This window comes from Camelina sativa, chromosome 19 (genome assembly GCF_030686135.1).
Source record: "Camelina sativa cultivar CO46 ecotype springtype chromosome 19, ASM3068613v1".
In the NCBI taxonomy this organism is placed as follows: domain Eukaryota; kingdom Viridiplantae; phylum Streptophyta; class Magnoliopsida; order Brassicales; family Brassicaceae; genus Camelina; species Camelina sativa.
The window spans coordinates 16,926,358-16,995,924 of NC_141898.1; the positions used below are offsets into that span (position 1 = coordinate 16,926,358).

The window sequence follows — 69,567 nt, forward strand, 5'->3', positions numbered from 1 at the left end:
CGGGGTGAGCTAAGGAACTCAAAAAGAAAGAATGGAGCCTTAAAAATCATATATGTTTTTTTGAATGTTTATTTGTAATTCTGAATGTTCGGAATGTTTGTAATATTTCTGAATGTTATATATAATCAACAATATAATAACGTTTCCAATAACATTGTATATATATATGTGCACAACATTAATGACTTGTGTACGTACACAGTTACAAAGAACCGTACATCAAAACACAGTACTAACAAAACACATTCTACATTGGTCCGTTGATGCATCATACTATGTGACTAATTTTATTTATTTTATATTTTACTTTTTTTTACTGTAGCAAACGGGTTTTATTCCATGTAGTCATAAAAGGAAAACAATTCTAACTGATTTAACTAGAAACTTCATTTGGTTTGTTTGCTTCAAAGGTTCAGTTATCCAAAATTATGGAGGTGGCTAACATATGAAAAACACTTTTCACTTTGAGCTAAAGTGAATAAAAAACTCACCTCAGCTAAAGTGAATAAAAAACTCACCTCGTGATACTGCATATAATTTACCTTTGTTTCTAGTGGTAGTAATTGTTTATGTTTATGCATAAGTGATACTGCATATAATTTACCTTTGTTTCTAGTGGTAGTAATTGTTTATGTTTATGCATAAAGAAGAGAAATTATGAGATTTTAAACTTTTTAATATTCTAACCTTTTTTTGACAAATAACTTGCAATTAAAAAATTACAAGCAACACTACCCAAATATTTGGTGTTGTCTGTTTCTTTGTGAATATATATGTCCAGAGAACGCGGAACATAATGTCGTTTGATGTCTCGAGTTTTCGAGAAAAGTCAAACCCTAAAAAAATCTGCTCTTTATTTACTTTTTTTTTGTTTTCCAATAATAAGAGTATTAATAAATGATATATTCCAAAATTTACTTGGGCGTTACTCCAAATTTTCTTAATACCGCGCTGTCTTTTCTTTTTCTTTTTATTTTTTTTTGTGTGCACCGGCGGCCTCTCACATACCCTAAAGTAGCTTGATAGTTTCCATATTGCATATTCACATTCGCAGCCTCTCTTACAAAACTCTAATAAAGCTCTCTCAGCTTTGTTTTGGATCTGAGCGAGAGAGAGGTTGAAAAAAAACTATTTGCCCGAATCATCTATCATGAGTTTCCATAGCTTTTACAAGAGAGCTTTTAGCTTGTTCAAGGCTCACCCTTCTACTTCTAAGCTTCTTGTTCTCAGCACCTTCTTCAGGTCTCTCCTTATTTTTGCTTTAGATCTGGTTCACCATTCTACACATCTTCTTTTTATATTATATGCTTTGACTCATGTTTTCTTGATTTTCTCATCGTCTCTTATATTATTATTAGTCTACCGATATTTTTTACCTCTCTCTTATATGCATGAATCCGATTTTTTCGTATATTTTTATTGTGATGCATGACAATGAATAACAGCTTCATACTTTTTTTTTACTTTTCAATTCAAATCCATGTGTTTTGGTAACGTACTTCATTAGATCCGGTTTCAAATAAGTCTTAGAACCTCTAATTAATCATTATTTAAGTTTATGTCTTTATCCTCTTTCTGATCTTTATGTATTTTTTTGTGCAGCGGTGGTGATGTACTGGTGTATACAGACTCGAGTCCATTGAGACGTTTATTACACGCAGACGCAACTCTTGATGAAAATGGCCAACCAATAAGGAAGAAGAAGGTGGTCGTTCTCGGGAGTGGATGGAGCGGCTACAGCTTCTTGAATTACTTGAACAACCCTAACTATGATGTTCAAATTGTCTCTCCTCGTAACTTTTTCCTCTTCACTCCTCTCTTGCCAAGTGTTACCAATGGCACTGTTGAAGCTCGTAGCATTGTTGAACCCATTCGTGGTCTTATGCGCAAGGTCACCATCTAACCCTTGCAGCCTCTCATCTTATTATTATTATTATTATTATTATTATTGTTATTCAAGTTTTTGAGCTTTTTATAATATTCTGTTCCTAAACATCTCAGAAAGGATTTGAGTACACAGAAGCAGAGTGTGTCAAGATTGATGCATCGAACAAGAAAATCCACTGCCGGTCCAAGGATGGGTCAAGTCTTAAGGGCACGGCTGAGTTTGACATGGACTATGACATTTTAGTCATAGCTGTTGGAGCTAAGCCTAACACATTCAACACCCCTGGAGTTGAGGAACATGCCTATTTCCTCAAAGAAGCGGAGGATGCTCTTAACATCCGTCATTCAGTCATCGACTGTTTCGAGAGAGCCTCTCTTCCGAATCTAACTGAAGAAGAGAGGAAAAAGATTCTGCATTTTGTTGTGGTTGGTGGTGGACCAACTGGTGTCGAGTTCTCAGCTGAGCTTCATGATTTCTTAGTCGATGATGTGGCTAAGATATACCCAAAGGTCCAAGAGTTCACAAGAATCACTCTTCTTGAAGCAGGCGACCACATTCTCAACATGTAAGTTTCCACTCAAGCTTCTATAAACTGCTGCTTTTTCTTTTTAAGAATGTTTTGGCTCTATTCTCCCTCTACAGGTTTGACAAGAGGATCACTGCTTTTGCCGAGGAAAAGTTCCAAAGAGACGGTATTGATTTGAAGACAGGGTCAATGGTTGTGGGAGTGACTGCGGATGAGATATCCACAAAGGAAAGAGAAACTGGCAAAATTGTCTCTGAACCTTATGGTATGGTTGTGTGATCAACAGGAATTGGTTCACGTCCTGTCATCAGAGACTTTATGCAGCAGATTGGTCAAGGGCAGAGACGTGTGTTGGCAACCGATGAATGGCTTAGAGTGGAGGGTTGCGACAATGTGTATGCTTTAGGTGATACTGCAACGATCAACCAACGCAGAGTCATGGTACCATCTCAACACACCCATATTATTATATAGACGTTACCCTTGTGACAAACATAAATCTTTCCCTTGTGAGATGAAGACTGACTGTGTGTTGTCCTGAACAAACAGGAAGATATATCTGCGATTTTCAGCAAAGCAGACAAGGGAAATACAGGAACATTGAACAAGAAAGATTTCAATGGTGTGGTGAAAGACATTTGCCAGAGGTACCCTCAGGTGGAGCTTTACTTGAAGAAGAATAAACTGAAGAACATTGCACACTTGCTCAAGAGTGCAAATGGTGAGGACATACAAGTAAATATCGAAAAGTTTAAGCAAGCACTCTCTGAAGTGGATTCGCAGATGAAGAACCTTCCAGCAACTGCACAGGTACGCAAATAATTCCACAAGATGGAATGAATTCAATCCAAGAGAGAGAGAGAGAGATGTTGATTAATGAGATATATAACTGCATGCAGGTAGCATCACAACAAGGGAAGTACCTCGCAAAGTGCTTCAACCGAATGGAGAAGTGTGAGAAGAAGCCAGAGGGACCGTTGAGGTTCAGAGGAGAGGGTCGACACAGGTTCCAACCATTCAGGTACAAACATTTTGGATCGTTTGCTCCGCTGGGAGGGGAGCAGACAGCAGCTGAACTGCCAGGGGATTGGGTCTCCATAGGACACAGCAGCCAGTGGCTCTGGTACTCTGTCTACGCCAGCAAACTGGTGAGCTGGCGCACGAGGATGCTCGTTATCTCTGACTGGACTCGACGCTTTGTCTTTGGCCGCGACTCCAGCAGCATCTAATCTTGAGCAAATTCTCTTTCCCCTCCCCCATTTTTTGTTCTTTTTAGTTCTACGGTCATTCATGTCTTTTTTTATCAACTCAAAAACCGAAACCAGAGGGAATTTTGGATCTATCTATACCCTCTCAAGTCTTTATGTATGTTTTTTTAAAACATTTAGTTCCTTAATAACCGACGAGATCACATCGGTCACACTACACAACCACTTCCTTGTTCCTCTTCCCTTTCTCTGTTTGTGTGGCGGCTCTATGCTCTATTCCAATGTACAAGATGCTGATTGGATGAATTTGAAAATAAAGGATTTGACCGTTGGCCAATAGATTTGGGACTATTGGACCTTTCATTATAGATGGCCATTAGGCGTTTAATAAGGCCCAAACATTCGACTCATCACTATACTTACTCCATCGCTAGGGAAAAATCAGGGCGTCGTTATCAACCTTTGTTTAAGCCAAGAAAGTGAATCTAACGAGCATGAGAAGAACATTCTCTGGCCCATTGCTATGCACACTAAATTCCTTTACTCCATCCTCGTTTTGCCTTTGGTTGACCCAAGGGAGATGAAGGATTACCTCAACTTATGTAGGAGATCTGACTGTGGACTAAAAGATGTTGGTGAAGATTTGAGTTGGTCGTCTCTCTTGCATAACATTTCCTCCATCACTGGGTACTTATATCTTCATCTACTTCTACTCTCAAGCTTTTCTGCCTAGTACATTATATAGAGGTTTTACCCTAATAAAAAATAAACTGAACTGATCCAGTTGCTAATCAAAGGGCTTTTTTGTTATTTTCATAAAATAGAGGGTTTTATTTGTAATAAATTCGCTATCTTTTGGTTATTTTAGTTTTCTGCATTTTGTAAAACTTCATCTTTCTTCGTCGACCTGCAGATTTCTTTTGTTTGAATAAAATGATGATTTCGTTCTGCTGATCAGTTGATCTACCGGGGGTAAGGTAGGATTGCTCGGAAAGATTTGATAAAAAAAAAATGGAGGTGAAACACGGATCAGCAGAGGTAGAGATCGGCGAGAAAGATGAAGCGAAGAAACAATCAAAGGATCTCGAGTTTTTGAGCTGTATGATGCAGCCGACAGCATCGGAATCAGATCCACAGTACGTCGGAATCCGCCGGATTCTTCTCCATCGGAAAGCTGAATCTGGTGCTATCTCTCGCCGTTATGTGAGAGAGCTCTCTCTTTTCATCACATTTGCTTGCTTGTGTTTATATTATATACAATTGACTGATTCATTCTAATTTTCTAAAAAGATGCTTTGGTTGGTTGGTTGGTTGATTTTGAAAGGATTGGAGATGCAATGGAAAAGGATATGTTGCTTATCGTAATTTCATTAGTAGACCTAGGAAATGGGAGAATCAACGAACGCCTAGTCTCTTAAGTAGTCCAGGGAACAGGTTCTATCTTTTAGCCCTTGAGTTTTGTCTACTTGTTTCAGATAATTCTGTGTGTTTCTGCGGATTTATGTGTCCCAATATAATTCTGACATCAGGGTAATTTACTGGTTGATGCTTCAGTGGTCGATGGTTACCTTCTACGGGTCCTCTCTCCCATCAGTTTGAAGCTGAAAGCTTTACTTCTAGTAGGGTAAGTAGAGTTCATTGGAGTTACCACTTACTGCATTCCTAGTTTGGACTTTAAGATCATTGGAATTACCAAAATAGATCATTGGAGTTCGTGTTTGTTCCTAGGATTTACGGAGTGTCAATCAGGTTTCAAGCCGCAGGGCGAGTTTTAGTTCGAGTTTGAGTGATGGTGATAGTTCATATCGTCGTGGTGGTGTTGAACATGCTTATTCTTTTGTCGGAATGCATTCCATTTTCGATCAATGCAAATCTTCTGGTATATATTCTTTTTGTATTGTTGTTTTGCGTTTCATGACTTACTTTTGTGATTTTTTGTTCTAAGAGTGAGTCTGTTTAACTCTTATGCAGTTACTGTTCTCAAGTTTGGCCATATGAGTTCTGATCTACTTGCGTATGGGGCATCAGATGGAAGCTTAACAGTTTGCAGTCTCTCCGAAGAGCCTTCTGTCCTCAAGCAGTTGACAGGACACTCGAAAGATGTCACAGGTTAGATTGACTGGTATTGTTTCTTTTTTTTCTTTCTGTATATTGGGAAGATCTGTCTGCTATCATGAACTTGCTCTTCGAAACTCTTAGGATATGGTGCATAGTACTTACTTAACATGCTTTGTTAGGGGTAGATTTGAGTGGCAAGTGTAAAAGAAATCGATAGAGCATAAGGGTGTGTGGATTAAATTTATTTTAAATTCGATGTCAAATATTAATTCAAGCATCTTACTTTATAGTTTCTTCAAATACCTTCAGATTTTGACTTCTCGTCAAACAATCAATACATCGCGTCATCATCACTTGATAAGACAATACGAGTATGGGAGTTGTCAAGGGGCGTTTGTATTAGAGTTATATATGGAATCTCTCCTCAGTTTTGTATCCGTTTCCACCCTGTACGTTGCTATTTTTTAATCATCTGTTTATTTTTCCTTTGTTGCAACTTGTCGTTTTTGATAGTAGAATATCTTCTCATATACTGAGTGAGGAAAGTTTTGGTTTTCTCTTGCTTCTTTCAACAGGTCAATAATAATTTCCTCTCCGCTGGCAATGCAAACAAGGAACTCACGGTACTACTCCTCGTAGCTAAGTATATTGGTGTATTGCTTTTGTGTTTTTCAATTGTTTACTTATCTAATGCCTTACATCTCTCTGCTTGACAAGGTAGGTGTTTAATTTCAGCACTGGGAGAATTATTAAAAAATTGATGTTCGACGATGAGGTGACATCTATGGACCATGATCACACTGGCCAAATCATTTTCTGTGGGGATGGGCAGGTAACTATTCTCTGTACTGATGTCAAACGATATAAACTAGGGAGATGGTCTGTTATGGTTGGCTATTGCCAGTTTACATGTTGTGGTCAACACTGACATCAATTTTTTGCATTGATTGGTATGCTATTTTTACCTTAGTTTAACTAGGTAGTTAATATAATTGCAGGGAACGGTATATTCAGTGAGCATGGATTCACATACAGGTTCATTGTCCCGATCTCATCGCCATCGTACGAATCACAAATCCCCTGTCACAACTGTGAAGTACCGAAGCTTCTCCCTCCTGGCATCAGGTCCTGTTCTGCTCACATGTACTCAGGACGGAAACTTGTGTTTCTTTAGGTTCAGCAACAGAACTTCCACTTTTGTTTCTGAATTTGTTCTCTTTATTTTTCCTTATAAATCCTTATGATTGATTGTTCGGCTTTGTGTTGGTGATGCAGTGTTGCCCTTCAGATAAAAGGTTATCTAACTTTGCGTTGCTCCCTCAAACTAGCCCCGCGAATACACAGAATCCAAGCATCGTTTTGCCCGCTATTATCCCTGGAGAAAGGAGAATACATAGGTTTGAATTTCAATCCTTCATTCACCTATTATATTGGTAATAGTAGATGCTTAGGGCTTATTAGAACTCCTATTCATGTGCTCTGCGTTCGTGTTTGAAACTACAGTTGCTGGGAGCGAAGACTCAAATGTCTACTTCTATGATCTAACCAAACCGAAGCACACATGTGTAAACAAGCTACAGGTTAGATAAAATCTTCTTTTCTTTTCTTTTGTCTGAAACATTTGTGTTTGGATTATAAATTATAAGAGACCGGACTCACGAGTTGTGAGAATTGGATACTGCAGGGTCACAGGTTTCCAGTAATGTGTGTTGCCTGGAACCATGGAGAGGACTTGTTGGCCTCGTCTGATTTCTACGGTGTTGTTATTGTATGGAAAAGAGCAAAGAAAAGCTCATAAGGTTTGTCTATAATATTATAAATGAATCTTAAAATCCGCCATTTTTTTTGCCACAAAGGCCTTGGGCTTTTCCTTCATCTCTCTGTATCGCTAATCACAAACTGTGTCAATTTAGTTTTAAGTTTGTTTTCCTTTCCATCTCTTATAAATTATAAGGTTCTGTGACAATCCTATGCACAGATTCAATAGCTTAAATGGTTGGGACAGGCACGTCCATAAAAAGGGAACAACTCTTTCGATCTCTAAGTAAAGAAGAAGACAGAAATTGACTCGCAATGTTTTTTGTTTTGTCACATCACATTAGCAGTGACCAGATTAGTTGACAGATTGATAAAACATTAATGAAAAATTACATTAACAACATTCCGTTGTAGTCTAGTTGGTCAGGATACTCGGGGGTTCAATTTCTGGCAACGGAGAATATTTTCCTTTTGCTACGTGTAGAAGAGTAGGCAAAAGTGAAGAAGAGCTCCACGAAATCTTGGCTTAATTTTTAAACCAAACTAATTTGAGATGAGGCAAAAAGGTCTATAAGTAGAACTGCACTTTTTGAGATTTCTTCGACAAAAAGGTTTAGCCTAACGAAGATTCATAATTCGTCTTAAGTGTAATCCGGTTGAATTACCAATGAATTTGATGTGGGATTACTAACCTTACTTCAAATTCATTTAATTACTTCTCATCCGACGACAATTCTTGTCTTTTGTGTTTTGTCTGTCTATTAATTTCCTAACTAAAAGACTAAAAACAATACAATCTCAAATTCAACGTAAGTACTAACTACTAAAGTAGGGGGAATTAACCAAATCTCTCGGCTTCATGTCTTATTCGATTGTTGTCTCTGTAGATCTTCCATTATTATTTTTGTTTATTACTTCTTTTTTTTAAGTAATAATTTGGGTTGGTTGGTCGTATATATTAAGTCACTCTTCCCTATCCACTGACTCGACTCTGTCCATTGTCAAAGTCTCTCTGTCCCTCTCTGCTTCTGCCATCTTTGTCCCAATTCAGACATTTTTCCCTTCTTTCCTTTGCCACCCATCAATTCACGTTCTTCTCTTACTCACCCCAAATGATTTATTCACTTGTATTATTTTGTTTTCTTCTTTTAATTTTGACGTCTTTATTCTCGATTTTTTAATCTCGAAATTTGCAATATATTTTTCAGTAAAAAGACTACTAGTTTTTTACCCAAAAAAAAAAAAAAAACTCAACTGTGTGTAGAGAGCCGTGTGAAGCTTAATGAATACCACAAGCGATGAAAAATAAAATGGTTGGATTTAACCAAAACAAAAATGTCTACAAAATGAACGCCATTATTATTATAATAAAAATAAATAAAGAAACAAACAAACAAATTAAAACAAATAGTTCTTAACCAAGCTTTCTATTAGTAATAAGATTACCTTACGATGAATACTTGCGATTCTAAAAAATATTGGGGTGAAAAACATCTAACAAAAACAAAGTAAATAGAAATAGAAATTAGTCCATTAATTAATTTTAATTTGACATTTTGACAAAAACAATTTGATGAAAAAAACGTTGACATAAAAGTTAATAACCACTGTATTATTTTACATTATAATCAAAAGATCAAGATTAACGACGAAAAGAAAGCTGGCAAAAATCTATTGTAATTCTTACTGTTTAACTAGTTTGTCTGATTCATTTTAATTAATTAATTAACATGGCATAAGCTCATGTTTAAAACCAGATTGTAGATGAACCCATATTTTAATTCTAAATTCTCTATAATTTGAGTTTTCAACGTTGTAACATATAAAGTATAAGCCCATCTTCGTATATAATTTGTAAAAGTATATAATTTTATTAGGAATAAACTTAATAGGAGTAATAAATATTATAAATATATGCTTTTAATTTTTTCCCAAAATTGGATGCCACAAGCGAATGTTTCTTTTTCTATAACGTCTGTGCACGGCTAAGTGTGTATTCCGTAAAAATTCTTATTGTTTTTCTTTTCTATTATGGTCTCTCCATTCAAAATATATACACTTATGTTAATTCGAGTTTTGCATCAATACCGCTGTGGTTTAATTTGTACCACGTCCTACATCCTCTATATAAAGTTACAAACCTTTCACTGTGGTACCACCATTTTTCTAATCACACTAACATTGCTCACCACAAATGTTTTTTTTAACTAGAGTTACATATATCTCTTACCATAATTTCTTATCATTTTCAGACCACCTTATACCACAAATCAGACTTACAAAATTTCTTGGAGTTGGCATTTACTCATTTTGTTTCCGCTTCTTAAAACTGTAAAATGGACCTAGTCTCATAGAGAAGAAAGTAAAAGTTTCATTCATCCATGACAAGATATGGTGGACCTACACTCAGTGAGAAAGAAAGTAAAAGTTTGAAACAGAAGAGAAACATTGTGGAAAGAAAAGGTATTAGTCCGTAAATACCTAAAAAATCTGTGGGCACAATAAGACAAAGCTGAGTGGGCAATTAATTCATAAGAATATGTGTTTTATTGTTTTCATTTTACATTTTTTCATACAAAAACAGTTGTATATGCAAATGCAACTATACAGTATGGCATGTGGACCATGAAAAAAAGTTTTCAAACGTTGAAAAATGAACTTTAAAGACAAAGAAGAAGAAACTGTAAAAAGCTTACCCGAAAAAGTGAAATTATTTTTATTTGAATAAAAAGGTGTTGAAAAAAATACATCCGTGTGTAAACTTTGACACGTTGTCTTAAGGCTACACAAATTATTCCCACTAAAGTCTACAAAAAAATATATCTTTGGTCTACAAATCGGACAATGAAATATTTTAAAATTGCATAGCACCAAAACTAGATATGAAAATGTATTTTGTCTTATTCTCCAAAACTATGCTTGATGAACACAAATCATCTTAGAAGAATTAGGAATATCTTTACTTTTAGTAACCAATTAGGAATATATATCATATTTTCAACCAAAACAAAAATTATTAATAAAAGAAAAACACAGAAAATAATTGTATGGTGGTAATAGGCTTTATAGCTCCAATCAAATTTTATTGCAGAAAACAAAAACAAAAGGCCAGAGAGACGAAAGAGACAGAGAGAGAGAAAGAGACATTAGGGTTTAGTATTAGGTTTTAGAGATGGGGTTTATAGATCTACCAACTGGTTGTTAAGAACAGAAGCTCCTTAACTTAATTTTATTCTTTGAACGTTTTCTTGTTTTTGTTATCTTTAACCAAAAGACTTTACTCCAAGAAACAAGAAGAAGAACAAGAAGCAAGTTCAAGAACCAACCAGCTTTAAAGAGATCATCCATTATCTTCTACTCTACCTCAAAAGGGGAAACTCAAAAGCTTGCTTTAGACATATGGGTCTTTTGTTCTCTTGAATCTTTTTGTGGGGGTAAAAGCATTTTATATTCTCAAAAATTTTGATTTTGGGGAGATAAGGATTTGTTTGTCAATTTTGTGTTCTTGGGATCCTCAAGACTTCAAACAAAACAATTTTATTCGTTTTCCTTTTTCAATTTGAGATTTCATAGTGTCTGTCTCCTTTAACACCCACAAGCCAGCTGATGGTTTCCTGGTAATTTTTTAATCTATCCTTTCTTTCTCATTTTTAAATTCTTAAGTTCATGCAGAGAGATATATAGTTTTACATGTTTCTTGTATACTCCTTGTTCATTGGTTCAATTTCTAAAAAAAACTTCTTTTTTTCCTTGTTTAATTAAAGATTTTATAAGATAATGTGAAGTAAAAAGAGCTTAGTGTTGACTGTTGAATGTGTTTTATTTTGAAACAGAACAATCCTTGTTTGATGGTGATGATCTGATGTCATAAGAAGGACACTATGGCAACTTATTACAGAAGTGGCTCAAGTGAGATTTATTCCAGACCAGAATATGTCCCTGGAAACGCAATGATCTACACGAATTCTTTCTCAGAGACGTTTCCTAGAGAATCAACTAACAATGATGTCTCACCTTCAAAAGAGATTCAAGTACTGTCAAGTTTTGGTGGAGCTTCACAAATGGTGGGGATTCAAGATTCTGGTTCTTGGAGAGATCAAGAAGACAATGACAGGAGTTGTTTCCCAGTGATGATGCGTCTTGGCATCAGCTCGCAGACTACCAGAAGCAATAATAATAACAATGAGTATGCAACACAGGCTGTTTCAGGCTTTACTCGAACCATTCACAACTCCAAGTATCTCAAGGCTGCTCAACAGCTTCTTGATGAAGCTGTTAATGTTAAGAAAGCTCTGAAGCAGTTTCAGCCAGAGGGAGACAAGGTTAGTGAAGAGAAAGAGAAGATTCTTCAGACGAATGTTGCTGAAATCCCTCAAGCAGAGAGACAAGAACTGCAGAGCAAGTTGTCGAAACTTCTATCGATATTAGATGAGGTAATCCGCCTTATAGCATATCCTCTATGGTCTTAAGTCTTAACTTATCTCTCTTGGTAACATAAATTGCTGTTTTGATTCTTTGTTGTTTAAAGGTGGATAGAAAATACAAGCAGTATTACCATCAGATGCAGATAGTTGTGTCGTCTTTCGATGTAATAGCTGGATGTGGAGCAGCCAAACCGTACACGGCCCTCGCACTTCAAACCATCTCAAGGCATTTCCGTTGCTTAAGGGATGCGATATCCGGACAAATCTTGGTGATAAGGAAAAGTTTAGGAGGGGAACATGATGGGACAGATGGGAGAGGAGTGGGGATAAGCAGATTAAGGAACGTTGATCAACAGGTAAGGCAACAAAGAGCATTGCAGCGGTTAGGTGTGATGCAACCTCACACTTGGCGGCCTCAACGCGGTTTACCTGATTCCTCTGTTTTGGTTCTCCGTGCTTGGCTATTCGAGCATTTCCTCCACCCGTAAGTCTCTCTACTACTACATTTGTGAATTTCTTGATTGATCACAAGAGATTCTGACCCCAGTTGTGTTTTAAAACCCTGAACTTAGTTATCCAAAGGATTCAGACAAGATCATGCTCGCTAGACAAACGGGGTTGAGCCGAGGCCAGGTATTGTTGTACTGTTAGTTTGAGTGTCATTGGATGCTTTTCTTTTTGTTGTATTCATTTTTCATTGTTTCGTTTGATGACTGTTGAAAGGTGTCGAACTGGTTCATAAATGCGCGTGTGCGTCTGTGGAAACCAATGGTGGAGGAGATGTACAAGGAGGAATTCACAGAAGCATTGGAGGAGAATGATCCCAACCTGTCTTCTGAAAACACACCAGAGATCACCGAGATTCAAGAGCAGCAAACTGAGTCTAGTTCCAACAACGGCCATGCATCTGGTGTGGCAAGCAGCAACATGGGACAGAGCACGGTGGCTCGTAGTGGTGACCGGTTCATGATGGTGACTGACATGACAAGGAATGGTAGTGGTGGGATGTCTTTAACGTTGGGGATTCAAAATTCTGACGCTCGTGGTGATGTTCCTATGTCTGGTAGGATAGATAATCACGAGAATACCATCTCCGGAACCGATTTCCAATACTTACACTCTCACAACCACCAGCACCGGCTTGGCTCTTCAAAATTGTTGCATGACTAGATGAGGAGAATAGAAAGGTGTAGAAATGTATTCTTTTGTGAAAGTTAACCAAGAAAATGAATTAGTAGATTAATGAAAAAACATGATGAGATGATGAACACAATCCGAGACTGAATACAATTTGCTCTTCCTGGTTAATATAATAGATTAATTATATGGTCAGAGTCTCATAGGGGCATATGAGATAAAAGGTTTGACATTGAAACGAAGCCTGAAGCTGCACTTAAACTGCTAACAAACTTTCAAAAAATTCACAAGAGTCCATCCGAAGTTATCTTATTGACAGGTTTCTAAAACCTAAGCATGTCCAAAACCGGAAGAAGTTTCTGTCTGAGTTTACCTGAAACGGAAGCATAAAGAAAGTTCAGTAACAGAGAAATGTGAGTTAAAGGGTTATGTGTGGATCTGAGCTAAACTGATTTTACCTTTTGTAGAGAACTCTTATGTCTTCTCTTAAGGCAGGACTTTCAAGGAACTTATCACCAGCTTCATCCACATCGATAGTCTCTACCTCAAAGTTTCGGTAGCCGCAGTACTCGTTCCACTCGAACCACATCTTTGAGATAACTTCCTTTTTGAAGCAAGTGTTGTGATCCTCTTCCTCAGGTGATGACCCAGCAATCAATCTGTATGCATGCACCATCTTCTTTTGTCCAGGTCGAAACGCTCGCCCAATAGCTTGGCGGGTCACAGAAGGGTTCAGCGGAACATCCAATATTAGTATGCGAGATGCTCCAACAAGCGAAATACCTTCTCCACATGCTTTTATCGAACCAAAGAAGATTTTGGCGTCTGGCGAATTGTTAAAATTTTCCATTGAACGCTCACGATCCTCAGAATTGGTCTCGCCTGTAAGAACAAAAACTTCTGTCCCTTCTTTCCATCCCTTAGCTACAGCAGCTAGTCTTTCAAGAAACTTCAGTGGAATGAGATACTGGCTGAACACCAAGAGCTTTTCACCAGCTGAGTCGCACAGGTTTATCAAGTTAAGGAAGAACTTTGCTTTGACGCCTTCATTCACATCTAGCTTCTCTAGCATTTGGTCCATAGTTTCATCACGGACATTAGACTTGTCAGAGAAAACTTTCAGCTTCGGGTGAAGGTAAATTGCACTTCCCACAGCAGCAACCTTAAATTTTCTCTTCTCATGCCTTAACTTCTTCACTTCGTTCAACTGCCTTGGAGACAGATTAAGAACCACAGTGAAATCAGCAAGTCCAGGAAGCTCATCTAAGAAATCTCCTTTATAGTAATGAAGCACCTTCTTGGTCATCTCCCGCAAATCTTGGATTACGGCAATTTTCACCTTGAAATCCTCGCACTTCTGCAGGGTGTGTTCCACAGTTTCATTGAACACCGAAGCCATGTCTGAATTGCTGTTTCCAGTAAGTCTCCCCTTGACACCAGATGGAGCACGACTCAATATCCTCTTCACAACAGATTTGGAGGTATCCAATTTGAGAAACTTCGGTCGAACAAGGTTCAGAATGTTGAAAACCTCCTTTACATGGTTCTGATAAAGCGTTCCTGAGAGGACAACTTTTCTTGGTGTTTGGACTTGGGCAAGGGACTGCAGTATATTAGTGTCTTCATTCCTTGGAGTGTGTCCTTCATCCAAAATGAGGATCGAAGGTGCTTTGAGCAATATCTCCTGGCAAGAACGTGACTCGCTACTTGCATCATCACACACAATAGTTGAGAACTGCTTGTACCCGAGAAATAAGATACTCTTCTTCTCCATCCACAGTTTTAAAATAGCCAGCTGCTGTGCACGGTTATCTGCTTTAGCACTATAGAAATCAAGCAACGGTATGTCCTCAACTTGCCATCTCACGAACTCTTTTTTCCAAGTAGATAGAATTCCCTTTGGAAGTACAACCAGTGGCTTAGCCTGAGGATACTTTGCAAGAAAGCTCTGCATAAAACTGATAATCATGAAGGTTTTTCCAGAACCTGGAGCATGAGCCATGATACAACCACCAGGATCGTCTGCCACTAAATTGCTGCAAAGGAACTGGAATCCCTCAACTTGATGAGGCTTCATTTTGTTAGCATGCACTTGATGAGCAGAAAGTCCACCTATCATCAGCCCTTCTTCAGATAACTTAAGTTCAACATCAGATTCGCCAGACCTTTTATTCCGGGTTTCAGAAGCATATGTTCTCGTGTTTCTTTTTGCCTACAATATAGGAAAAAATAAATTAAGAAGCTCTACCAGTATTTACTAGGGAATTTTTTTTTGCGCTAAGCAGCCACATCGAGTTTGACAATGTACCAATAGATCATTATGGACAATAAAGTTTCCATGACAGTTGGATGAGCAAAATTGAGAAGCACAGTCATTATGGAGGTAATAGAAATAGACAACATGTATGAAGAAGTCCTACCCCCCCCCCCCCCCCCCCCCCCCCCCTACTGTATTCTGACAACAATATTTCGAGCACTACGATACATACTTTTCCATCAAAGCACAAATTAGCTTCGTATCAGAAAAGGAAAGGATACTTACTTTAGTGAATTGCACATCGATTATATCTAATATGCTTTTCTCAATAACTCCACAGACACGGCAAACAGAACCCATATCGTCCTTTAGAATAAACGAGTGCTCACAGTCTTCCACTACATCTGCCTTTGGTTCCTTTTGTGAAGTCTCCCCGGCTACATCCTACACGTTTATTGTAATCTCAATGAACAAAGCAAGAGAAGTGGGAAATAAAACATTAAAGTTAAGGAGCTAAGCTCTGAACATAAGCTTTCTACTAAATATCTCAGATGCAAGAAATCTAAAATTAAGAGAGAACAGTTACTAAAAGGAACAACTGCACAGTTGCAGTAGGGAAACAATTTATGCAAACGTAGAGTCCATACTGATCGGTTTGTCAATATTTAAATCCTTGTGATGAATTTCTATTTTTGTTAATATATTGGACAACAAGATGAATTTCAATCCTTGTCTCGGAGAAAAAGCAAAGGATTGAAATTTCAGTTCCATCTTAACAAAATCTTCAGACATATATACCTTGGAGCACACTATTGACATGGCCATTTCATTCCAGATATCACCAAGATCCTCATCTCCTGATTTAGACTCATTATCACTGTCATCCTCCTCAACGCCCACGTAGACACCTTTATCGTTAACCATACCATTTTCTATGGGAAGTACTTTATCTCTACTTGTTTGTCCCTCCTGTGAAAATTACAAGTAAACAAAAGATCAACCTCTTTTATGGCTAGTTTATAAATACAGGTTACATTTAATTTGTAACCTTTAATCAAGTCTAAACGCAGAACCAGATAGCTTGACAGAAAAAGGAACTTACCACCATGTCCTTGATGGCAGAAGGCATCTCCATGTCCTTGAAGGCAGAAGGCATCTCAATGCGCTTGATGGCAGAAGGCATCTCCATGCCCCTCCCTAAATTGACCTCCTCGAAATTGAGTTGCGGTGTTACTGGTGTCAAATCCCCTTGACTCATCTGATGCAGCACAAGACTTGACTGAAACTGATACTTAGGCCTCGTACTCTCGTTGCCCTCATCATCAGAATCAAGATTCACAATCTCGGATGAAGGAACCACACAGAGAGCTTTACTTGAAACAGCATCATCATCCAAATTGATGACATCGGCTTCCACAACCTGTTGATTTTCCAACTCAATCGTCTGATTCTTACCTCCTCCAAATTCAGTATCCGCTAGAGATGGGTATAACCAAATACATTTCTTAACTAAATCCATCCTCAGATCAGCTATCTCTTGCAACTCTTTCGTAACACTCCCAAATCTACCACCTTCCAAAGCCTGAAGCATGTTGCTAACAGCAAATGGCTGAGAAAAATCAACAACTTTGGATGAGCTCTTAACCCGCTTTGCTCCAGGTGTAACAGACCCAACATGGACTCCATCATCAACTTGATTCAGCTTCCTTTTACGCATACTCTTATAGTACCCTGTCATCAAAAATCCAAACAAAGCCACACATACATTACTCTCCAAATGAACAACGCAGCTAAAAAGTCAACGAATTGGTAATTCCACACAAACCCTAAATTACATTCAATTCACAAAAGACCCAAAGATGAAAAAATGAAACAGACGTCAGCAAGAGTCTAAACACCAAACAACCAACATTGCAAAGATCTTCATAATTTCCCCGAAATAAACACAAAATCAGGTCTGGGAACGACATGCATACAATGGAGTGACACTAAAATCATACAAAAGAACCTAACTTTTTTTTAGCTGAGAACATTCGTAAACAGTGAGAGTGGAGGAGGGAGAGGGAGAGATACCGTTAGAGTAAGCTTGATCGGGCTGGAGGATCTCCATTAAAACCAGTAAAGATATGAAATTTCGAGGTGAATTTAAAGGAAGATGAACAAGAATCGAAGATGAGAGAACGAACGAAGCAAAAAGCTGGGTTTGTTTTGGTTTGTTTGGGTTTGCCTCGCTCGCTCGCTCGCTCGTGCTTCGAAGCTGACTTGGGAAGTTGTGGCGATTTTGATTGTCTCTGACCAAGTTAGAGATAAACCGGTTCACTCTAAACTTTTATGGGAAAATAATAGTTTGCATAAAAAGCCTTTGAGTTTACTGCTAATTCGAATTAACACCATTCAACTTTTTTGGATGTGCATAACAAACCTCCAAGGCATCCGTTGGTGCCACCGCTCTCCCATCTAAGATCAAAGCTCGATATTGAGGGATTCAAAACAAATTAACCATAGTCCAAATATATATACCCATCGTTTGATATTTTATTGTCTTTCACCGAGTTTTACCATGGTTGTCTGTTGTTATTGTCCTTATAAAAACCACAAAATATGCATAATCTCTTTAATAACAAATGATTATTTCTCTATTTAACATTAATTACACAATATGTTAACAAGGCTTTCATAATTGATATTTTTGAAGATTAAAAAAAAAAGTTAACATTTTATTTCTGTCAAAAGATTAAACTATGCAATTTTGTGGTGTTGGACATTAAAATAATACATACTTTTTAAAGATATAAATAATTAAAAATCTCACAAGTATAAAATGAAATATATATATATATATATATAATATCAAATAAAATTCTTATAATTTCAACGAACAATAGTATTTATGTTTTAAAAATATTGGTGGTATATTAAGCGATTACAGTAATAATAGAAGATCATACTAACTTAATCTCTACCTCATATAGTACAAATTTAGAACAACAAAAATAAGATTAATTAAAAAAATATTGTTCACAGATGTACCATGTATTAAATTCTTGTTCCGAATAAAAAATAAAATAGTTACCATTTTCCTAATGAAAAAATCAATAGAGATCACAAATTAAGAAAACACGATTCAACTTATCAATTCAAAAATATGAACAAATGAAGAGAGTAAAAATGAATACACCATCTACAAAATACACTTGCCAAAAATGGTTAAAATAAATTATTAAAAGTATTGATATCGAAAGACTAGACAAATTTTCAAACAATTCTAGCAAATGCACTAGCAGCCAAATGGTTGTTGTAAGATTTTGGCTATGAAAAAGTAAACTCTTCATCCAAGCCTCTTGGTTGCTCAAGCCTCTTGGTTGTTGTTCGGACAACCAAGTGTTCGGACAACCAACGTAAGAACTTTCAAGACTTTGATACTTGATGAAGGTTTCCCATATTCTTTGATGAAGGGTGATGTGATCATATTTTTTAAGTGTTTTAAGCTCTTTTTCTTGGTAGTTTTTGGGTTTTTTAACTCACTACTATAATTGTAAATATGCATTTATCATGTAGTTTAAGGTAATTTGCATTTAGACTCCTAGGATTGCATATTTACATTTATGTAGCATTTGGTATGATTTATGTACAAAATGAGCAACTAGAGCTAAAGAGACAAAGGGAAGTATTGAATTACAAAAGATTTTGGTTGAAACGGTTTGATTATGAAGATTAGCTAGAAGATTCATAAGAAGTGCCAAGAAAAGCTTAACCATTCAAAAAACCACTTAAACTATATTGAAGGGCATCAAAAAATAAAGAATTTGGGTCTAAACGAAAGTGGATTTAGAATTACGGTTAAGAAGTTATGGAGATTTGAAAATGAAAATTATAGTAAACCCACAAGACTCGACCCAATCCGAACCGGAGCAACCCAACTTGGAAAAATCTCTGTTTAATCCTTTTTGTCATTTTTGTTTACCAAGTTTTGTTGTTCTAGTTCTAAATGGATTTATCTATACACTTATTGTTAAAAATTTTGGTGAATTGGATGATTAAACTTCATTTTTCTTTTGGAATTTCATATTTGCTTATACTTTTTTTTTTCTTTTTTTCTTTTTTACATTCATTTTAGGCTAAAGGTAGATTAATTAGGAAGATTTGATGGTTAGGATTTGGTACTTAGGGTTACTTATTAAAGTATCTATTATTATGAAAATGGATTTGTGGCAAGATTTTGATTGGAAAAATAAAATCCTTAGCTTAGACATTTCATACACAGCAGTTTCTCACGTTTTTAACTTTTCTCATTTATTTTCCCAAAAATAGATGATCGGTGATACTAGAGTCATATTCCGACTGATGAATCTCAGTGAGTTTGTATTTCTTAATTTATATTTTATCTATCAGCCCACAGATCAATCAAGTGAAGCAATGGATTAAGGCATCTTAGAAGTTTTTACCAAAAACATATATAAAATCACATCAAACAACCTTCATATAAACGTTTACAAGTACGTAATTCCATAAGCAAAAGAATCACAAAAAGGAGTTAATTAAACATTGCATGTATATTTGCAAATTCATTTTGCAAAACCATGTGTTATTAATGTGTACATATAATAATAGTACTAGTTTTTATATATATATATATATATATATATATATATATATATATCACACAAGGACATATATCTGAAAACCAAAAACGAAGACACTATAATGTGATGACATGGATATATGCAACGCACATGATATAGTTGTAGCATAGCTCGAGCTAGCTACTTACCTTTATTTAGTTTTCACGTACTCTATTTCATATTACATCTCCAAACTTCGATAGAACTATACAGTCACTGAAACTAATTTTGTCTACATTTAGTACTAAGGATAGATTAGGCCCAAGCTGAGGTCATCAGTTGGGAATAAGCTTGAAAGGAGGCCTCTCAAGTCTAGGCGACGGACTGTTGTGCCCATAATCCTTTGTGTTCATTCTTAAAAGCCTCTCATGCTCATGCATGCTTCTTTCCACCATCTGTCTCTCACATCATTATAAATCACTTAGTTTGTTTCTAAAAAAATTCTTGGATGTAATCATACAAATTAAGAAGAGTTATAATATTTATTCAACTTTGGAAATGATATATGCATGTATGAACAAAATCTATATGAAAAAACATGTTCCACCTTATATATGTTTGTTAGACTAACCTCATCATGAAGATTTATATGTGTATGGACTAGAATCGACGATCGGCCTGCATAGGTAAAGAAAGTATATTTATTTTAGTCCCTCGAAAGATTTCTGCATAAATTTAAAAGATAAATTGTTGATGTATCTTTATAAAAAATTCTCTAAGGTCTAAAAAAAAAGTTTTCGTTATGTATTTTTTATAAGTGCGTTTATTAGTTCAAGATTATGCGTCTGCTTTTATGATAACTATATATTATAGATTTTTGAGTAATATTGTATTATAAATTCTCATGCATTTAATTTAGTTGTTAAAAAAAATCCTATCCACTAATATGAATTAATCGTATATATATATATATATATATATATATATGAATTAATCGTTAGTGAATAGATAAGTTAGCAAGACCACATATTCAATAAAATCTCTAAATATTATAAAATATTTCTAGTAATTATACAACAAGACATCTTAATCTTCTATTAAGTATAGAGTAAAGCTGCAACAAATCAGAAGATCGGATGAGAGAAATGAAACCTGCAAAAGAGACAGAAAGAGCAGAAGCTGAAACAATCATGAAGATGAAACCAAGTTTCTTCACTGTTAATGGTGACACACCCATAACTTTTTTTTTTGTTTTTTTTTTGGGAAGTTTTTTTTTTCTCTGGAAAATTTGAGTTCTCAATTGGTCTTGAGTTGTTGGGGTATAATAAATGAGAAGAAACAGGAGGCCAAACTAAAGAGTTCGTTATTTACATTATAATATCTGCTTGGTGTAGCTTTGTAACTATGATTAGACGTCAGATAATGCAAGTTTTATGTCGTATTATGCTTTTTTGAGATTATTAATTTAATAATCAATAGTGTTCATGAAAATGGGGGAGGAAGAAAAGGTTAAAAGGAGACCACTTTCCTGTTGTTGGGCAGCATAAGTCTAAAGAAGTTAGTGACTTCGATTTTTATATATCGAGGCTATGAATATGAATAGCGACTTAAATAAGCGGGACGTATTTCTAAAAATAAGAAATTCGCAATTACTATGGTCCTGTTCTTTTACCAAACGCTATAACAGCGACAAGATAGAAGAAAAATACTTTCGAGAGAGAGAAAAATACAGTAGTGAGAAAAAAATTATCGCAGAAAATGAATGGAGATGATGACTGAAGTGTTGATGTTAATTTCAGCGACTCGTATGATGCCGTCGCGACTCATTTTATGCCTTCTGCGACTCATCTGAAACTGTTATTTTTTAGCTTCGGTGTTGTTTAATTTATTTCTATTTTTTATGACGCTTCGTTTAACTCCATCGCTGCCGCTGTCGCAGCGTTTAGTAAAAGAATAGTAGTTTGGGTTTCTAAAATACAAAAAAGAAATCCTTTTTTGTTTAAGAAAATCCGCTTTTATCTTTTGTTATGTCTGATAAAATGAAAACGCACTATCTTATAAATAACTCCACATATGGTGCGGAATCTTAAAATCCGCTTTTCATGACTAATAACTGCTTAGTAATAAGTTCATAATTATACAATAAACAATTATAAATAAAAATAACAAAATAAATAATAATAAGTTCATATAAGTCATAAAAAGAAAAAAATATTAATTAATAAATGGTGTTTTTAGTTATGCATATAAATAATATGTACATAAAAACTTGAACTTATAGTTTAATTAAATATTATTTATGAAATACTTTTTTCATTAACACAAAATCTTATTATATAAACCTTGGTTATCAAAGTTAGTAACTCACTAGATCGTGACACATGTTAGTTTTAACGATTAGAGATCAAAATTAAAAATTCACCAGATCGTGACACATGTCAATTTTAACGATGAAATATCCAAGTTAGTAACTCATCAGATCGTGACACATGTCAATTTTAACGATAAGAAATCACAGTTTTAAAGCTTGGTAAAAGAAAGCGTAAGATAATTGTAATCTTATTATATTTTAAAAAAAACAACTAAGATAAATATACTATGTGCCATCCATATCAAAGTTTCACTATTACAAAAGATTCTCAATCACTACATGGTAAAATAAATATACTATGTGTCATCTATATTTGGTCGTATAATTATTCTATATAACCTAACATATTAAATTTTATGTCTTTGTTTGCACAAAAAAATAAATAAATAAATTTTATGTCTCTATGGTTAGCCAATTTTAGACACTGAGTACTGCAACAAGATTTGTGAAGGCACATGCGAAGAAAACGAAAATCATGAAGAACCGATTGGCAATCTTGGGAAAAAAGCTTGAATTGAAATCTGAACTAATTTTTTTTATTATATTAAAACTTTAATTTACTATATAAAGTAGGGTTTTCAAATTAGCTATTAACATGATCATGACACGTGTCAAGTACACTGATGAGATGTTGACATATGTCAAAAAATATTATTTTTCAAAACAGATAATTAAGAAGATAACATCAAATCTAAATAAAATTTACATATTTATATCTAAAAAAAATTCTAAATCAAAAAAAAGAAAATTAACAAAACTAATATATTTTCCATTGTACGTTACTTATATTATACATGTTTGCTCAATAAGATTTTGACATGTATAAACAAAAAAGTAATTAACTAACCATGTATATTATTAGCTTATTAATAAATAAATAGTGAATAACATATTTAAAAAGAATAACATAAGTTATGTCAAAAGAATTATTATTTTTGAAACATAATAGGACAGCTAATTAAGAAAATAACATTATATCTACATAACATTACATGTTTTTATCGAAAGCTTTGATCTTTAATTTTTTTTTTCTTATATAATTTTGTCGATCTATTGCGTGGGTTTTTGATTCGTGCGGGTTTTTCAATGGAAGCTATCAGATGCAATAAAATTGAAGTATATAAGCTCGCTAATTTAATCGAGAATTGATACACTGATGGAGGTTTCAAAAGTGATTCTACAGTTAGTAGCATTATAAGTTTGGAAGATAAGTCGGTGGTTGATGTTTTTGGTCAAAATTTAGAGTTGTCTTTTCTGAATAATGTTGATGATTTCGGTATTGACAAGAGCTGCTTGATCGAGTAATTGAGAAGCGATTTCAAATTTGGGAAATTGGAATGGTATACCATTTTAAAATTGGTTTCAAACCGGATTTATGTGGGTTTCTATCGAATTAGGTTCGCAAAACCGTTTAAGCCAGGTATATAGAGAAATATATAAGAGTTTTTGATTCGGGTAAAAATAAGTTGAGAATTTATGATTCAAGAATATTTGAGACGAGGTCATAGCTTTAAGTTGTTTTGGTACAATTGGATATTTCTGAAGAGTAAATAGGTCGTTGATCCTTAACGTGATTATGACATATGTCATATTTTGGATTGTATATAAAGTTTTGATTTTGTATATCTGAATCATCTAAGACTTATATATGCCATCCTGATTATAATTTTCAAATTTTTATTTTTATTATATTATATTAACTTTTTTTTTTTAATTTATTAACTTTATTGGGTTAGTCATAAAATCATTGTAATCGAGTAGATAATTTTCACCAGTTGTTCATCCAAAATATCTTTGGACTAAAAAAAACTTCATGGTTAAAGAAATTATGTCACAAAACAATTTTAGTAATTATAAGAACTATAATTATGCCAAAATGAAAGTAAAGCAACATACAATTTGTTTAATTTGTTTAGAAGACATTTTATAGGTGGTGATAAAGAGCATACTTTAACAATAAAATTATTTTGGGTGTAAGAACATATTTTTAATGGTAAAACATAGAGTAAAATTATACGTGGTTACTTATTAAATGTTGCTTTGATGAATTTGTTGCATGTAAAATATTTTGTAAATAAGTTGTGAAACGTTTTTGAAATTTGACAATAATAATATTTGTAACGATGAGTATTTGGCAAAAGTTTTAGTGGGATATAATTTAGCTTTAGATTATTGTAATAATTGTTATAATATATTAAAAATATATAAATATAAATAAATGTATGAAGAAACTTAAATTATTTATAAATTTACTTTAAGAAATAAAATTTCTTTATATATTTTCAAAAAATTGTTTAAAGTTAAGAATTTATTTTCATCAACATTTTTTAAACCCGCACATCGTGCGAGCCCTTATCTAGTAAACAATAAAATACAATTATATTGATTATTTATATATTTACTAGTTTATTCATGCAATTATTATTATAATATAGAAATATATGTCTGATTTTATTGTGAACCGCAATTACTCTTTTCACCAATCAAATATTATTTCGTACCGCTTAATTTCTATTAACCACACTTGTCTCGCAAATATAAAATTTATCTTCGTATGTAATGTAACAATATTCATGAATGCATGGATATATATATATATATATATATATGAGTTTTTATACTAAATATATAAATCATTATAGATATATTTTATTATATTTTACCCGCAAATATACTAAAATGGCTAGAACTACAAAAGAGTGAAAACAGTTTACAAACATTATTGAATGATAAAAAAGATGTCATCTCATATAAAATTAAACTAACATTAGGTATTTCTTTCCTTTTAACTTTGTTGACGTCCTTCACCATCTACATCTCTTCTTTTTCCATTTTTTTAAAATATATTTTTCATAAGAGAAATTAAACTTAACATACCAAGATATAACTCTGTTTAATTTTAAATTCTAAACTCTAAGGAGAGGTATTGGTTTAGGATTTAGAAAGAATTTTAATGACTTTAAAAGTTAGGTAAAATATATTGTTATTCAATCAAGACTTTTAAAAACTCTTTAAAAATTTGGTGTTATTGGTTGTGGATTTGTAAAAAGTTATCTAAAATCTTGATAAATCTAGTGTTATTGGATTAAGAGTTTTATAAAGTCATTAAAAGTTTTATGTTATTCGAGTAAAACAAAAGAATCTTGGATTGTTAATGAATTCAAATTTTATGTTATTGGTTTAGAATTTTATATCATTTCCTTCATAACAAAAGTCATGAAAACTCTTTCATCAAATAGAAAGATTTTACAAGATTAGAAAAAACAAATCATCAAGATTTTAAAAAACTTCCTAAACAATCTCTTAGAATCCTTCATTTTTAACTTTCAATTTTCTATGATTCTAACAATCAGCAAAAACATAAAGTCATTAAAATTCTTTCTATTATTCTCAGAACCCAATTCGACATGTAATCTCTTTTAATTATAAAATCTAAACCTAATTTTCATTTGTCAATCCAAACCGACATATAATCTTTTTTAATATAAAATCTGAACTCTAATTCTTATTTATCAACCCAAACCGACATATAATTTTGTTTAATTATCAAATCTAAACTTTATTTATAAACCCAAACCGACATATAACCTTGTAAATCAAAACTAAATATTATATTATTAGTTTTTTAAATAAAAAAATCTTTTTATTAGGTGACATAATCCGATTTGTCAACCCAAATTTAAGTATTTTCCAACATTATTACATTTTGAAGGTTTAGAAAATATTATTACTTCTGAATTGCATCGAGATAGTTTATGAATATGCATTGTGGTAACGTCATGTTGGTTAATTTACCTAGGATTAATTAAATGGTTGGTTTGCTGATTTTTTTTTTAAAATCTAGGAGAAATTGGTGAGTGAATTGTGGTATAAGATGCTTGGGTGCTCTACTTCAGGATCTCGGTGAGTTCCACGGACAACTCTTGAATTCGATAAAGAAAAGTCTGGTTTAACTATTCTCCTTAAAATACTTGAATTGATGATAAAATTTGCAAGGGAGTATTTTAAACCGGCCATTTGTTCGTGTATAAGATTTGAACAAGTCCTCTTCTTTTGGCTCGGTAATGGATGAAATGATCCAAGTGAACTCTTGTCCAGAAAACTTCTATCCGTGTCCGCTAGTAATGCGCCTATCAAATCTCTACCTTATATACTAGAGATATTTTAGTTCACACCAACTTGCAATGTGGGACAAAACCTACTTCGTCCAATTTTGTGCGTTAATTCCATGCTACTCACGTTGAGCATCTACTTTTCCTTCAAAAGTACTTCATTCTTGTCATCTGTGTGCGTTATAAGAACATTGCCAAAAACTGCATGGAAAATTATATGTGGAACAGTGGAACGTATTAAAAATAAGTCACAACGTTAAGAGTTGTAATTCGACATACGAATTTACAAAAAGAATCATATTAGAATTAGATCCAAGGATTTGTTTAAGAGAAGTGTAGTTTCGATCATTCATAAGGACAAAAAAACTTTACCAAACACAAAACTTTGAGAGGTGAGTGGTGGAGGATAAAAAGAGAATTTTTATGTAAATTGAATATTTTAGTTATAGGTTAAACTTTTATACTAAAAAGTATGAAATATTAATTGAGATATAACTCAATTATTCTATGTGCTCCGTTTGACTTAATCTTCTTACTTTTCTTAAAGTAGACCTGCTCTAATAATTGGTCAATCCTTATGAAAACCACGTTTCACTTAGTCACTTATGTAATTTTTTTTATAGATGATACTATTAGTATAATAACCAACTGTTATTTAGGATAATTAGATTTGAGTCTATCACAAAGATACTGGATCCCTACTAGTATATATATGTTATGCATATGATCAATAATAATTAAGCTTTCACAATTTTCTATATGGTATCAAAGCATATCTGATCTTAACCTAAATTTCTTTTTTCTTCCGCCTCCTCCTCTAAAGGCTGATACTTTCTTCTTCCTTTGTTTTCTCTTTTCTTTTTTTCTTTCCTTTTCTCAATGGCAAAAGAAGGCTCCTCTGAATCGGCTGAATCAGTTCCGATCTTCCCTAAATCCACTTTGATATCTTTTAACATGTCCAACATCACCAAACTTACTCCGACGAATTTTCTCATCTGGAGATTGCAGGTTCGTGCTCTCCTAAAGGCGCATGAACTTCATTGGTTCATTATTGATGAACCTTGTATCCCTGAGGAGACAGTAAAATCTTCTAACGGCACCGCCGTGACCAATCCAGAGTTTGCCACCTAGCAACGCCAAGACAAGATGCTGTACAACTCTCTCCTTGGCTCACTCTCCCTTGCGATTCAACCAATAGTCGCCAGAGCTACCATGTCTCGAGAAGTATGGCAGATTCTCCGCTACACCTATGACAAACCATCCTGTGGCCATATCAAGCAACTAAAATAAGAAACCAAACAAATCACCAAGGATAATAAGTCAATCAATGAGTACATGAGACTAATTGTTGACAAAACTGATCAACTTGCTTTTCTGGGTGCTGCTATGAAACATGAAGACCTGCTTGATGTTGTCACATGTGGTCTTGGTGATGACTACAGAGCAATTGTGGAGATGGTTAATGGTCGTGATGTCCCAATTTCAATTGATGAGATCCACGAGAAGCTTAACAATCGAGAGAATACCTTGCGTAGTGAGGAACTCATCCCCAACTCTACTCCTATCATGGCTAACGCCACCCAGTTTTGATCACAACCAAGACGTGGTGCCTTTTCTGGTACTCGTGGAGGCTACTCACCTTCCCGTGGCGGCTACTCACCTTCCCGTGGAGGTTTCCATCCTCCTCGTCCATATCTTAGGAAGTGTAAAATTTATGGAGTGTCGGGCCATGGAGCAAAAAGATGTCCGCAATACCAGCATCAGGGTGTCTCCACCCCACTTCAACAATAATATTCACCTCACCAAGCATCTTTGTATCGTCGTGTCCTTCCATTGCCTGCCTCTGCTCCACATCTGCCTCTTCCGTCTCCACAGTGGCCCAACCAGGCGCATCATACGACTGCAACCTCTCCAGATATGTATCCATGGCTTCTTGACAGTGGTGTTTCGCACCATATTGCTAGTGACCTGGCCAATTTGTTGCTTCACTCTCCTTACACTGGGGACGAGAGCGTGACTGTTGGAAATGGAGCTAATCTCCCTATTACATATACTGGTTCAACCATTCTTCCTTTACCTTCTCGTTCACTTCATCTTACCAATGTTTTATGTGTGCCATCGATAAGCAAAAACCTTATCTCAGTGAACAAACTGTGCAAAGCAAATAATGTTATAGTATAATTGTGTCCTTTTGATTTTCAGGGGAAGGATCTCAGCACGGGGACAACTCTACTCAGCACGGGGACAACTCTACTCAGCGGAAAAGCCAATGAGGGAGTGTACGAATGGCCTTTGAAAGACACTCCACCCATCTCTGCCTTTTTATTTTCCAAGTCTTCATTCGCTGATTGGCACTCTTTCTTAGGACATCCACATTCTCATACACTTCGCCATATGATTTATAGTTTTTCTTTACCTATTTCAAATTCAATGTCGTCTTCTCTTATTTGCAATTCTTGCTCCAGTAATAAAAGTCACAAATTGCCTTTCTTTTCATCGACTCCTGTCTCAAAAGCTCCTCTTGATATTATATTCTCTGATGTCTGGACATTACCTATTCTTTCGGTTGATGGTTATAAATACTATGTCATCTTTGTTGATCACTTCACCCGGTACTCACAGTTGGACCCACTGAAAACAAAGTCTCAAGTCGTTCAAGTTTTCCCTCTTTTCAAGTCTTTGGTTGAAAACCGCTTAAAGACCATTATCACCACCTTATACTCTGATAATGGTGGAGAGTACATTGCTCTCACATTTTCTTGGTACACCCGACATCTCGCAATTAACAACACATTTGCACACTCCATAACACAATGGAATTGCTGAGCGTCGCTGATAACTCTCTAATTTCCATGTTTTAAGCATCCTTTTTTGTCCATATTTTGCATTATATATACCCTAACCTTAGCATTTTTCGGTCATTAACCGTAGGAATCCGCATTTAGGCTATTTAGGGTGTTGCATTCTTGCTTTTGCACATTTTGGATGAAAACAGGTGCTTTAGAGTCTAAAATGGGGAGAAACAAGGTCAAATCCGAGCATGTACCCGAAGGAGCTTATGAGCAGGAAGAACAGTCCGAACCTCAACCCGATCAAGGAAGATCCGAGAGAAGGAAGAACAACCCAAAGACCTATTCGAGAAGTAACCCGACCTCATCCTCGAGCACCGCCTCGAGCAGAGCTTCGGGCAGGACTGGGCAGCTAGGTTTAAAGGGTTTCCGTATATAAACCCCCCTCTTCTTCCTCTCGCAGAAGCACGCCGCAGACCCTCAGAACAGAGAGCGAGAGCTTCTGAATGAGAGACTGAGCGATTCAAACTCTTTTTTTCCACTTTGTTAGGATTTATTTTTCATTTCTTTTGCTATTCTTTTAGATTTCGATTCTGTACTCTTCTACTCTATTTCTATTTTCAATACAATGCAATTTTCGTTTATTTGTATTTTTATGTTTCTGCAATAAGATCTGAGTAGTGAAACAAAGTTTTTAGGGATAGGATAGACAAATATGTGTTCTTGATCGGTTAGGATGTCTTAGCTTGATTGTTTATGTTATATAAATTCCTTTCTAGATTGGTGTTCTTAATGCTATTTTCAGACCGAGAGGTTGAGAGTAGATCTAGGGTGTTTTGCCATCGATAGATGTTGTTGAAATGCTTGAATCAATCAATGCTAGAGATTACTCACTTAGCCTAAGAGATTAGATGTGTAAGGAGTTTATTGACAATAATGAATCGGTTTGTATTGCCTGCTTGGTCATGTTTCTCCAACGAGAGTTGGGTAGGGGAGTGATCAAGGTTGATTGTTTCTATCATGAGAGTGTTTTAACAAGATTTTAGAGATTCATTGTCTAGGGAATATTTGCTTGTGGCATGTAGGACATCCATACTGGTCAGGAAAGAAGTCGATTACCCCATCCTTAGGAGCTTTCGCATCTTGATTGTTTACGTTTTTATTCATAACTCGACCCTATACCTGAACTGGTACCCGATCACCAGCTTCATGTACACCTTCGAGCTGTTTATACTCTTCTTCTTTACCCGATCACTCCACCCGATCCTGTACTCGAATGGTTGCATCGAGTTCTTAGGTCGTATGGTTCTTGTTTATTTAATTTCTTTTAATTATTTTAGGATTGTTAGATCAAACCCCATTATTGCTTGGCTTGACTTGCATAGTTCTGATCATATCTCATCTGCTAGCATAACAACCATTTGGATTGATAACCCTTTGTACTACAACTGCATAGGGAATTGATACCCTCAGTGAAAATCCTATTATCAATTTGGCACCGTTGCCATTTGGTTGTTTCTTGTTACAGTTAGGATTTTAGCACTTGCTAGATCAAGTTCTTTTTATTATTATTTGTTCTCGGTACTGACTGTTCGCTTGTGTGTTTTGGATGTTAGGTGAACCTACGCGACCCCCTACCTGATCCACCACCCGAACCTCTACCCGAACCTGTCTACCCGAGCACCTGGTTGTGTGACTTTTCAGATTCTTGATCGAGTACTTGTATACTCCAACCGTTTGCCAAGAGAACCAAGACATCAATGGACAGTATCCGAGTAGAACAAGAAGAAGTGGGAATGGAAAACCCAAAGGATCAAACTGAACTTCAAAGGAGAAGGAAGATTGGTGATAGCGATGCTCGCACTACTCATAATCAAAGTTATGGTATAGTGCCTCCTGCTGTCCACAACACAACCTTCACAATCAAGAGTAGTCTGTTCTCAATGGTTCGGAGCAACATATTTCATGGACTGCCTACTGAAGACCCCCTTGCACATCTTGATGAGTTTGACAGGCTATGTAGCCTCACCAATATAAATGGAGTTAGTGAGGATGCCTTGAAGCTGAGATTGTTTCCTTTTTCTCTAGGAGATAAAGCCCATCAGTGGGAGAAGACTCTACCTCCTGGAAAAATCCCCTCTTGGATTGATTGTTAGAAGGTCTTCCTCGCAAAGTTCTTCTCTAGTTCAAGAACTGCATGTTTGAGGAACGAAATTTTAGGATTTCTCCAACATAATGGCGAGTCTTTCAGTGAAGCATGGGAGCGATTCAAAGGCTACCAGAGACAATGCCCACATCATGGATTCAACAATGCATCTTTGTTGAGTATCTTGTATAGAGTTGTTATTCCCAGTATCAGAATACTTCTAGACACAGCCTCCAATGGAAGTTTCATGAATAGAGATGTCGCTGAAGGTTGGGAATTAGTAGAGAATCTTGCTCAGTGCAATGGAAATTACAGTGAGGAATATGATCCCAGCTTAAGGGGAGGTGTTGATTCTGAGGAAGGGCATAGAAAGGAACTAAAAGCCTTATATGAGAAGCTTGAGAAGCTAGATAAACTCCTTCTAACCCAGAAGAAGCAAGTACATGTTGTTTGTGAAGATGAGCAGTTTATGGTCCCAAACTATCCTCCACAACAACCCAAGCATGCTCCTGCTCAAGATCAGGAGATGAAGAGTATGCTTCAGCAAATCATACAAGGTCAAGCTAATGGAGCTATAGAAACAAGTAAAAAGCTCACAGAGATGAATAACAAGATAGACTGCACATATGGTGCCCTTAATATCAAGATTGAAGCTTTAACCTGCCGAATGCTTCACTTAGAGAGCAAGAGTGCATCTCCTTCTTCTAGTCTATTCAATGGGACTGCAATTAACAATCTCAAAGAGTTTGCCACTGCCCAAACTATATCTCTCAAAGAACTACCTACAAAGCTCACCGTGGACAGTGACAACCAAGATGGGGAGGATTTTCTCCAACCAGAAGTGCAGAATGAGAAGTGAACTGAGCTTGCGACACCACTCGACCATACACATGTTCGAGTGCTTGATCGAGTCATTGCTCAAGATTCTGAATATCCAGTTCGGTTCATTCCTCCTCCATATCAGCTACCTTTGCCATTTCCAAGACGGTTCAAAGAGCAAATGGTGAAAAAGAACAAGGCTTATATTGATAAGCAAACAATGATGGTCTTGAGTCATGAACCTTTGTTAGAACATGCTGAAATGAAGGATACGCCACAAGTTAAAGAGCTTGAGCAGAAGAAGCCAACTATTTATGGGCAGACTTTCTGGATTAAACACAAAGGTCATGAAACTGAATCTGAAATCTTTAAGGGTGTAAATGGGCCAAAAGCAGAAATTTTCGCAGCATGTGAGGAAGTTCCAAGGAGAGCACGACCCCATAACTCGACCCCATGGTTGGGTTCATGTTCGGGTCCGTGGTCGGGTCATACTCCAGCTCTTCCAGAATGCCCAGATTCAATCTCCAAGCTTCCCCAACAGCTAGAGTCAAGTAATCTCGCATCTGATGGGTTGTCAGCACTTCAAACTACTAACATTCTCAAGGATTCTGTGAGGGAGTTGATAGATTCACTCAAGAAGGTGAGTGGAGAAATCAAGAAACTCCAAAGGAAAGTTAGTGGTTCTTCCTCAAAGAAAGCAAAGCAAGGGCTGTGTATAACCAGGAGGAATAACACTTTTAGCATTGATCCGGGAGAGGAAAAATGAAATCTTAGGGAATAGGGAGGACTCCATCTCCTCTCTATGAATCTTCTAAAGCATGAGAAGGGTGAAAAGTCAAGCTTAGTGACTTTAAACAAGCTCACTTGGGAGGAAGTCCCAAAGTGTTTTTGAATTCTAGGAACAAAAGACATATAACAGAAGTGTTAAGGGGATATTTGAATGAGCTAGAGCCTATCTGATGCCTAACCCGATGGGGTACTCGATCCCCTACCCGATGCATGACTCGGATCCTGGTCCGAGCAACAGGTCTGCGCACATCAATGAGATGAGCCAAAATCAGCAACCACTGGAGCTGAGAACAAGCCTGGGTATGCATTGGGAAGCGTGGAAGCTGCTGTGACTTCTTCCTTCACCAACCCATGAGGTACCAAATTCATCCAACCTTTGTAAGTAACATTGCATTAAAGTTTGTTCCATTTTGTGATTCTCAGATTTCTTTTTCAGACTTTTATTTACACAAGAGACTGTGTAATTTAAGTTTGGGGGAGGGTCTGAGAATGTGTTTACCATTGTGTTTTATTTTCTTATTTTCTTATTTCAAATTTTTGCATAATAGTTTTAGTCATTTGAGTCTGCATCTATTTGCATAAAAAACCCAAAAAATTTGAAATTTTTTATAAATTAAAAAAAAAAGAGAGAGTATTCATGTAGTTGCATTTACATATTAGAATTGAGTCTAGATTGCTTCATATACGATTTTCGCATATGCATTTTAGGGGACAATGATTAAAACTACCTTGTTTAAAGTCCAACCTTAGGATTGAAGTTATAACCCTTAATCACAGTTCATTGTTGCTAGATCAATCTTTGGAAAAAAATGAAAAATCTTTGTTTTAAAACCTTGCGTCTTTTGAAAGTTTCCTCCACTTTTGTGAAACTTGCTTGAACATTGTATCATCTCTATATTATTGGACTTAACCTGAACTTAAATTATCTTGCTTATGGAATTTGAATGCTTGCTCATGGTAACTCTAAACTCGGGTTAACACTCTAATTTAGCCAATCTTTTCGCTTAACCTGAAATTGTTTTTCGTACCCTTAAACCCAAACCTTTTCTTTCAAGCCTTGTTGTGAATTGTTGAGTGAGGCCTTTTCATTGTGTTATAGGTTGTGAAACCTTGAGAGTATTGAGAACGGCAAAGAACTGGCTCTTGATTTAGCTAAGTTAGATTCATTTGGACTAGCTAATAGAATCAGTTTTGAAAGATAGGTGGTTAGCATGATTATTTGGGGTTGGGCTGAGGAATAAAAGAGAAATCAGAGAAGAAAGTCCCTAAGGTTCAGTTTAATTAGCTCTAAGTCTCTAAGTAAAAAAAAAAAAGAGAAAGATCTTGCTATAGTCTCCTAGAAAAAATAATAATAATATAGAAATATTATTAGGAGTTTAGCAAAGAAAAAAAAAAAAGAGAGCTACATGTTTAAAGTTTAGATCTTAGGGATTGTAAAAAAAAAAGAGTTCAAATCAAAGTTATGGGTAGTTTTACTCTAGGGTATTGGATAAAAAGAAAGTGAATGAGAAAAGGGGTAGATCATCAAGAACTAAGCTTTGTATGCCTTAATTGTTCTCAATCTTAGATAGTTTTCACAACTGTCTAGCATTCTTTCTTTTGAGAGTGAGCCACCCAAAGTCATTGTTTGAAACCACCCTACCAAAAAGCCGTACCCTTGAAACCGATTGAGCTTGATTCACTTTCCATTTGCAAGAATTCGCCAAACACTTTAATGAATATGAAAGAGATGTTCTTTGGAATTGCAAGTCTTTAATTTTAGTTGGAGGTTGAACTAGATCGATGCATGGTAATAAGCATAGAAAAATATTTGTAAGTATGTTGATTGATCTTAGCACCATTAAACTATCTTTAAGGACAATAGCTTGAATCTTTCGCTTAGCATAAAAAGGTTATGAGTCCCCATTTTTGATCCGCATCCTCCTACTTCCTTGCTAGAGGACTAGCAAGATTTAAGTTTGGGGGTGTGATAACTCTCTAATTTACATGTTTTAAGCATCCTTTTTTGTCCATATTTTGCATTATATATACCCTAACCTTAGCATTTTTCGGTCATTAACCGTAGGAATCCGCATTTAGGCCATTTAGGGTGTTGCATTCTTGCTTTTGCACATTTTGGATGAAAACATGTGCTTTAGAGTCTAAAATGGGGAGAAACAAGGTCAAATCCGAGCATGTACCTGAAGGAGCTTATGAGCAGGAAGAACAGTCCGAACCTCAACCTGATCGAGGAAGATCCGAGAGAAGGAAGAACAACCCAAAGACCTATCCGAGAAGTAACCCGACCTCATCCTCGAGCATCATCTCGAGCAGACCCTCGGGCAGGACTAGGCAGCTAGGTTTAAAGGGTTTCCGTATATAAACCCCCCTCTTCTTCCTCTCGCAGAAGCACGCCGCGGACCCTCAGAACAGAGAGCGAGAGCTTCTGAACGAGAGACTGAGCGATTCAAACTCTTTTTTTCCACTTTGTTAGGATTTATTTTTCATTTCTTTTGCTATTCTTTTAGATTTCGATTCTGTACTCTTCTACTCTATTTCTATTTTCAATACAATGCAATTTTCGTTTATTTGTATTTTTATGTTTCTGCAATGAGATCTGAGTAGTGAAACAAAGTTTCTAAGGATGGGATAGACAAATATGTGTTCTTGATCGGTTAGGATGCCTTAGCTTGATTGTTTATGTTATATAAATTCCTTTCTAGATTGGTGTTCTTAGTGCTATTTTCAGACCGAGAGGTTGAGAGTAGATCTAGGGTGTTTTGCCATCGAGAGATGTTGTTGAAATGCTTGAATCAATCAATGCTAGAGATTTACTCACTTAGCCTAAGAGATTAGATGTGTAAGGAGTTTATTGACAATAATGAATCGGTTTGTATTGCCTGCTTGGTCATGTTTCTCCAACGAGAGTTGGGTAGGGGAGTGATCAAGGTTGATTGAGTCTATCACAAGAGTGTTTTTACAAGATTTTAGAGATTCATTGTCTAGGGAATATTTGCTTGAGGCATGTAGGACATCCATACTGGTCAGGAACACTTAGGAGTCGATGACCCCATCCTTAGGAGCTTTCACATCTTGATTGTTTACGTTTTTATTCATAACTCGACCCTATACCCGAACTGGTACCCGATCACCAGCTTCGTGTACACCTTCAAGCTGTTCATACTCTTCTTCTTTACCCGATCACTCCACCGATCCTATACTCGAATGCTTGCATCGAGTGCTTAGGTCGTGTGGTTCTTATTTATTTAATTTCTTTTAATTATTTTAGGATTGTTAGATCAAATCCCATTATTGCTTGGCTTGACTTGCATAGTTCTGATCATATCTCATCTGCTAGCATAACAACCATTTGGATTGATAACCCTTTGTACTACAACTGCATAAGGAATTGGTTCCCCTTGGTGAAAATCCTATTATCAGACGCTATCGCCATATTGTCGAAACTAGGCTTGCTCTTCTCTTTCATGCGGGCATTCTACCAACATACTGGACGTACTCGTTTGCTGCAGCAGTGTACTTAATTAACCGCTTCACCAGACCTAATCTGGTGAACACATCACCGCACCAGCTTCTATTTCAGTGAACACCAAATTATGCCAAACTACGCATCTTTGGTTGCCTCTGCTACCCCTTGCTTTGTCCCTATGGCCTGAATAAATTTGCTGCCAAGTCCAAACCGTGTGTATTCTTGGGTTACTCTCTGAGTCAGAGTACATATTGTTTTCTTGATGTTGAAAGTTCTCGTGTTTATGTCTCATCATGTCGAGTTTCATGAGTCCTTTTTCCCTTTCCAAAAACTTTCCAAACACTCCTACTCATCGACTATTTCTTTTATATCTTCAGACACGACATCATCATCTCTTGTTCCTGTGTTTCATCGGCCACTCGACCAGTTCGCGTGCCCAGCTCCTTCACCCGCAACAACAACATTGACACAACCGACCACCATTCCACCAGATTCTTTAGTGTTAATTGCATCACCACCAGCAGCTGCTGCTTCTCTGGCTCCGTCGTAGCTGGTTAACACTCATTCTATGCTCACACGGTCCAAAAATAACATTGTAAAACCAAATCCTAAGTATGGTCTCACTGCCTTTCTAAAAGAAGTCGAGCCTGAAAATCACATACAAGCTCTCAAGGATGAGCGATGGCATAGAGAAATGAGTGATGAATATGATGTGTGTGCTCACAATGATACTTGTGAATTGGTTGATCGGTCAATGGCTAAGAATATTGTTGGTTCCAAGTGGGTTTACCGTGTCAAACGCTTGCCAAATGGAGATGTTGATCGGTTTAAAGCTCGCCTGGTCGCTAAGGGCTTTCATCAACGTCCGGGTATTGATTTTCATGAGACCTTCAGTCCTGTCATCAAGCTGCCACGATCTGCATGATTCTTGACACGGATTTAGCACATAACATGCCCTTTAAGAAACTGGATATCAACAACGCGTTCTTTAAGGTCCGCTTGAAGAGGAAGTGTTCATGGTTCAACCAATAGGTCTTGTTGACAAAGAACATCCCAATCACGTTCTTCGGCTCAAGAAAGCTGTTTATGGTATCAAACAAGACCCCTGGGCATGGTATAATACATTGAAAGACTGTCTCCTTAGTATTGGCTTCAAGAACTCGGTTGCAGATGCTTCTCTCTTTATTCTTCGCACCAGCTCTGCCTATGTATATTTTCTTGTTTACTTTGATGATATCATCATCACGGGTTCATCCATGGCTGAGATCATCCACAATATGTTAAGGATGTGGCTGGAGGTTTTTAGCAAATTATGCAGCGATCTCAAAGAAGAATATGGTTTGTGCGACACATCTAACATGTCTTCCAAAGAGAGTGTGGCTATGTTTCTACACATGTGTGGACATAAAATAACACAAAGGAATGCAATGCGTACATTCGGGAATTCAGCTGAGACAGTCTCCAAAAAATTTCATGAAGCTCTTGATGCATTCGTGTTGATGGCCACTAATATGTTTGCACCAAATCTTACAGCTCTTACGCAAGTTCATCCAAAATTGCAAGCTGACCGACGTTATTGGACACATTTTAAAGGATTTATCAGTGCAATTGATGGAACACATGTACCCGTCATGGTTTATGGACAACATAAACAAAGATACTGGAATAGGCAAGGCGATACAACTATGAACATCCTCGCAATATGTAACATAGACATGATGTTTACATATATTTATGGTGGTATTCCCGGATCTGCACATGATGCCAAAGTTCTCTCGCTTGCCATGGAAGGTGATTCTGATTTTCCACACCCATCTGATGGTAAATATTATCTCGGAGATTCGGGATATGCATTACGTCATGGATTTCTTTGTCCATATAGAGGAGAACGATATCACCTATCTGGTTTTAGAAACCAACAAGAGAGAAGTTATAAAGAAATGTTCAATCACCGTCATTCATTACTTCGATCTGTTATTGAGAGAACATTTAGGTGTTGTTCGTTTCTTCATTCGGATGAATCTTCTCAAGAGTTGGGCTCTTTCTCTCTCTCAGCTTTAACGAAGCTTTGTTCTCTCAGAATCTCTCATCGCTTCATCGTTGCATTGTCTCTCCCATTCATCGCTTCATCTCTCATCGCTTCATCGTTTTGGTAAGTTCTCTCTAACAGCTCCGATATCTCTAATAGCTCTGATCATCTCAGATTGATTTGGTTGGTGTTTGATCGAACTCTGTGTAAGATTTTGTTGTTTGCTATACTTAGTTTTTGATTCTGCATTTGCTTCCTTTGATTTCAGCTGGTGGCTTTGTCCAAATTTCACTAGTTTTGAAATGTGTTCATGTTTGATTTAGGTGATACTGCTTCAGAGTTTGATTTAGGTGATACTGCTTCAAAGTTTGACAATGTGTTCATGTTTGAATGATTAGAAGTGTTTACTAGGTTTAGGAATTAACAGTTGATTGGTTTTGATGAGTCTAGAGCTTGTAGTTGTTGATGCAAACCACATGTTTGATGAAATGCATCACAGAATCAGGTTGGTTTTGATGAGTCTAAAGCTTGTTTTAGTGCTATTTTTGTATGAACTGGTTTGGTTTTGCTCTCTTCTGTTTTTGTTTATAATGCTTTGACAGCAAATATATACAAACATTTTGAATTTGGCTTGATCTTGTGAATGTTTTTAGACATGGGTTTGTGTTTATTTATATCCCTCTGTTTGACAATTTTGTTCTTTGCTATACTTTATTTTGGATTCTGCATCGCTTCCTTTGATCTTAGTTGGTGGGTTGGAATAATTAGAAGTGTTTTTTAGTGTAGGACTTAGAACTTCTTCAAAAAAACAATGACAACTATCCCTGACACTGATGTGAGTATCTTCCCCTCTAAACTCATATTTTAGTTAATGCAGTTTTGTAGTGTAGATTGATTTTATACAAAAGTGTATGTTTATATCACTTAAGAATCTTGCATGGAGTGATGAGCAAACCCGTTTCTATCTCCAACTAAGAATTGATGAGAAGCTTAAAGGAAATATAAGAAAACAGAATGTGAATGATGCTGCAAGATAATCGATTTCGTCTTTGGATCTTCGTTTTATGATGAATGATTTATCTGAATCATCTTCTAGATAGCATGCATCTTTTATGATAAACAATGTTCAGCGATATCAGATCTATGAATCCAGTGATCATTGTTTGGTATACTCTGCGGATATCTAAATAGCATGCATCACTTTTTTTGTTCTCATTGTTTTGTTCAGGAAAGGCCAAGAGCTAAGAAATAAATTAAACCAGTTGCATATGTGGATTTGATGGAAAAAGTCTTTGGTACAGTTCATATCAGTGGAGCTGAGGGTTGGTCTTCACAACAAGGAGAAGAGTAGTTATACGCAATGCATCAGAATCAAGATGATGATCCTGATAATGATACTGAATGGTAATTCCTTTCTACTCAAGATGTTGATCCTGATGATGATGGTGGATCAATGCAAATCCTTCCTACTTAGAGCAATATTGGTAATGGTTTCTCAGTTTCCACTGTTAACATTGGTCCCTCATCTTCAAGTAAGTCAAGGGCTAATAGAAAAAGATCAAGGTCTGCAAAAGCATGAGAACGTGTAGCAGAAGTTATTAAGAACAGTGTTCAATCACAGGACAATATTCTTTCCCACAAGAACCGACTAATATAGAGCCACCCTGAGTTTAGTTGTTACCAGCTTCGAGCTTTGAAGGTTCTACACTCTCTGTATGCTATAAGATTGTGGTCTCTCTTATACAGAGCATCAATTCAGCATCTGAAGCAAGATATTTCTAATCGCCAGACATTTTTATTCTATGAAGATGATGAGAATAAGGTTCTCTACTTGGAGTTTGCAACTGGTGAAAGCAGGGATGCATGACAAAACTTGAAGTTCTCAACATTTTTATTGTTTTTGTAAACCTAATATCTACTCTTATGTTTTTTATAAACTCTAGAGTGAGTATGTTTACAACTATTGTTTTATGTTTTCTGTAAACTCTAGTGTTTAACTTTCAATTCCTATGAGATTTTATTATGTTTATTTGAGATTTCATCATGCTTATTTTAGATTTCATTATGATTACTTGAGATTTCATTATGTGTATTTGAGATTTTATGATGTTTATTTGAGATTATCTTTCAATGTCCTACTAATTTTGGTCACATGTCTATCACTTGGAATTAAGGAGCAGTCCTTGAAGGTCTTTTAATATAGCTTCATTCAAGTTCTTTCTAAGATTATTCATTATGCAGGTACGAATGATTCAATTAAGTTTCATGCTTTAGAATGTAATATGTGTTCATGTTTTTGTTTAAATTGTAGGAAACGTTTAGGTGTTTGATTGAGGATAATGATATGGATTTGGTATTAGAGGAGGAAAACTACATGTATGCTCTTATAGAAAAAATGTATGGATTGAAGGAAGTTAATATTGACAGACAATTAGTGAGGACAAACAGAGGTGAAGGTTGGCATCATGTGCAGCGGTTTATATTCGAGTCTAAGGTACAATGCTTTGATATTCTACGCATGAACCAATCAACATTTAGGAGTTTATGTAGGAATCTATCAGAACAACCTAAGTTAGAGGGATCTTGCCATATTTTTCTTGAAGAGAGTGTTGCGATGTTCTTAGAGATGGTTGCACAAGATCTAATTGTACGCGTCATAGCTGAGCGATATCAACATTCACTTGATACATTGAAGAGGAATTTGGATGATGTTTTAAGTGCTCTATTAAAACTTGTAGCATATATAGTGAAACCTACAAGGGATGATTTGACAAGTGTTAGTCGTTTTCTAGTAGATGATAGCCGGTATATATATGCCTTATTTTAGAGACTGCATTGGTGCCCTTGATGGTAATCATATGCTAGTTCGTCCTCCATCAAGGAATGTGGAGCCATTTAGAAGTCGAAAAGCAGAAGCAACAATGAATTTGCTTGCAATATGCAATTTCAGTATGAGGTTTACTTATGCTTATTTGGAGTTCCCGGGAGAGCACATGACAGAAAAGTACTAACATATTGTGCTACACAAGAAGCTTCTTTCCCTCATCCTCCGCCTGGAAAATACTATTTAGTCGACTCAGGTTATCCAAATAGAAGTAGTTACCTAGGCCCTCACTGTAGAGTTAGATATCACCTAGACCAGTTCAGCAGAGGAGGACCACCAACCAACAATAGGGAACTGTTTAACCGTAAACATTCTGGTTTGAGATCGGTAATTGAGCAGACTTTTGGTGTTTGGAAGGCCAAATGGAGAATTTTTGACAGGAAGCACCCTAGGTATGAGCTGAATAAATGGATTAAGATTGTGACAGCAACAATGGCTCTCCATAATTTTATCAGAAATTCACAGGAGGATGATATTGATTTTTTACATTGGGAAGTGGTGGAATCATATGAACATCATGGTGATGAAAACGATGGACATGTTCCATACATACCTGCTGGTGATAGAATGATGGAAGATATGCGTGATTCTATCACTATGGAGATGGCAGAACGAACTAGACTTCCATATTAGAAGGTTTGTGATCATTTTGGCTCTTATCTGTTTTATACAACTCCATTACGTTCCATACATATCCAATAGTCCTACTATGGTTTGTTTCCATTTCCCCTTTCTTTAGTTTTGTAATATCTCATAAACTAGGCTTTAAGTTATGTTCTTTACATGTTATACTTGCGTTAAGATGATGTAGTGATGATGAGTTTAAATTGAGAATTAGATTGTGTGAAGTAGTGAGCCAAACCGAGAGAGGATTTGGGATTGTCACTTAGCTTTAAGTTATGTTCCACTTGTTTAAAGGTTGTGGGTTAAGTGGAATGATTTCAGAACAAGAGAGTGTTATTGTTTGTTATAGTTACCTCTTGCTCGGCTTTAGTGAGATTCATGATGATGCATTCTTTTTCCTTTTCAAATTTCTCTTGCAACAGTCCTATTATGGTTTTTGCAGTCTCATTTTTGATTTTGGTTCTGATTTTTGCAGTCTCTTAGTAACTCTGAATTTATTCATTAGTTTTGCAGGAAACATTTGGGAGTTGGATTATTACACAGATTCTTTTCCATTCCAAGCCAAAATTGATTCCTCTGCTTCAATCCTAAGTCTCTCGCTCGTGTTCATGAGCAGTTCAGTTTCTTTCCTAATTTCATCGTGTTTCTCTTTCCATTGCTGAGACTCCAACCTCAAAGCCTCGAGCTCTGTTTCTGCAATTACAAGCTTCTCCTTCGCTTGGCTACAATCAGTAGCCACCTCTTGTAACGCACGTGAACCGAGTTTGGTTTATGGAGGTTGGTGTCGACCGACACCAAGGGGGTGTCGACCGACACCAAGGGGGTGTCGATCGACACCATATTGTTTAAGGTTATCGGTTTGGTTTGTTCTCCAGTTTTGTGCGGTTTAGTGGTTTTGGAGAAACCCTAAAGTTCCTATAAAAAGGAGAACGCCCACTTGGTGATGGGGGGGGGGGGGGAGGTTCCTCTCCCTGCCGTTTTCTGTCCTTGGAGGAGAAGGGAGAGTTGTGGTTATCTCTCTTGGAAGGAGGGACAATGGAGATGGTTTGGGGTTGGTCAGTAGAAGGAAAGAGGCTGAGATGTGTTGTTGAGACATGGAGGAGGGAAGGGAAGCACCATTGTTTTTTTAGTGTTTGTTGTTCCTTGCTCAAATTCGGTCCTAATCCAAGGTAACTAGATGTTATGGTTTTCGTCTAGAGGATTGATATAGTTAATATGAATTTGTGATAGGTAAGATGGATTGAGAGAATACATGTGTTGTTTTCTATTGCTATTGTCTCTACGAATGTGTAGTTTATGTGATTAATCGATTAGGGAATCAATAGTTGTGAAGATTTATAGTTTTGGGGCCAAGAGGGGCTGAAGAAGACAGTTAGGTCGTGGTTGCAGGCATGGTGTCGTTCGACACCATTGTGGTGTCGCCGGTCGACACAATCAGCTGCAGACGACTGCTCGAACTAGTTCAGGATGGCCACTTTAGAGCAACGTTTGAAGAATGAAACAGAGTCCGATTTGGGTGAAATTTGGTGGAGAGCTTCGTGGTTTTATAGGGTTAATATCCAATGGTGGATTTGTGGAATGTACAGTTAGTTTGTGTTTTAATTCAAAGTTAGTAATGACGTTTTCCATGGTTGTTTTGTGGCAATGTTGGGGTGTCGATCGACACCAGCATTTTGTCATGTGTTTGGCTCGTAGGAAAGTTAGTTTTGGATGAGAAAAGTTTGACGGAGGTGATGTCAAGGGCGTCGGTGTCGACCGACACTGGTAGGGTGTCGACTGACACCATGTGTGTTGGTTCGTAAGTGGTGCGATGGGTGACGTTCGACACCAGGTGGAGGTGATGTTCGATACTAGAGGAGTTGATAGTGAATTAGAGTATTCATAGAGAAGTGTTGTCCGTGGCTGGATGGAATCAAATATTCCAGCCCACATCTCTTGTTACTCGGTCGCTAGGGGTGGTTGGTTCTGCGACTCAGTAACTAGATGAGGTAGGGTTTGGTGTATTTGCGAGAGTCTTTGTAAGGAGCAATTTCTACGCCGGTTTTCTCGTCGGAATTATGGGGTTCCAGTGGAATCATTTTCATCAATCCTGTGCGGGGATTGGGAATCTGGGTGCGGTCATTTCACCTCTTTCCGCAATCACAAGTCTTTCTATTGTAAAAACTTACAAAAAATTGTTATAAATAATTTACATTGGCATAACATGTTTTATATCTTATAAAAAAATTGATATAAATAATTTATATTGGGATTTCTAGAGTTTTTGTTTGGTTTTGAATGAAAATTTATGTATATATATTTTAGATCAATATTTAAAAGTAATATGGTTAAGATTAAGATTAAAAAATTGTTATATAAAAACATGGGTATTTTAGTCATTATTCTAATCAAATCTATTTAGATGAGAATGTAAATAAACCAAACAAACACATTTTCATTCGGATGCATCATCCAAATGAACAATTTTTTTTTTTGTTTGTTGAGTTATTTGACATTCAAATAAATCATTTGGATGAAGCTTTTGAATGTATCATTTGAATGAAAATGCAAAATGATGAAACGAACAGGGCCTTGGAGTATTGAAACGAAAATGGCAAGTCATGAGAGATGACGGAGATATAAGCTCGAGAAAAATGGTCGTGGCGACTATGTCCCTCCATAATTTTGTTCGCAATTCACATATTGAAGATCCTGATTTTTGGTCAGAATGCGTGCATGCCCTAAATAAGGAAGAACTTCCAAATGTGATGGAACTAGACGTTAGTTCGAGACAATACATGGAAGGTTTCCATGATGAGATTGCTAATGCTATGTGGGCTAGTCGTCGTTAATTTTTATATTTTTGCATTATTTTAAATTTAAAGTTTCTACAATCAAAGCATTTACAGTCAAATTCTCTGCAGCTAAAATTTTAAAGTCAAAGTCTCTACAGCTAAAAGTAACAATCATTACCTTTTTTTTTTTGTCAAACAACTTGCTTTTCATTCAATCCAGAGAGAAACAATTACAACGCAGAGGACTAAGAGTCCCAAAGTTTAAAAGATTACAATAGAAGACATCCCCCAATGCCATAAAATGAAAGATAAGAGTTATTGATTTCAATTCCAAACGAGCTATGAACCAATGGCTTGAGAGGCCAGTAGCACATGTGAGATCATGGTGAATCGAGAGGTCATCCTCGAGGATATCGAAGGACGAAAGCTTGGTCATGGTCATATGACAAAGTGACATTGATGAAAGAATCAATGCTTTCATTCTCACCGGAGCGAGAGGCACTACCCATAGTAGCAAGATAACAAGGATCTAGGTGACTATGGTGTTTTAGTCACTGAAGGGTTGCTTTGAGTCCCAAAGCACAAGGAGTGGATCTCTTCGATATAACACAATATAATATATTTGGTATGGGATCCGGTTGAAGGGAGTGATTATAAACCGATGCTTGACATCATCAAATGACCAGCTTGAGTGATAACCGTCATTTAACATATCTAGTTCAAGACCTTGATTATCCCTTTGGCTAGAACAATTCAAAATAATTAGACCACAAATGTGCAGGCTTAAAAACTCATACCACAAGTCTTTAATATCGACAAAAACCATGGTTCTGACATGATATATGAATAACCATAGCAACATTGGTGATACCTTTCTCCCATTAAGTATTCTGCCATTGAGAAGAGGAGATCGACACAGTGTTTCACTTTGGCAGGGCATAGACGGTTGATAGCTGGACTTGGATTTTGTTGTTTCATAACTTTTGTTAAGGCTTATGGACTTGGGCCTTGTGATGGTAAGTGGGCCGACATGTGAAACTAGGTTCACTAGGGAAAACCCTAGTTTCTCAAGCGGATGCCAAAGAGAGGATTGGGTGTGACGACTGACCGGAATTTGCAGAGAGATTTGCCATGTAAGGAACATCTCCGGTGAGTGAAGGATCAGCGGTAAGGGATGGTGGTCGTGGTTTGATTCGAGATTGGATACTAGATCCACTGGGAAAAACCCTAATTCACAACTGTTTACCAAGTTGAGTAATGATTTTGATGACTGCCCGAGATTGACGAAGAGATTTGCGTTGCAGAGAGCATCTTCAGTGCGTGAAAGGTTAGCGGGAATAAACGGTGGCTCTGAATTAAATCAAATCTAGAAATTAGGTCCACTAGGAAAAAACCCTAATTTCTCAAACAATTGCCAAGATGAAGGGAGAGTGAGACGGCCTCCCGAGTTTTGCATAGAGATTTGCTGAGCAAAGAGCATCTCCGGTGAGTGAGAGATCGACGGGAGCTGGCAACGGTCGTGGTTTGGTTTGGAGGCACAAGTTAAGAAGGATTGAAAAGGGTTATAAAAAGGGGGAAAAAGGAGAAAAAAATTAGAAAAAAATTAGAAAAAAACAACTAATAGAAGTGAATCTAGGATGAACAAGTATTGAAACGATGAGATCCTGACGCCGGCGAGCAACAACACCCTCGGCGCCAGAAAATTTAGTTGGAAAGGGCTTCTTCATAATCGTGTCTACGAGCTTTCTATATTTAATCGTGATGTTTACCTAAATAAGGGAACAACCACACAGTTCTACACCATGAAATATAAAATATTCATAAGTTTTAAAACAAAAGCAAACACTCGGAAAAAAATTCGCGCACACACTACTCCTTAGAATGCATATCTCTACGTGTTTTTGAAAGACAATCCTCCTTTGTTTTCTCTATTTAGGCTCTTACTCGTGCGTAAACCACAACCGAAATCTGTCTATTGTGCACTCACCTAGCTAGCTCTTGAACTCAAAATTTAGTTATAAAGAACCTCTTCTTAATTTGTCTCACGAAAAAAATCTCATCCGAGCTCTCAGTCACTCACAAGTCACAAAGTTTCTATATATATCTTTCAGTACTAGAAAGGAAAAATGATTTCATGAACAATTCTGTTGGATATAAACTATTTCGTCAAGGACATTAAGCAATAGATAATCACCAACTCATCATCCTTACATTATCCATTACTCTGCACGAGATTATAATTCACGTATAAAATTAACATAAAAGAAAAAAAATGCAAAAGAACACCCAATATAAGCACTCCAAATTGCAAGGGAACACCCAAAACAAACCTCTTGTGGAAAAATCCACTACTTGTTAAGTAAAAAAAAAAGTTATATACAAAACAGGACCGATGGGAGAGTTTATTTTCACTAAAATAATGCATTTATATATCTCATTTGTGTGAGAAACACTCTTGCTTCTCATCTGAAAAGTGGTGGGAGATCATAACCATTGTTCGCTGATTTAGAACATGCAAAACTGGAAAAATAATAATAAGAAAATGATTAGGGACATAGACAAAGAATGTTGGAAACTAATTAAGCATAAAGTATTAACAAAAGTTTTCTAAATGATTCGTCTCACTAGTTTCTTCTTCTTCTTCTTTTTCTTCTCAATATATGAAAGAATCCCCTTCTGGTTAGCGATCGTTTCATCCAAAGCCTAACCCGGAAAACATAACGTAATCGTTACTACATATTTGAGTAATTAGGTTGAGGTTATATGTAGATCTTACCTTTTTGGTTTCAGATAACTCATGCTCAAGCACTTGAACTCGGTTAACTGCGGCCTGAAGTTTATCCTCTTTCTCTAATAAATCATCTGCTGATTTTGAGTCAAGGGTCTTGTACTTTTCTTCAAGCTCGGCCATTCGTTTCACCATAATTAGGTACTCGGAGTTTGAGACTGGTGGTGCTGGAGTTTGATCTTCGTTCGGTTTAGACATTTGTGATTGCTCGTGGTAGACAGAGTTGCCAAATAATGCAGCTTCTGTGAGCTTCTTTGGAACGTCTTTAGATAGCCGGAGCATTGCAACAATTCCCATCACAAAAGCGATAACCCCTCCCACAAGAAAGCTATCATCTTTGTTTTGTGGCCCCTTCCCTACGTAACAGTGTATATATGAGGAGTAAACAGATTGGATTTTTAGAGCAAGAAATTAATCTTCAGACTTGAGCATTAATGTGAGTAGATATATATTAAAATATACCTCTTTTTAGGGTCCTTAAATGAGGTTTTGGAGGCAAAGACACTGCCATGAACTTGTCAATGTGTTTCTCAGACACATTCTCTTCGATGGTTTTCATCTTGTTTCTCTCTAGAGGCTACGAATTTGATCCATATTTTATGAGAATTATAAGTAGAAAGAAAAGAACGCTAAGGCTTTTAGTATTGTTGACAAAGTTCTTAGCTTACTTCAAAGACCATTGATATTGTTGTCCCTTCTACTATAAGCTTATCTTCCTCCTCTGAAATAGTCGAGAACCTAGCTTCGGGGGTCTTATCCATCTACTTACCATACGAACACACTTGTGTTTAGTAAGAGACTCAAAACACGCTTAATATAGAATAGAAAATGTTAATTAAGCTCAAAGTTAACCTTAAGAAGCTCAGGATCATTCCACGGGCCTTTATCAGATCGCATACAGCCTCCTTTACCTTCACAAGTGCAACGGCCGCCAAAGAAATGTGGCAACTCGCTAACACATGGAAGGAGTAGAACAAGGACTTTTGAGCAATAAGTATTGTATTTGTAGAATGATACCTAATACAGAAGAAAAAAGTCGATATATATAATTAAATGAGTTAAAGACTAGTATTCTCACCTAGCGTCAATGGCTTCAAGTAATTTGCTCTGGTACTTGTTCCCAAGAACATGAATCTTTGATGTCGTCTTTGGATCAAGAAAAGACTTAACTGGCCCCCACAAGAGCCGAAATCCAGGACCCGCGTTGATGATAAACATTCTGTGAAGAGTCTACCAAGAAAAACTTAATTAGAACTTTTGTTAACACTTGAAAATGGACATGTCCATTTGTGAATAGCTACCTCAGGATAGTTGTCGTTATCGATCTTGAGAAGGCGTTGAAGAAGTTCTCTCGCGGATTTGTTGAAGTTCTTAAGTCCCTAATATTTGAAAAAAATGCAACATGCTATTAAATATTCAAACCACCATTCACATTTACGCTTTTTTCGAAAGAAGAAACAAAGGTATAAAATGTAACTAACCACGCCTTGTACATCAAAAATGGTCGTGCTTTGATCGATGTGCTTATTGGCTGCCGCCGAGCAAGAAGGGAACTTGATGTTGAACATCTTCTCAAACTCTTTCACATGGTATCTCTCGTACCGGTCCATCGTAGTCACTTGCAATAGCTTGTTTGCGTCGATTTGGCCTAATCTCTCAATGTAAACCGGCCTGCCTTCTTTGTCCACTCCATGATAGCCTTGAGGATAATGCTTGAGTACTTCATCGATCTCTTCAAACTCAAAATCCTTCATTATTAGAGAAAACAAACCAAACAGAAAAATTGTCAATTGAATATATATAGTATTTATAATATTTACTCGGTATGGGATATTCCAAGATTTTGGGAAAAAAAAAAAAGATTTACCTCAATGATCGTGTCGGCTCCAAAATCCTTCCTCCATTGAAGCATGTCACTCCACATTTGCTTTGCTTTCTCAATGTCAAATTTTCTCGCCCTTAAGTATCTATATATGTAGATCAAACAAACATCAAAAGATCCGTAAAATAACTGTCCCCATAATCATAAAAAAAAATAACACCTAATTACAAAATTTATTGGCAATGAAAGACAGAAGGGTAGACTGAGTAATAAAAAAAATCCTAATTAAAATGTGATATTAAACTTAACCTAATTAAAATGTCATTTTGTTTGGTGTATTTGGGTGATCTTGCATTTGGCTAACAATCTTAGATTCATTATTCAAAATTTCGAACAATATTAATGTGTTAGTTTTTGTCGTTAAACTATTGACTTGAAAACCATATACTGTATTAGATGACTTCATGCGTCAACTATATTATTCATAACACATCGCATTATTTGGGCCTAATTGGAATAACCAAGGAAAAAATGAACAACCTGAGCATCATATGAAGATCGTCATGTTTGGAGGGTAAAAGGTCGTCGTAGACAAGAACTTCACGGAACGCGTCAAGACACTGACGATCCTCAGCGTTGATGTTGTCAACGGACACGATTTTGCTGCTGCTCCTCCGAGTCTTCTTCTTGAACGAGTTCTTGAATCTGTTTGATGCACTTATCGCTTTTTTTTTAAGCGAGCCCATCTTCACTATCTTCCTCTCATCCTCTGAAATCTCCAAATCTAAACCGCACATGATTATTTTGCATTAACTTAGACAGGACAAAAAAAGTATTATTGACAAGGCAAATGCATTGTTGACTTCTAACCTTGTTTGGTGTCAGCCATGGTTTTGATGAAACACCTACAAGACGATTAAGATTGTTCCAAATAATTATTGGCCAGATTATTCATACCATTGTGTAATGAAACACCCAATCGCACAATGAAGTTCATCATATTGATCCCGGAGAAGGGTAGATGGTGAAAGATCAAGAAAAAGAGAATCCAATATAAGAATTAATCAAGATTTAGGAAAATAGATTTTTTCTTGTTCTTACCTTATTGGGGATGTGTGCTTGAGGGGGGAAGGTGGGAAATGGTAATGGTGAAGATCATCTGAAACTAATCAAGACATGTAGAAAATTACTTGATATGTTCTAACAAGCTATTGATTAGGTCCAAAAGATTTTTTCGTTTTTACAATTGGTTCATTTTCTTAATGTATGGAAATGGACATGTGTGCGATATAATATTAAAATTTATGAAAATTGAAGCATAGCTGGACAGTAAATGCTAAATAATTGTAAAGTGTATGACGCCAATTTGGACTAAGTGCAACCCACCACTTACACTTACATAATTAAACTTACTTTACAACCAAATTAAATGCTAATATTAAGAATGTGCAAAATATCTGAGATCCAAGAGCTGACTAGATCCATCTAAAAATTAGAGTATTCGGAGCTTTCTAATCCAGATCCAATTATTTAAATTCAAAGATCATGCACGATACTTGAATCCGATATAGATCCGGTTTTGTAAAATTTATGTGTGTTACAAATAGATAGTATAATTTTTAAAATATTATCGAAATAAGCTATATATATATATATACTATATATATAAAGTTCAGTTTCCTCACTCCTGATACTATCACCTCAGCATATTCTTCTTTTAAATAAACCTATATTTTTTTGATATAACCCACTAAATAATTCCTATGTATTTGTTTCATATTTATTTAAAAGTCTAGTTTCATATTTCTTTAAAAACCCAATCCATTAGTAATACATGTTTTATATGCTATGGAAATAAAACCTTTCTCCAGGAAGCTCCACTCAACCGTCCGCCGGTGTGCAACCTGAGGTGTCTCTCCCCTTCTTTATTCTTTCGTCCCAGACCACTTAAAGGATATCTTTGAAATTAATCTTTTAGCTTAAGGATAAACCGAAAGATTCACCAATATTATCATCCTCTAAAAATTTCCAAAATTCAAATTAAAAGTATTTGTTTTCCTCCTTCATAAACATTACCTATGCCTTCAAAAAAATTTAAACAAGAGAACGAGAGAACATAACTGAAAATTTAGCAAGAATACAAACGATTGGAAAAAAAAAAAATCCACCACTTACCATGACAACAAAAACAGAACATACAAGATCAACATATATTGAAGAAACTTCCAACAAACAATCTTAAAAACAGATCTAAAAGTATTACGACTACCAGGAGATAGATATATGTAAAAAGGTCTTTAGCTTCAGGGACATAGAGATCATAAAAATTGTTGGCTTCGAAAAACAGGGCTACTTAAAAATCAAATGAAAAAATAACTCAAATGAAAAAAAAACAAACACTTATAGAGGATCAGGGAAACAAAACTAAAATTCAATGAACATTAGTCGCTAGCAATTGAAAAAACCATCACCAAATAGAAGAAAATATAAGAGATACACACCGATAGTTGAAGGAAAAGATTCTGAAATTCGAGTTCTACATTTTGTTCACATTAGACCTAAACTGAATGGCTTACTAAACCGGCCACAAATATACACCCCAAAATGTTTTTTAAAAAAGCATTATAGAGGCGAAAATTAAATTTTACAACACACAATTCACATCCAATCGAAAACCACACTTTGGGGCCAACCGAAACAAAACTTAAAACTAAGATCTCAAAAACAATGAATAAATTAATTAACGACCCAATGGGCCAACACAATTTTAAGTTTTATAGAAAATAAGACCAAACGGCAGAAACACAGAAAAAAATAATAATAATGAAAACAGAATTGTAAGTAATTGAGATTTTAAATCAAAAACCACTAACTAATCAATACAAACACAAAAGCATTGACAAAAAACTACTCGCACATGTTAATAATTAAATAATAAAATAATTATGAAGTGATCTTGGTGTAGTGGCTAATGGTAAGTCTTTAAAGCACAAGGCGCCATCACACTAAGGATCGAGTCCCGTTCCCTACGAATGTAGAGATTTTGCTTATGGGTCGGCCTGTTGTGGCTCAATGGTTGACAAAAAAAAATAATGATAATAAATTAAAAGATTACCTACAACCACATATAATAAAACCAAATAACAATCTAATGACAAAATGACAAATAATTTAAATTAAGCACAACTAACGAGTAAAGCGAGACAACAACAATTACTATACAAACTTAACTTCTAATTCTAAATTTTTGTTAAACCAAAAAAGATCATAATGATTTAAAATTTAGGGGCATTCTCAAAAATACCCTATTTTCTATGTCTTTTTTAAAAATACCTCTCTATGTTGACTATTTTAAAAACTACCCCTCTTTATGTATAAAATGACCAAATTACCCTTTCTTTAAATGACAAACAAAATGTAAGTCACCAAAATCAAACAAAATTCCGCCAAAAATGAAAAATTTCCCACCAAATTTTTTTTTTCCCGCTACAATCAAAAAACTTTTTCGTCAAAAATTATTTTTTCCCGCCAAAATCAAAAAACTTTTCCGTCAAAAATTATTTTTTCCCGCCAAAATAAAAAAACTTTCCCGCCAAAACCTTGTAAACCTTTGAAACACTTTGTAATCGCTTTTACAAGGTGTTTAAAACTTTTTTAAAAACCTTGTAAAAGCGTTTATAAGGTGTTTAAAAAACCTTTTAAAAACTTTTTAAAAAACCTTTGAAAACCTTTCAAATTTTTTTAAAAAATCTTATAAAAAATCTTTTTTGAAAATCTTTTAAAAACCTTTTAAATTTTTTGAAATTTTTTTAAAAACCTTGTAAAAGCGTTTACAAGGTGTTTAAAAAACTTTTTAAAAAACTTTTAAACCTTTTAAAACTCTTTTAAAAATCTTGTAAAAGCGTTTACAAGATGTTTATAAGGTTTTTATAAGATTTCTACCTTATTAAACCTTTTAAAAACCTTTTCGAAATTTTTTTGGCGGGAAAATATTTCGGAAATTTTTTTGGCAGAAAATTTGTTTTTCTTTTTATTAAATAAAATATTTTTCATCTAAAGGTAAATTGGTCATTAAAAATTAAAGGTGGGCTAAAATGAAAATGGCCAAAAAAGGAGTATTTTTGAAAAGGGGCATATCAAAAGATAGTATTTTTAACAAATTCTCTAAAATTTATTAAAACTAAAAAAGTTGACTACTTTATACTAGCTGAAAAAACATACAAAAAAAATAAACCAACAAAAGTGCAAAGAAAAACATACAAACAACATAACTAGACACAAAGAGAAAAAATACATAATCTAAAAACAAATTAACAAAACAATCGAAAAACACCCTTATCTAACTCTCGTGTGTAACGCGGATCAAATGCTAGTATATATATAATTTTGGTGACAATGTTTGAAAATGAACAGATAAATATGTCTTAAAATATTTTTAATAAAGTAATTTGAGGTATTTTACATGAAAAATTATTAAATATAAATAAAGAACTATTTTAAGAATTATATATACATATTTAATTGTTTCTATAGATCTTCAGACCTGCCGATATTAGCAAATTCATATCCAAGTTACTTCACATATCCAAAATCTGGTTCCCAAAATTTCATGATTTGTGGCCACCCTGTTATATATGGCTCTTCTCCCACATTTCACATTATTTCCTTTAGATTACTGAGACTAAACCATATTTAGTACTCACTCCATTTTATTATATACGATATTTTAAAGATTTTATTTTATTTTATAATATAAGATATTTTTAACTATCTAGTAAATTTTTAATTAATTTTATATTTTTTACTATTTATTTTATGCATTTTTTATTTTTGTTTATGATTAATTAAATTTTTAAAAAATAAATATTTTTTTATTATGCATGCTTTTAACTCAAACATTTTATATTTTTTAAATGGAGAAAGTAGTATATTTCTGAGTCAAAGTTAAATGGATTTTGTATTAGAAATAAACTATCTTTTTATTGTGAAAAAATGAACCACATTTTTTTTTTCATAAAGGCTAGTATCATTAATATCACAACCAGTTATACAAAACCCGAATGGTTTACGGGGACGGCAAAGCTGAAACGTATTTTACAACAACAGCTCAAATACGTAAACTTTTATATTAAGCAAAGCCCAAGAAAAAGACACAACATCAAAGCCTTGTCATCACGGTTTTGATAAGCTGGGGACACGTGTTCTGCTCACAACCTCCGCTACATGCGATTCCAACACCGGTGAATCTGAGGGTGTCGCCGGAATTCACCAACTAACATCATTGATTTGATCACCGAATAAGGCCAAAACGATTTACACCAAAAACATCAATCTCCAATCTTACTGATTGCTAGAAACTCAAAGGAATCCGGCAAAACACGGGTAAAAGAGATTCGTGAAAATATATTGTGATGAATGGTTTTATAAGATGCATAAAATTGAAAATTCTATCATTAAGCGAAAGATTGAAGCTGATTTTTAAAAAAGCATAGATTATAAAACTTAATCATCAAAAGAGAGATTGAAAATATTGTGTTGATTGAAGTTTTATAAAGCTTAGAACATGTCATGGATTCTCTACTTAAACAAAGACAAAACTAACACAGACGCTGATGCATTACATGATACAAATGCTGGAAGAGTTGACACAGAAGATGAAGTATTATTTGACAAAAAGGATGAAATATTACTTAATACAAATGCTGGTAGAGCAGACCTTAAGTAGCACTTGGTGATCGTGCTGACACAGTGATTAACACAAAGCAGAGAAGATAAGGTGTTGAATCAAGAATCCTGCAGTTAGATATATGGGAGGATGTATCAAACGTCTGAAGCAGTTCTTGTACTAGTCCGTCGTTAAATACAGGAAGTAGTACAAGAAGCTGAATTGAAGAGTTTGAGTACATAAGCTTGAGGCCGACTTGGACAAGCCAAGTAGCGGCTGTTTAGCTGGATGAACATCGGAAGATTCAAGATGAGATCATGAAAAGAAACTTTCCTTATCCAAAAAGAAAAAGGAAAGTTCTCAATTTCCTATTTGTTGTATAATAGGAAAGTTGTCAACCCTAGGGGTTGGACAATTGATATAAATACCAAGAGGGCGCTTCATGAAGATCTGCGCGCTTCAAGGTAGTTTTGAGAGATGCACACAAGATGTGTGGTGTCACCCCATCAACAAGATAGATAGATCTTTTGATGGTTTATTCATCTAGAATAGAATGATAGGTATAGTAGTGCTTGTAACATATGCAGTTGTAATTGCTATCTTGTTCTAGTGAATTTGTTCTGGACTAGGTCCCGGGAATGTAGGAAAAACCGAACCCCATTAACAAAGCTTGTGCGTTATTTGCTTTATGCTTATACAAACACAAAGTCGATCGTAACTAGACTTAGCCACAAATATGCGTTTTCAATTGATATCAGAGCGGTGTTCGATAGAGATCTGTTCTTGTTTCGGGTGTGATCCTGGATTTGTGGCTAGACAAGAAGAATGAGAAGTGCGATCGTGTTTATGCGTATGCTTTGTGAGAATTGAAGAAACGAAGCAAAAGAGAGATACGGTGTGTTAGGGCTATGATGAAAGTTGACGACGTATCACGTTCAAAAGAAGATTCAGAATCATCGCTTCTTGTGCTGTCAAAAGAAGGAGGAGTTTGAATGAAGAGGATCTCATATGGTTTTATGAATGTGACTGGTATTTAAGTCTTGTGTGATTTTTTTTGTTTAAAAATAAACAAGGGAATAACATTGACAGCACAAGATCGGAACGAAGGCGTAAGAAGTGTTGAAGTCGTTAAGTATGAAGCAAGATGTGTGAAGAAGCTCCAGTACTAGAGATGTCAGATGTTAGAAAAGGAAATCTTTTTGGTTGTTGTTTGTTTCAAAGCCCAAAAGTCAGAATCAATTGGGAATAAAGTTCTACATTTATCTTGGGGTTGGCAAAGAGACGTCATCAGACCGGATAAATCGTGGTCAATCAAAATTGTAAAGCAAGATTTTTCATCATGAGTTAGAGGAAGAAATCAGAAGTTGAATAGAGAAGCTCATAAAATCAGAGGGTGCTTGATTCAGAAACTTTACAGCATCAAATTTGATTTTTAATTTTACCATGGGATATATGCTTTGATGCAAATAACTATAGCTGGAGCTACAACTGATTCTATTGATGCGAAGATAAGGATAAGATCTCAACTCTCAAAGGTTCAGAAGTAGATGTGTTGCATGTGGATCTGTCTGGGAATATAATAGTAAAAGAAGAATTCACAAACCCTGAAGGAAGAAGAAAGAGGTCGATTTTGAAGCACAAGCATAGAAGGTGAATAGGTTTTTATTTTGTGATGGTGAAATTTGCCTATGAAATAAAGTTAGCAATTCGGGAATTCGTCTCAAGCCTTAGTGGAAGTCTCGGGGTACAAATTTGAAACCAAGGAGGAACTAGGAAGGTCAGTATCTATGTCAGATGAAAGAGGCGAATCTAGTCTTGGTGAAGAGATGAGCTTTGTCAGTCTCGTGTCGAAGCTGTGTGATGGGTCTGTTCCAAAACTTGGTTAAGCATTGAGATTAGAAGCTGGGCAAATTTTCGTTGGGTTGATTACAGATTACAATAGTAACTAAGCATGGTTTGGTTTTTGATTCGAAAGAGTATTGGATAAAGACGTCTCTAGAGAGAGTATGTTTGTAAATCGTGATTGACTGAAGAAGAGAAGTTGCGCACAAGAGCTTATAAAATCAAAAGTACTGACCGTTTCGGTTATCAAACTGAGATTTTTCCTTACAGATTAGGTTTCGAATTGAAAAAGCTGCTAGGTGGAAAGTGAAAATTGTTAGCATAAGAACAATTTGGGTCTAAGTACTCAAAGAAGGTTCAATCGTCTATTCATCATGACGGAGATTTCAGCAGAGCTGCAAAGATGACATTGAAAATTGCATCAAACTCTTAAGAAAGGTGGTTCTATTACCGGGAAAGAAGCTTTAGAAGATTTATTGGAGATCTAAGAATAAAAGGAAAAGAAGAGTAACTTATGGTTCTTGTTGTGAAGATTTCAGTTGGTTTATTTTTGAGGAAGAATCAATAGTGATTCAAGTGGAAAGCTTAGAGTGCTCTCTTTGTCCATGATGGAGAAGAAAGTTGAGCTTCATGAGAAGAAAATAAAAAGCTTGTTCGTATTCTTGTTCAAAGCAAAGGGAGTTTAGTTCTTGATGCAGCTAACAATGGTTCATGTCATGAGAAAGACAGATGAATCTCAAAGATGAGAATTTAGAAAACAGTTCTTAAAGATAATGCTGATAGTTGCAGAGAAATAAAAGAATGATGAAAAGAAGGTTGCAGGTTTCAAGAACAATTTTTAGAACACGGGTTGCTACTGTCTTCTTCAGTTACTATGGCTACTGAACTCGGATTCTAGTTTTGAAAGATGTTTTAGAAACTTGGAAGCGAGATCTTTCCATTGATATAAAGACCACCTTCTGATTCCATGTATTTTGATGGTAAATCGCTCTTAAAGTTGGCTGCTCGCTGGTCTGTTTTGTTTCGTAGCTGTCTTACGGATTTGAGCATAACTCGCTAACCGAAAACCCAAATCGCGATCTGTTTCTTCCTGTGGCTTCATATGACTGGTTTGGATGTTTTCACCAAGTTTCATAATTTTCTGGGTTGTTTTGCTGCTCCGTTTATGATCTGCTTCAAAACTGATTAAAAAGTTTTAGTTCAAGAGTTGTTTGATTATGGGAATCAATCTTCTGTGGCTAATTCAATTTTCTTTTTGGCGATGAAAGGAAAGATCGATCTACTTACTAATGGAGCATAATTTTAGTTGTTTCAAGACAAGAAGTTGTGGAATAAATTCTTGAAGGCCAGCTTGCAGATCATATTTTTAGAGATGATCCCGTTTGGTCATGTAAACATGCATGTGTGATTAACAAATAACATAAAGAAGGTTGTGTGATTAAAGAGATAAAAAGAGATCTCTTAGGAAGAGAGAGCTGCAGCCATGGGGGAGAAGTAAGGGAAGAGGAGATTTCAATTGCATCATCGATGTCAAAATATATGATTTTCGGATGTAAATGCTTCCGTCAAGAGTTCTCTGTTTTTGGAAAAGCTTCAATACAAAGCCTTTAACCTCTGTTGAGTCATGGATTGTGTTCACAAAGGATTTGGTCAAGATTTGAGGTTGCTTTGAGGCCGAGTTTTTGTGAGTTTTTGTGAAATTCTTTGAGAAGATTTTTCAAAAAATCTGAGAAAGATAACAAAAATCTGTTTGAAGATAGCAACTTCAAGAGAGGGTTAGAAGATCCCAAAGTAATCCGATCATGCTGAAATTTTGTGAGGAGCTTGGTGCTATTACGGACTTGAGATTAAACGGTTGGATTGAAGTTTTGACGGTTGGTTTGTGATTTATTCAAGCATCTTCAGTGTGTTTCAGGCACAGTTTTTTTTCCAAAGTTTCAGGTTTTTTCAGTTCCGGTGGTGACATCAAAAGGAGGATCAAATGAACTTGTAATGAGATGAAATTTGGCAGAGATACTATAGACATGTTGAACTAGATTCGGGTAGAAGGGAACTGTTTTTGGAGTCCATGGACACAGTTGAAGGATGATAGTTCAAAACAGCTGATTCGAAGTCTGGCATAACAATGAATTTCTTATAACATGAAAGCTGAAGAGCATAGATGTTGGGAAGCATTCTGGAATATGTGAAAAGTATTCTTAGATGAGATTGTGAAACATAGAGATCGCAACTGAGACTAAGAAAAAAAGTTGAGGCATCAAAAGTTCCTAGTTCATGAGAAAGATAAAAATATGTGGTAGAAGAGGTTCTTCTTCATTGTTATAGTAAGGTTTATGATGATATTGCGTCATGAGACTTTCTGGTTAATCAAGGCATGTTGATTTAGGAGTTGTTGTGGGTTTTAAAGGAATTTTGCAAGGATTTATCAAGCTTGGCTTATGGTGGTAAAATTCAGCATTGACACAGCAGTTCTAATATCAATCTGATCTCTATGTCGTCGTCTTCAGAATCTGGTTTATCCAGAATAGTTATTAATGAGGAAAAATCTGATTGTGTTTTCCTAAAGCACTAGATAGTGATGAAGAATCAGTTCACTCAATAGCTCATTCTTAAACATGAGGATTTGCATATTGAAGTATTAATGGATCTGTTGCTATCACAAGGAGAAAGAGGCTTTCAATATTAGAAAGCAAAGAGAACAAAAAGGGGCGACTTAAGTCTAAACTGTCGAGTTCATGATGGGTAATTGCAGAGAAATACTCTCAGATTGGTTGTTAAATCTTTGGGCATTTTGAGTATGATAATTTAGAAGAAGAGCATGAATGCAGCTTGTTGATACTAGGGAGCGTTTTGATAGCTCAATTCATGGTGAAAGTTTGTGGATTAGATGGTGATTTTGGAAAAGCTTTGCAGGAATTACGTTAGAGAGCTTAATATTTTGCTTCAAGAGAAGGAATGAAGAGGAAATATCAGAAGGGTTAATGCAGAAGATGCTCCATGGATGTCAGACTGAACCACTTGTGTTGTAAGTGACGGTTGAATAGAAGGAACTTCCGAGAACAATCAAAAGTTGTGTCACCATATCTATTAGAGTCCGCACAGGATGTCAAACATACATACGATATAGCACACAGACAATTAGAGTTTTTAACTTAGTTATGCACTCAAGCAGGGGGAGATATCACACATAGAAGAGTTGTTGATCTTATGGGGAGTGTTGTGGTCTGATTGATTGGTTGCTACTTGGATCTGATTTAAGAGAAGAATGCTTGAGTATCAAACTAAGTTAAAAAGGGGGAGAATGAGGATGTTTGATCTTTCAAGACACATTGCATGATGAAATCAGAGATTGAAAGAGATTTAAAACTCAGTCATCAAGGGAGAGATTGAAGAAATATTGTGATGAATGGTTTTATAAGATGCATAAAATTGAAAATTCTATCATTAAGCGAGAGATTGAAGCTGGTTTTAAAAGGAACATGGATTATAAAACTCAATCACCAAGGGAGAGATTGAAGATGTTGTGTTGATTGAAGTTTTATAAGGCTTAGAACATGTCATGGATTCTCTACTTAAACAAAGACAAAACTGACACAGAGGCTGATGCATTACATGATACAAATGCTGGAAGAGTTGACACAGAAGATGAAGTATTACTTGACAAAAAGGATGAAGTATTACTTAATACAAATGCCGGTAGAGCAGACCTTAAGTAGCACTTGGTGATCGTGCTGACACAGTGATTAACACAAAGCAGAGAAGATAAGGTGTTGAATCAAGAACCCTGCAGTTAGATATATGGGAGGATGTATCAAACGTCTGAAGCAGTTCTTGTACTAGTCCGCTGTTAAATACAGGAAGTAGGACAAGAAGCTGAATTGAAGAGTTTGAGTACATAAGCTTGAGTCCGACTTGGACAAATCAAGTGGCGGCTGCTTAGCTGGATGAACATCTTGAATGGAAGATTCAAGATGAGATCATGAAGAGAAACTTTCCTTATCCAAAAAGAAAAAGGAAAGTTCTCAATTTCCTATTTGTTGTATAATAGGAAAGTTGTCAACCCTAGGGGTTGGACAATTGATATAAATACCAAGAGGGCGCTTCATGAAGACCTGCGCGCTTCAAGGTAGTTTTGAGAGATACATACAAGATGTGTGGTGTCGCCCCATCAACAAGATAGATAGATCTTTTGATGGTTTATTCATCTAGAATAGAATGATAGGCATAGTAGTGCTTGTATCATATGCAGTTGTAATTGTTATCTTGTTCTAGTGAATTTGTTCTGGACTAGGTCCCAGGAATGTAGGAAAAACCGAACTCCGTTAACAAAACTTGTGCGTTATTTGCTTTATGCTTATACAAACACAAAGTCGATCGTAACTAGACTTAGCCACAAATATGCGTTTTCAATTCGGAATTGAGAAGGCCACGGTTGCCTATCAAAGAGAAACTCTGAAATCATGAAAGAGCAGCCAAAGGGAATCAAATTTTTCAGGGGCGAGTTGAGCAACAACAACAACTTAGGCCAAGAGAAAACTCAATGGACGTGAAGCAGAATTGACGAGATCGCCAACACCAACCAACCAGAGATTCAAAGAGATTATTAGAAAAATACAAAATTAAGGAAGAAACCGAAAGGAGAAAACTAAACTCCGCCAGAAAAGAAACTAAAGCCAGTCATCACCACTAATGAAGTCAGTCGATACCAGACGAGAGCTAGCTATCGCCGCTAATGAAACCGGTCGATACTGGACGAGAGCCAGCCATCGCCGCTATTGAAACCGGTCGATGTTGGACGAGAGCCGATTACCAATGCTGTGTAACACGGAAGATGTCGGACGGCTAACCGGATAATACACCGGACGACGACAAGGAAATCACTTTCTCTCTGTAAAAGATGTAGAGAGCGAGAAGAAAGAGAATTTTTTTTTTTTCTTTCCGTCTCATGAACCATATTTTTGGAATAGGATTTTTGAGATCCTTTGGATAATTAAGGGGGTGAATGGTTGCAGCGGTCAGGGCGGACAAATCCATCAGTGGATTAAACCGTTTTTTATTCACCATTCATCAAATACAGTCCGCAGCGATGCAGTCTAAAGATAATAGGAAGAAAAAAGCTGCGGACCAACTACAGACCGTTTTTGTGTACAAATAGAATTGGTCTGCAGCGGTCTGCTGGCCGCCTTATTTTTGGAGCGGTTTAAACCGCTGACAGATTTGGCCGCCCCGACCGCAGTCACCATTCAGATCCTAAATATGTTGTTTTTGATCTTGAGCCATTGTTAGCGTCCCAAGACAACTTGCTTCTATGTGTGTGAAATAAGGTCATCTCCATTAGTGATCTCCTAATGAATGTTTTTACTATAAACTAATATTAAATTTTATACTAGTTTAATTAAAGTATACTTATTAAGTTTTTATTATTTTTCTTCTTCCATTGATGAACTTTAAATATGATGTTTTTTTTTTTAAACCAAACATTAAATAAATTAAAAGATAACTCCAAGATTGGTTGCCCAAACACGAGGGTAAGAGTTTACAAAAAAAAGTTTCAGAAATTAACGATCTTGAAGAACGAGCAAGACAATCTTCCTTGACGTTGGACACACGAAGAATCCTGGTCGAGGTGAAGGAAGGGAAGGAAGAACGGAGCAAAGAGAAATCTTCCAGCAGGTTCGAGAAAGCGGGCCAATCATCGGGCAACTGCACCATTGCAACTAACTATGCACAATCCGTCTCATAGGCATGACAGTCAACCCCAGCCGCCAACAGAGATTCCATAGCCCAGATAAGAGCTTGTAACTCTGCATGTAGTGGGGTTGGGCCACGTCGTTGACTTCATGCTCCCAGGAGAAGTGTCGAATCTTCACCATTACAATACCACCAACCCAGACCCTAAAAAGGATCCGAACCTTTCCATGAACCATCAACCTGACAGTGTGGAAATGAATCCCTCTCCTCCAAAAGAGGCGGAGGATGCAGATATCTCCTCGAAAAAGATTTGGCCTCCTCCCACAGTAATTTATCATTATTCGTCTGATTTAAAATATCACTTGGTTTGGCCTCTGTTCCCTGACCTTCTTATTCCTATCTTTCCAAACTGACCATAAAATCCAGGGAAGACGGACAGCTATATCAGTTACTCCCAATTGGCATGAAGCCCGCCACAAAAATAAAATCTAAATTTGCATAAATTGAGGCATATGGAAAGCCTTCAGGATCTAAAGATAGTTGGGACAATTCCCATATATTTTGCGAACGAGGACACTTAAAGAGAGCGTGATTTATAGATTCTGTCGCAGAATCACATCGTTTGCAAAGAGTATCACAGCGAACACCCCGATGCGCGAGCTGTTCCAGTACCGGGAGAGTACCAGAAGCAACCTGCCAGAAAAAGTGTTGAACCTTCGGGGGAACCTCAAGTTTCCACGATTGAGCTCAAAGAGCCACGCACGTAGGCCCGTATTCCACTTCTGCAATTAATTCACGGGCTAAACGATAGCCTGATTTCACTGAATACTTCTCCGACTTAGTGAAGTCTCATACTAATTGATCTAGTTTATAGAATTTACTGACCGTCATACTCTGAATAATCGGTATATCCACCAGATCAAAAAAATACTCTAATATGGGTAAATTCCAGTCCTTCGTAATCGGATTAATTAAGTGGTTAACCATCAAGCTCGGGAGCAACCACCGCCCCGACCATTAGCTGGTCTTGGCCGGACATCTAGTAACCACGGATCCCGCCATACTGAGATAGAACGGCATGAGCCTACCGCCCACCTCGCTTCTTGTTCCACCATTTCCTTAGTAGAATAGATACTCCTCCACGCAAAGGAAGGATTATTTGGTTTTTTGGCCAATAGAGGATGTTTATTCCTAAAATGTCGATCTCTCATCACCCGAGCCATTAAGGATGTCGGATAATGAATTAGCCGCCAAAACTGTTTAGCCAGCATGGCATCATTAAATTGTTCCAGAGCTCGGAAACCTAGACCCCCTTCGAACTTATCTTTACACAGTTTATCCCAAACTATCCAGTGCATACCAGGGGCCTTATCGTTAGCCTTCCACCAAAAGGTGGAAGTTGCACCCGTTAGTTTAGACGTCAGCTCCTGCGGTATTTATAACACGGCATAACATGGGAGGGAAGTGCTAACGCCACTGATTTAATCATAATTTCCTTTTCGCCTTTCGATAAATAATTTGCAGACCAACCATTTACTCGGTCATCCAACCGATCCTTCACATAGCTAAAAACCTTAGTTTTCGAACCCTGAAGGTGGAACCAAATAAGTGCCCATACCGCCTTCTTTGGAAATACCAATAACTGATATTATTTGAGATAGTATCTCAGGTGGAACCTTCTTACCAAACATAATAGAAGATTTCTCCAGGTTAACCTCTTGCCTAGATGCTTTACCGTAATTACCTATTATTTCCATTACCTTCCGGCATTCAGTCGCTTCAGCCTTACAAAAAAACAGACTGTCATCAGCGAACAACAAATGTGAAACAGTGGGGCTATCTCGAGCGATTATGATACCCGTCAAGTTCTTCTCCTGTTCAGCCTTTTTATTATTTGCTATCAAAACCTCTGTGCAAAGTATGAACAAATACAATGACAAAGGATCCCCTTGACGTAAGCCCCTCTGTGGAATAATAGAACCCCTAGGCTGACCATTCATAAGAACTTGATACGATACAAAAGAAACACACCACATGATCCACGAAATCCATTTCTGATCAAATCATAATTTAACCAAAACCTCCTCCAAGAAATTCCATTCAACCCGATCATAAGCCTTACTCATATCTGTTTTGAAGGCCAGGAACTCCGAATTACACTGTCGGTTAGTATTGAGCCCATGAAACATCTCCTGAGCAACAAGAATATTATCCGTAATTAGACGACCAGAAATAAAAGCCGACTGAGTCTCTGACCAAGAGAGGCAGGACTCGTCGTAACCGGAAGCACAAAACTTTAGAGATAAATTTGCAACTCACATTTCAAAGACTAATTGGCCTAAACTCCGCCATTCGCTGTGGTCGTTCAACTTTAGGAATGAGATAGATATTCGTCTCATTTAAACGAAGATCGAAACTACCCGTTCGAAAAAACTCTCTAACGAGAGCCACCAAATCCCCTTTTAAAGAAGACCAGAATCGTTGAAAGATACCGTCATGACCTGGAGCCTTCTCTGGATGCATAGCAAATAAAGCCTTTCGGACTTCCGCTTCAGTAATGTCCCTAGTAAGATCTCTGTTTATCCTGTCCTTAATAAGAGGGTTTATTTCCTGAAGCATCTCGGAAATACCCCTACCATCCAAATTCTTAAAAAGATCCTCAAAGTATTTAGTAGCAATATGCTCCATACCCGAGGGAGATTCGTTCCAGACATTATCAGCATTAAATAAACCAATAATCCTATTTCTCATCGGCCTCTATTTAGTAGAGGCGTGGAAATATTTAGTATTTTTGTCCCCAACCCTTAACCAAAATTTCCTGATTTTTTGTTGCCAGTATATTTCCTCATCACGATACGCCTCTTTTAATTTCCTCTCAATACCCCGAATTTCTGCCTGAGAAATCAAATCATCCATTTTCGCCTCTTGCAAAGCCGACTTCAAGAAAGAAACAGCTGAGGGACCAGAACTAATATTATTCTTTCGCCCCCACGAAATCGAATTCCGGCAATTCCTAATCTTATCCACAAAACCTGGGATCCGAAAGTTTTTTGTTTGATTCCAATTGAATCGACCGCACCTGTTATACCCTCTTTACCCAACCAGTGCTTATCAAAACGGAATTGTCTATGCCGTCTCCTAACCGTCTTTAAATATGATTTCTTAAAAATAACAAAACATAATTTATATAAATTTGTTTGTGACATTTCGTAAAGGAAGAGCAGATGAGTTTGATTCTCCTTCATGTCACTTCTTCCAAAATTGTTGCTCCTTCCCTGCCTTTCGCCAACTGTTTTTTTTCTTTTGGTTGAAGCAACTGGACTAGTAGAGTCTGATTCTTCATAATCATAACCCCACAAATAAATCAGAAAATAGTTAAAAATATGCTTATTGACCTCCACAAAATTGTTAAAAATATGCTCATTGATCTCCACAAATTTTTTTAATAGATTTTGGTTATTAAATAAAATTTGACCCCTATCAAAACAAATCCTACCTTAATTTTATCAAATCCTATCTTAATTTTATTTTAAATTAATATATTCAATTTATAAGAAATAATTATGAAAATATCTCAAAATGTTATAAAATCAGTATCTTATTATATAAAGTATGGTTTCAAAATTTACTAACTCACCAGATCGTGACATGTGTCAATTTCAAAAGTTACTAATTCACCAGATTGTGACAAGTTACAATTTCAAAAGTTACTAACTCATAAAATCGTGACAAGTGTCAATTTTACACAAATTTCTAATTTTAAAAGAAAAAGAAACTTTAAAAAATAAAAAAATAAAGAAAAAAAACAATCTACGTTATATTGAATTATTGGCCTAATCCTAAAAGAAAAAGAATTTAAATATAAATATATGTAGTCTCTTGTATCTTTGTCATATATATAGAGAGAGGAAGAGGTCATTCCAATGTATCCAACTCAGTTAGAATTTTCAAACATGAGCATTAGAGATGGAAACCAAAACTGTGAAAAGAACGAAAAGTCAGCCAACAAAAGGAATGGAACTATAATAGTGATCAGATTGTTATGATGGAGAAAGCGCTCATAGATGAACCTCATATGCGGCTGAAACGAGCTACAATAGAGGCATGGGTCAACAAACTAAATCCATGCGTAAGTATAAAAATCATATTCAACTTCACATATATATTTTTCATCATTGACTAATATTATTTTACAAAATATAGGGACCCCAGATTACAACTATGCAACTAAGAAAATGGTAACAAATTTAACTTTTTGCATTTTTAATTTTCCAAAATAGTTATAAATAGCAAACATTCAAACCCATCAAATTTAACCACATATATCTTGGAAGGAAATCTTACAGAAAAAGGATAATTGAAGATATTTTTATGGCAATCCATCTACTAGAGGATGTATTGTTAAAAATCAAGATAATTGTGCTCTAAACCAAAAATGAAGATGTCCCGGGAAGAAAACGTCAAACAAACGTGATAATAATTATATTCTATATTATGAAATTCAATATTCTTTACTATAATAATTATACAATTAAATAAAATTGCATAAAATTATATTATTTTATAAAAGTGTATGGTTCTTTGTTCAGAAAACAATAAAGGAGAAGACAATCACTTAGTGACATGTAATTATTGTGAGACTTTGGTGTGAAAGTTTGAAAGTGTTAAACAAAGTGGAAAAGAGTTGAATTTTTTGATTTGATGTCAACAAGGACGAATTGTGCTGCAACTATCTCGACAATCTCCAACTTACTTAGATAACTTATTATCACGGTCAACATCGTTTCAGAACAATATACGAGTATATAATTCAATGCTTGCTTTTACATCAATGGGTGGAAATTGATTACGATATCAATTCAGGAAATGGTCCTTTCACTTTTTGTATGCATGGTCAAAATTACCACAAAATTGGATCTCTACTACCAGTCGAAGGGGATCTACCACGTTTTGCACAGCTATACATATAGGATACCGCTCACTACAAAATTGTCTTAATGCACTTGCCAAAAGAAAAAATAATGAGTTAAATGAAACTGTTCTCAGCGAATTGATTGAAATGTTTGACAAATACAACGAGTTAGCTAAAAGGTTCAGAATTGCTAGAGATAGATAAGGATCCTGAATAATTGAAGAATAATTAATCAGATTAATCAAAAATAAAAAACGTGGTAGACAATTTGACCTTCCACAAGGAGACGAGATAATTGGACTTATTATGGGTGACATGTCTATTCCAAATTGTGAGAGAAATATAATGGTGCATCCAAAAATGAACAAACCACAATACATCAGCTATTTACATCCATCGTACATGTATCTACAATATCTTTTATTGTTTCCATATGGTTAACAAGGTTATATGGAATGAACCTTTCCATATAGAGAAGGATATACTACGAAAAAATCATATATTACAATATGAGAGTATTTTGTATACCAAATACATTCAAGATTGACATCTTCAGGAACAATAATTTGTTCAGGCCGTCTTTTCCATCAATACGTGGTTGATGCATACACTGTTATTGAGCAAGAACATATGAACTTTTATCAGTATAACCAGAAAAAAACTTAGAGCAGATCTTTACAATAATGTATGTGATGAAGTTGAACAAGGCGCTGCAGATTCAAAAAAACTAGGTCAAGAAATAATTTTACCATCTTTGTTCACAGGTGGACCGCGATACATGGTAGAGAATTATCGAGACGCAATGACAATATGTAGACTGTATGGAAATCCAGACTTTTTCATTATTAGAACAGCAAATTCAAAATGGGAAGAAGTGAACGAACATATTAAAAAGAAGGGAAATGAGTATGCAAATAACAGACCTGATATTGAATGTAGTGTATTTAAAATGAAATGGGAAGAACTTCTTAAAGACCTACAAGATGGAGTCTTTTTCGGCCTTATTACAGCAGGTAGAAATATAATTTATTACCAGATATTATCTTTTGTTATATTTGATAAAGATGCAGAAAAAATCACTAGAACAACTGTAAAAATCGTAAGAGCTATAAATTATAGAATTTTTTTTTGTCAACACTGAGTCGACAAGGCCCGATTCATAGCCAATCCCTACTACGCGGGATAAGGCGACTTAGTGGATTCGAACTCCAGTGGAATCGGTCGCAGAGGTGGTGCTGTAACCACTTGACTAAAGACACTTCCATTATAGAAAATTGTTTTATTGTATGAATTAATATATTTAGACCTAAAATTCAATTAACTATTATTATGTTGTTCATATAGATAAAAATTAATTTGGGTGAAAAAGAACTAGAAGACGTTCCCACATGTGTGCATTCAATTGTTGGAAATACTTATTTGTTCGAGATTCAAGTTAAAATTTTTGATTTTGATGCATCACATCAAACTTTTACATTCTTCAAACGATGAAAATTACGGAACAAAACGTGAAATCCGTAACGAATATCAAGAACCAATTGATGATCAACGAAAGAAACCAAGAATTAAGGAATAAATTTGATTTTTATTTTTTTTATAAATCTATGCATAAAGTTAGATTTTTATACAGTTATTTTAATTTGGTTTAACTCATCTTTAAGATATGTTTATTTTTATTATACCAAATAAAATAAGTGATACAAAAGTTTGGATTTCATAAATGTTAGGTTAATAATTATTTAAAGATTTTTTTATTTAATAATTATCATAATAATTAACTGATAATAAATTATTTTAATTAAAAGTAATATTAACATATATGTAATTTTAAAACAAGCATACATAAACATTGCACACATCACTAAAAATATAAGTGAAATTAAATGAACTCTAATGAGTTGAAATTTTAGACCCTAATGAGTTGATGGGTTAAATAAGTTGATGATTAAATGAGTTCATGACTCAAATGAGTTTGGTTATAATGGGTTTATGAGTTAACCACTAACCCATCAATTTCTCTATTATCAACCTAATATCATCAACATCATCATACTATCATCATCATCAACCTACCATCATCATATCAACATCATCATACTATCATCATCATCAACATTGTCATATTATCATCATCATCATACCTTCATAATCATATTAACATCACCATCATCATATCAATATATATCATAGTCAACAGCATGGTGTCATCATCATCATCTTATAATT

The 69,567-nt window shown here is 35.8% G+C and overlaps 5 protein-coding genes, 4 long non-coding RNA genes, 1 other non-coding gene and 3 pseudogenes across 17 annotated transcripts; 7 read left to right on the plus strand and 6 right to left on the minus strand.

Annotated features, from left to right (window-relative positions):
- The first annotated feature begins 1,003 nt into the window (after positions 1-1,003).
- Positions 1,004-3,836, plus strand: LOC104766940 (external alternative NAD(P)H-ubiquinone oxidoreductase B4, mitochondrial-like; annotated as a pseudogene). The gene is made up of 6 exons (XR_015590741.1): positions 1,004-1,242; positions 1,603-1,891; positions 2,002-2,453; positions 2,531-2,855; positions 2,964-3,224; positions 3,314-3,836. The product of XR_015590741.1 is annotated as an external alternative NAD(P)H-ubiquinone oxidoreductase B4, mitochondrial-like (transcript).
- Positions 3,837-4,018: 182 nt separating this feature from the next.
- Positions 4,019-7,616, plus strand: LOC104766941 (uncharacterized). Of its 5 annotated transcripts, none has more exons than XM_087503288.1 (13): positions 4,019-4,309; positions 4,536-4,825; positions 4,947-5,056; positions 5,177-5,246; positions 5,351-5,501; positions 5,594-5,731; positions 5,990-6,129; positions 6,256-6,303; positions 6,402-6,512; positions 6,679-6,854; positions 6,956-7,077; positions 7,184-7,260; positions 7,365-7,616. In XM_087503288.1, the coding sequence occupies exons 2-13, from the start codon at positions 4,634-4,636 to the stop codon at positions 7,476-7,478; spliced, it is 1,449 nt and encodes a 482-aa protein (XP_087359414.1). In that variant the 5' UTR covers positions 4,019-4,309; positions 4,536-4,633; the 3' UTR covers positions 7,479-7,616. The 5 variants fall into 5 exon arrangements, 4 of the variants coding, with proteins under 4 accessions (XP_087359414.1, XP_087359416.1, XP_019096604.2 ...); XM_087503290.1 differs by having other exon boundaries at positions 4,195-4,309; positions 5,152-5,246; XM_019241059.2 differs by lacking the exon at positions 4,019-4,309 and having other exon boundaries at positions 4,348-4,825.
- Positions 7,617-10,290: 2,674 nt separating this feature from the next.
- Positions 10,291-13,170, plus strand: LOC104766938 (BEL1-like homeodomain protein 7). The gene is made up of 5 exons (XM_010490911.3): positions 10,291-11,055; positions 11,272-11,871; positions 11,967-12,346; positions 12,435-12,495; positions 12,586-13,170. Exons 2-5 carry the CDS (start codon positions 11,320-11,322, stop codon positions 13,030-13,032), a joined length of 1,440 nt encoding a protein of 479 aa, XP_010489213.1. The 5' UTR covers positions 10,291-11,055; positions 11,272-11,319; the 3' UTR covers positions 13,033-13,170.
- On the minus strand, positions 13,144-18,022 carry LOC104766939 (protein CHROMATIN REMODELING 35). 2 transcript variants are annotated; one of them, XM_010490912.3, is made up of 6 exons: positions 17,330-18,022; positions 16,359-16,987; positions 16,055-16,225; positions 15,542-15,700; positions 13,458-15,211; positions 13,144-13,372 (listed from the first exon to the last, which is right to left on the minus strand). In XM_010490912.3, exons 1-6 carry the CDS (start codon positions 17,364-17,366, stop codon positions 13,369-13,371), a joined length of 2,754 nt encoding a protein of 917 aa, XP_010489214.1. In that variant the 5' UTR covers positions 17,367-18,022; the 3' UTR covers positions 13,144-13,368. The 2 variants fall into 2 exon arrangements, with proteins under 2 accessions (XP_010489214.1, XP_019096602.1); XM_019241057.2 differs by lacking the exon at positions 13,144-13,372 and having other exon boundaries at positions 13,454-15,211; positions 17,330-17,552.
- Positions 18,023-19,928: 1,906 nt separating this feature from the next.
- On the minus strand, positions 19,929-21,160 carry LOC109130932 (protein CASPARIAN STRIP INTEGRITY FACTOR 1). The gene is made up of 3 exons (XM_019241062.2): positions 20,971-21,160; positions 20,450-20,496; positions 19,929-20,273 (listed from the first exon to the last, which is right to left on the minus strand). Exons 1-3 carry the CDS (start codon positions 21,053-21,055, stop codon positions 20,154-20,156), a joined length of 252 nt encoding a protein of 83 aa, XP_019096607.1. The 5' UTR covers positions 21,056-21,160; the 3' UTR covers positions 19,929-20,153.
- A 5,880-nt stretch (positions 21,161-27,040) lies between these two features.
- Positions 27,041-29,732, plus strand: LOC147920690 (uncharacterized). The gene is made up of 2 exons (XR_015590871.1): positions 27,041-28,357; positions 28,504-29,732. It is a non-coding gene; the product is annotated as an uncharacterized LOC147920690 (long non-coding RNA).
- Positions 29,733-31,288: 1,556 nt separating this feature from the next.
- On the minus strand, positions 31,289-31,395 carry LOC147920691 (small nucleolar RNA R71). Its single transcript, XR_015591903.1, has one exon. It is a non-coding gene; the product is annotated as a small nucleolar RNA R71 (small nucleolar RNA).
- Positions 31,396-39,150: 7,755 nt separating this feature from the next.
- Positions 39,151-40,206, plus strand: LOC147920692 (uncharacterized; annotated as a pseudogene).
- Positions 40,207-40,574: 368 nt separating this feature from the next.
- Positions 40,575-41,856, plus strand: LOC104768099 (uncharacterized; annotated as a pseudogene).
- A 4,926-nt stretch (positions 41,857-46,782) lies between these two features.
- Positions 46,783-50,499, minus strand: LOC104766936 (phosphatidylinositol/phosphatidylcholine transfer protein SFH7). Its single transcript, XM_010490910.3, has 13 exons — positions 50,333-50,499; positions 50,102-50,136; positions 49,772-50,015; positions 49,277-49,376; positions 48,891-49,157; positions 48,711-48,788; positions 48,488-48,639; positions 48,262-48,361; positions 48,078-48,170; positions 47,872-47,986; positions 47,398-47,765; positions 47,247-47,324; positions 46,783-47,141 (listed from the first exon to the last, which is right to left on the minus strand). The coding sequence occupies exons 2-13, from the start codon at positions 50,118-50,120 to the stop codon at positions 47,127-47,129; spliced, it is 1,629 nt and encodes a 542-aa protein (XP_010489212.1). The 5' UTR covers positions 50,121-50,136; positions 50,333-50,499; the 3' UTR covers positions 46,783-47,126.
- Positions 50,500-62,147: 11,648 nt separating this feature from the next.
- Positions 62,148-65,949, minus strand: LOC147920693 (uncharacterized). Its single transcript, XR_015591706.1, has 2 exons — positions 64,749-65,949; positions 62,148-64,621 (listed from the first exon to the last, which is right to left on the minus strand). It is a non-coding gene; the product is annotated as an uncharacterized LOC147920693 (long non-coding RNA).
- Positions 65,950-66,325: 376 nt separating this feature from the next.
- LOC104766935 (uncharacterized) lies at positions 66,326-67,136 on the plus strand. 2 transcript variants are annotated; one of them, XR_015591732.1, is made up of 4 exons: positions 66,326-66,558; positions 66,633-66,667; positions 66,764-66,899; positions 67,019-67,136. It is a non-coding gene; the product is annotated as an uncharacterized LOC104766935 (long non-coding RNA). The 2 variants fall into 2 exon arrangements; XR_764154.2 differs by having other exon boundaries at positions 66,776-66,899.
- Positions 67,137-67,673: 537 nt separating this feature from the next.
- LOC147920694 (uncharacterized) lies at positions 67,674-68,915 on the minus strand. Its single transcript, XR_015591733.1, has 3 exons — positions 68,265-68,915; positions 68,091-68,158; positions 67,674-67,951 (listed from the first exon to the last, which is right to left on the minus strand). It is a non-coding gene; the product is annotated as an uncharacterized LOC147920694 (long non-coding RNA).
- Between the last annotated feature and the right edge of the window lie 652 nt (positions 68,916-69,567).

What these genes read in the sequence shown, in the direction of transcription:
- LOC104766939 (XM_010490912.3), bottom strand. Translation starts at nt 17,366, where the DNA reads ATGGAGATCCTCCAGCCCGATCAAGCTTACTCTAACG. An exon ending in CTGCCATCAAGGACATGGTG is followed by an intron (nt 16,226 to 16,358) that starts GTAAGTTCCTTT and finishes TAATTTTCACAG; the next exon opens with GAGGGACAAACAAGTAGAGA. An exon ending in TGTCAATAGTGTGCTCCAAG is followed by an intron (nt 15,701 to 16,054) that starts GTATATATGTCT and finishes ATAAACGTGTAG; the next exon opens with GATGTAGCCGGGGAGACTTC.
- LOC109130932 (XM_019241062.2), bottom strand. Translation starts at nt 21,055, where the DNA reads ATGGGTGTGTCACCATTAACAGTGAAGAAACTTGGTTTCATCTTCATG. An exon ending in TCTTTCTGTCTCTTTTGCAG is followed by an intron (nt 20,497 to 20,970) that starts GTTTCATTTCTC and finishes TTACCTATGCAG; the next exon opens with GCCGATCGTCGATTCTAGTC. An exon ending in ATATAAATCTTCATGATGAG is followed by an intron (nt 20,274 to 20,449) that starts GTTAGTCTAACA and finishes TGTGAGAGACAG; the next exon opens with ATGGTGGAAAGAAGCATGCA.
- LOC104766936 (XM_010490910.3), bottom strand. An exon ending in GAGCCGACACGATCATTGAG is followed by an intron (nt 49,158 to 49,276) that starts GTAAATCTTTTT and finishes CTAATAATGAAG; the next exon opens with GATTTTGAGTTTGAAGAGAT. An exon ending in TTTTTGATGTACAAGGCGTG is followed by an intron (nt 48,789 to 48,890) that starts GTTAGTTACATT and finishes TTCAAATATTAG; the next exon opens with GGACTTAAGAACTTCAACAA.
- LOC104766941 (XM_087503288.1), top strand. Translation starts at nt 4,634, where the DNA reads ATGGAGGTGAAACACGGATCAGCAGAGGTAGAGATCGGCGAGAAAGAT. An exon ending in AAAGCTTTACTTCTAGTAGG is followed by an intron (nt 5,247 to 5,350) that starts GTAAGTAGAGTT and finishes GTTTGTTCCTAG; the next exon opens with GATTTACGGAGTGTCAATCA. An exon ending in ACACTCGAAAGATGTCACAG is followed by an intron (nt 5,732 to 5,989) that starts GTTAGATTGACT and finishes AAATACCTTCAG; the next exon opens with ATTTTGACTTCTCGTCAAAC.
- LOC104766938 (XM_010490911.3), top strand. Translation starts at nt 11,320, where the DNA reads ATGGCAACTTATTACAGAAGTGGCTCAAGTGAGATTTATTCCAGACCA. An exon ending in TTCGAGCATTTCCTCCACCC is followed by an intron (nt 12,347 to 12,434) that starts GTAAGTCTCTCT and finishes CCCTGAACTTAG; the next exon opens with TTATCCAAAGGATTCAGACA. An exon ending in CGGGGTTGAGCCGAGGCCAG is followed by an intron (nt 12,496 to 12,585) that starts GTATTGTTGTAC and finishes GACTGTTGAAAG; the next exon opens with GTGTCGAACTGGTTCATAAA.